General features: G+C 51.2%; 2 protein-coding genes across 9 annotated transcripts; both read left to right on the forward strand.

Annotated features, from left to right (window-relative positions):
* Positions 1-17,360: 17,360 nt before the first annotated feature.
* On the forward strand, positions 17,361-39,520 carry LOC120394713 (butyrophilin subfamily 1 member A1-like). Of its 5 annotated transcripts, XM_039518914.1 has the most exons (11): positions 17,361-17,621; positions 19,998-20,114; positions 23,594-23,700; positions 23,845-23,941; positions 25,728-25,832; positions 27,317-27,337; positions 28,107-28,127; positions 28,576-28,596; positions 32,509-32,535; positions 34,994-35,026; positions 37,216-39,520. In XM_039518914.1, the coding sequence occupies exons 2-11, from the start codon at positions 20,015-20,017 to the stop codon at positions 37,731-37,733; spliced, it is 1,050 nt and encodes a 349-aa protein (XP_039374848.1). In that variant the 5' UTR covers positions 17,361-17,621; positions 19,998-20,014; the 3' UTR covers positions 37,734-39,520. The 5 variants fall into 5 exon arrangements, with proteins under 5 accessions (XP_039374848.1, XP_039374846.1, XP_039374849.1 ...); XM_039518912.1 differs by having other exon boundaries at positions 23,594-23,941; positions 37,216-39,514; XM_039518915.1 differs by having other exon boundaries at positions 23,594-23,941; positions 34,962-35,026; positions 37,216-37,252.
* A 16,406-nt stretch (positions 39,521-55,926) lies between these two features.
* LOC120394715 (tripartite motif-containing protein 10-like) lies at positions 55,927-59,958 on the forward strand. Of its 4 annotated transcripts, none has more exons than XM_039518920.1 (5): positions 55,927-55,986; positions 57,533-57,628; positions 58,178-58,408; positions 58,707-58,729; positions 59,822-59,927. In XM_039518920.1, exons 1-5 carry the CDS (start codon positions 55,957-55,959, stop codon positions 59,871-59,873), a joined length of 432 nt encoding a protein of 143 aa, XP_039374854.1. In that variant the 5' UTR covers positions 55,927-55,956; the 3' UTR covers positions 59,874-59,927. The 4 variants fall into 4 exon arrangements, 3 of the variants coding, with proteins under 3 accessions (XP_039374854.1, XP_039374855.1, XP_039374852.1); XR_005592380.1 differs by having other exon boundaries at positions 55,934-55,990; XM_039518921.1 differs by lacking the exon at positions 55,927-55,986 and having other exon boundaries at positions 57,364-57,628; positions 58,913-59,958.
* Positions 59,959-70,009: the final 10,051 nt, after the last annotated feature.

Raw genomic sequence — 70,009 nt, forward strand, 5'->3', positions numbered from 1 at the left:
CTATCCTCTGCAGTTACATACCCCGTTCACCCCGTTTCCCCCACTTCCAACACACGTGTAAAAGTAAAATACATGTTCCATTGTTACTTAACAAAGGTTTCTTTATTAATGACTTTGCATTAAAGGGTTGAAACTGGGACGCAGACTGTGCTGCATAGGGTGTGCAGTGATGTAAAGACCACCTCTAAACTCGAGGAATGACAGGCTCCTGCTCCTAGAGCAGTCCGCAGTGCCGGACTGCTTGTTTCAACGGAGCCTGCCATCCCTCCTTTTTGGGATTCTGTGTGCGGGGGCTATGTGACCTTGTGGTGGAGGAGGATGGATACAGATTCCCCTGCTGTGTGACTTTACGGTCCAGGACAAGGACCGCTGCATAAGAGCTGTAAACGCCCTCCCCCGCTACAAAGTCACGTCGTCCCCCCCACCCACACAGAACCTGGAAACCACCTCCCATACCGACCAGGGTGCCTACTGACTGCACTGTGTGTGTGACCTGCTGCTGATCCTGCCCCCATGTCTGTACCCTGGTAAAGGTGACTGTCCTATGCAATTACCAACCCCCTTCCCCACCCCGCCCTTCAAACACAGTCTTCTGTGAAAAAACATGATGGAAACAGTAATTAACAGCAAAGTATTTTAATAATTAACTAGACAGTTAGGGGATGAAACTGGGATTGGGGCTTGAGTGAGTCTGGAAGGGAATGACTTCTCAAAATTTAGGGTATGAGAGCTTTTGGGTACTTGAGCACTCTGCTGGAGTGCAGTGACAGTTTTCACAGCCCCTGGCGCCCCTCCTTCTGGTTATTTTGGGTGAGGGGGGTATGGGACTTTGTGGCAGGGGAGGGCAGTTGCAGATACACTGCAGAAGGCTCTGTCCTCCTGCCTGCGGTCCTGCAGAACATGCACAAGGCGCCGGAGCATGTCCGTTTGAGTCGCCTGCTTGTCTTCCTCACGCCACCTCTCCTCCCGTTCGCTGTGTGAGCGCTGGTACAGAGAGAGGGTCTCCCTCCACTGGCGCTGCTGATCCGCCTCGTCTCGGGAGCAGCCCATAAGTTCAGCGAACATCTTGTCCCGTGTCTTTTTCTTTCGCCGCCTAATCTTTGCCAGCCTCTGTGAGGGGGATGCTGTGGCAGGTCTGGAGACAGTCGAAGCTGTGTGATGGGAAAAAGGGAGTGAATTCCTTGCAAAGATACATTTTTGTGAACAATGAACACAGTCTAGTCTGTCTCTCTGAATTCTGGGTTGAGATCCCAGTGCCTGATGGGGCAAAAACCATTTTCACGGGTGGTTCTGGGTAAATGTCGTCAGTCATCCCTTCCTCCGGGAAAGCTACAGCAGACAATCATTTCAAGCCCGTTTTCCCTGGATTGCCCTGGCAAACGCCACAGCGTGGAAACCATGGAGCCTGTTTTGCCTTTTGTCACTGTCACCATATGTGTACTAGATGCCACGGACAGAGGCGATTCAGCAGCGCTACACAGCAGCATTCATTTGCTTTTGCATGACAGCAGAGAGGGTTATCAGTCATATTGTACCATTTACCATGCCATTGTAAATTGGCAAGGTGAGGATGGTTACCAGTCCTACTACACTATACCTTCTGCTGCTGTCATAGGTGCCCCTGGCTGAGATCAGCCAGGGGTGCAAAAGACAAAACTGGGAATGACTTCCTAAGTCAATTCCTTCTTTATGGTATCTAAAAATAGAATCAGTCCTGCCTAGAATATGGGGCAACTGTACTAAGGTTGCAGTGTATTAGAGAACTAGCGAGCACAGCTGCTCTGTGTCAGATCCCGCAGGAATGGCGAGCTGCATGCCATTCACAGGGGGTGCCCCTGCAACAACCCTACCTGTTGATTCCCTCCTCCCCCAGCCTTCCTGGGCTACCGTTGTAGTGTCCCCCCATTTATATGCTGAAGTAATAAAGAATGCAGGAATAAGAAACAATGACTTGTTAGTGAAATGAAATGAGGGGAAGGCAGCCTCCAGCTGCTATGATAGTCCAGGCAATACAGAATCTTTTCTTTACACATGAAGAGCGGGGGCTGATGGAGCTCAGCCCTCTGTTGCTATGATGAAGACAGTTAGCAGGCCATCTACTTATGGGCTGATGACGAGGTCAGGTAGCAGTCCTACTGTACTACACCATCTACCGCAAGGTTGATGATGAGGACAGGTACCAATCATATTGCACCGTCAGCCACCCATGAGGTGGGGGGGGGGGAGGATGCTACAGTACAGGGCCGCAGCATCGCGTCTACCAGCAGCATTCAGTACACATAGGGTGACATTTAAAAGAGTCAAGAGATGATTTTTTTTTCCTTTTCCTTCTGGGGGTGGGGGAGGGGGGTACATTGACAAGCTATGCCCTGAACCGCCGCGGACAATGTGTTTGACCGTACAGGTATTGGGAGCTAAGCCAAGAATGCAAATGCTTTTCGGAGACTGCAGGAACTGTGGGATAGCTTGCGTCCTCAGTCCCCCATCCCTCCCTCCATGAGCATCCATTTGATTCTTTGGCTTTCCGTTACACTTGTCACGCAGCAGCGTGCTGAGTCTCTGCTACGCCGTCTGTCTGGAGATTTTTTAAAAATACTTTGGACAAGGCGTAACATTACAGTAATTCCCCTAATTAGATGCAGGAGTCTCCGAGCGAGATCACCCTGAGGATGGTCACTGAAGGAGATAGAGAGCGCATGCTGCGTGAAAGCCAGCACAAACCAGGGCCCTATGCAGCCATGCTCGGGGAGGCAATACTCCCTGAGTACCTCATGAAAGCCTGGTGTGGAAAAGTGTGCTACCACGGAGCACCCAATAAGGCAGCTCTCCCCAGGAACCTCCTGCGGAGGCTTTTCGATTACCTCCAGGAGAGCTTCGTGGAGATCTCCCAGGAGGATTTCTGTTCTATCCCCATATATATAGACCTCCTTTTCACATAGTTCAGATTCCTGTTCCATTAATAATAAAAGTTTACATGTTTAAAGCACTTACAGACTAATCCTTCCCCTGATTCAGGGTCCGGGTTAATGGCCGGGGAGGGGTTGGTAGGGGATCTCCGTGAGGGTGATGAAGAGATCCTGGCTGTCGGGGAAACCAGCGTTGTAAGCGCTGTCGCCTGCCTCGTCCTCCACAAACCCTTCCTCATCTTCCCCGTCCGCGAACATCGCCGAGGAACTGGCTGTCAACACTATCCCATCGTCAGAGTCCACGGTCACTGGTGGGGTAGTGGTGGCAGGCTCCGGAGCGTCCGTTTGCCACTTTGGTCTTCTGGTAGCCTTGTCTCAGGTCCTTGATTTTCACGCAGTACTGCGTTGCATCCCGGCTGTATCCTCTCTCTGTCATGGCTTTGGAGACCTTCTTGTAGGTCTTTGCACTCCGTTTTTTGGAGCGCAGCTCCTAAAGCACAGACTCCTCGCCCCACACACCGATCAGATCCAAGACTTCCCGGTCAGTCTATGCTGGGGACCTCTTTCTATTCAGAGATTGCATGAACTCCTCTGCTGGAGAGCTCTGCATCGTTGCCGGTGCTGCTGAGCTCGCCCCGATGTCCAACCAGGAAATGAGATGCAAAGTGGCCAGACAGGAAAAGGAATTCAAATTTTCCCGGGGCTTTTCCTGTGTGCCTGATCAGAACATCCAAGCTCGGACTGCTGTCCAGAGAGTCAACAGAGTGGTGCACTGTGGGATAGCTCCCGGAGCTACTAAGGTCTATTTCCGTCCACACCTAGCCTAATTCAACATGGCCATGTCGAATTTAGCGCTACTCCCCTGGTCGGGGAGGAGTACAGAAGTCGAACTAAAGAGCCCTGTATGTCGAATTAAATAGCTTTGTGGTGTGGACGGGTACACGATTAATTCGAATTAACGCTGCTAAATTCGAATTAAAGTCCTAGAGTGGACCAGGCCTGAGAGAGGTTGGGGACTGGTGTGTATACTTGATGGGAATGTCTTCCCCCTCCCTTTTGAGGGCCTGGAACACTAATTGCACATCCTCCTCTCTCCACTGTTGAAGAGCAGAGCTAATTTTGAATCCTTTAGGAGTCCATCTAGAGACTGCTGACCTGAATTCATGTTGGGCCAATAGTGCACCAGCACTGGGGCTCCCCTACTACAAGCTGAAATCACTAAAAGAGCTAAGCTTACTGAGCTGAGATCACTGAGTGCTGTGTTAACTAGTGTGGGAGCCTGAAGATCTATCACTAAGTGACTGGCAGAACGGAGCAGTTTGCAGCATGTTGGAGCAGCCCACGGAACAGTGAGCAGTATGGAGCGGATTGCGGGGATGGCTGATGCAGTTCACCGGTTGGCTGGAGGAGCGGCACAGCTGGTGGAGTGGAGGCAGTCGTGGTGAAGGCTGCAGCAGAACTCCATGGAGAGGTGGAGCAGTTGGCCCCGGCCCACGTAAGGTGCCCCTTAACACCCTGTGTGCGCCCCCCCCCCCATTTCCACCCAGGCTGGGGGGGGTAAAACTCTGCAGATAAACTTTTGAACTCTGGGGTGGCACTGACCAGAGACAGAGACTTTTGGGTTGTTGGACTTTGGGGTGATTGGACTTAAGACCCTAAGGGGGAATGGACATTGCCAAACATCCTTGGAGGTGGGTTTTTTTGCTTATGGTTTGTGTTATAATCCTGTTTGTGGTGTCTCTCCAACGTGATGCTGCATTGTTTCCCTCCTTTATTAAAAGGATTTTGCTACACTCGGAACTCCGTGCTTGCGAGAGGGGAAGTATTGCCTCCTAGAGGCGCCCAGGGGATGGTATATAATTGTCCCAGGTCACTGGGTGGGGGCTCGAGCCGGTTTTGCATTGCGTTATTGAAACAGAACCCCTGGATACTGAACCCGGCCCTTGTTGCTGCCAACTCAGAGGGGCTGAAGGGTTACATGTATATGAAACTGCGAACTATAGGGATGTGCTCCCTGTAGTACTGCAATGTGATGAAGCTAACTCATACAGGCAGCTACATCCCATGGCCTATTTTTTTTTTTTTTAGCAAAGTTGGACCTCTTGTTGTAGAAATTAGCTTCATCACATTGCAGTGCTACAGGTAGTAGCATATCCTTATAGTTTTCAGTTTCATACACATATGTGTATGAGAAACTGCTGCCTGTAGGAATTAGCTTCATCACATTACAGTGCTACAGGGAGCACATCCCTGTAGTTTGCAGTTTCATACACATATGTGTGTATGAAAATGCTAACTGTAGGATCACACTACCCACAGCAGCGAGAGGTCCAACTTTGCTAAAAAAGAAGCCCATCTGATTCCTACAGAGAGCAGTCTCACATGCATACAGATTGGAAAAACACAGTCAACACCCATCTTGTATAAAGTATATATTAGCTATGTCATATCCATATCATAAACATATTTTCATAAAGAATGTAGAGTATAATATCACACCCCACGTGTATGTTTCCTGCTCTGCAAATAATAAAGGAGCATGCACCTTTGGGTGCAAACACTTATGACAATAGTACAGAGCCATGCAAGCTCTATGATTCTATGTGAGATGGCAGACAGTGAGGAGGGCCAGGCAGGTTAGTGGATTTAGAAAAAAAGGTGTAAACTGTTATATCCTTGGGGCAGCCAGTGTAGGAAGCAATCACTTGAGGCCAGCGAGCAGGCAGCTAACCAAAACCTCCATTTTATTTAAAGATATACAGAGAGCTCACACAGCCGGTTGAAACCGGCTGAGCTAACCCATAATAATCTAACTCAGTTGCCATAGCAACAAAAACTATGACAACCAAATACACAACATATTCCTCCCCCCCTAATAAGAACATCCCCTAAATAAAACACACACTAGACTAGAGAAGGAGGGTAGACTGCCTCCATTCCCGGCTAAACCCTGGGGATTATTTTGCCCCATAACCGTGGGTTCGCCCTAGCTAAAGATCCAGCCGATGAGGAGGCCTTCTGTCTCTAGGTGGATTACGGCGAACTTCTGGTGTTATTGCACCCGAAAGCACTAGGGGCTCAGGGTCCGCAGCACGAACAGGTGAGGAGGTGGTATCAGCTCGTGCTGGGCAAAGGGGTATCTCAGCCGCCGGCAGTAATGGAGGAGAACAGTCAGAAACAGGTGACTCGTGATTCGGTCCTTCACCAGAAGAGGTGAAGTCAGCCCCCTCAACTGCAGATGGGTCCTGAGGACTGGCATGACCTGGCAACAGCTGATCTACATGTCGCCGCCAGGTAAGATTCTCTGCAGTCCGGACTGTGTAGGAAACAGGTCCTGTTTGAGTGATGACTGTGGCCGGAACCCATTTAGCTCTGGAAGTATAATTCCGAGCCAAAACTGGCTGTCCCGGGCTAAAGGTTCGGTCTTTTGCTCTGGGTGCCCGTCTGATGACTTGATATTGCTGCTGATGTTGCACAATTTGTCGGGGTTCAGAAGGTTTCAGCAGATCAAAGCAAGTGCGCAGCTGTCGTCCCATCATTAGAAAGGCCGGAGATGCGTGGGTCGTTGCATGAGGTGTGTTTCTGTAGGAAAGTAAAAGGTATCCAGACGCTTTTGAATGGAGTGTTGTCCCCTTGCTGATTTCAAAGCGTATTTCATTGTCTGCACAAATCTATCAGCTAATACGTTGGTGGACGGATGATATGGTGCTGACGTGATGTGGTGTATCCCATTTGCCTTCATAAAATTTTGAAACTCCTGAGAAACGAACTGCGGTCCGTTGTCGCTCACAAGTTGTTCTGGCAGACCAAAACGACTAAAGAGTCCACGTAGTTTTTGGATAGTACTCTCTGCAGAAGTGGACTGCATTATAGAGACTTCTGGCCATTTAGAATGGGCATCTATTGCCACCAAGAACATGCTTCCTTCAAGGGGGCCAGCAAAGTCAACGTGAATACGTTGCCACGGGTTTTCAGGCCAGTCCCATGGGTGTAGGGGTGCCCACTGGGATGCATTCCTCACACCCTGACATGACATACAAGCTTTTGCCTTCTCTTCAATAGCGCTGTCCAGTCCAGGCCACCAAAAATAACTTCGTGCAATTTCCTTCATGCGCACTATTCCACAGTGACCGGAATGTAGCTGTTCTAACATCTGTGATCTCAGTGGTGGTGGAATAATGACATGTCTCCCCCACAACAAACAACCAGATTGGACCGATATCTCCGTCCGCTTGGACATGTAGGGAACAAGGTCGGATGAGACCGGAGAGGTTTGTCGAGTTTTTCCATGCATCACCAGGTCCATAATGTGGGACAATACTGGGTCAACGCGAGTTGCCTTCTTTATCTGAGTAGCAGTGATGGGTGTATTCTCTACCTGTTCAAAGTAGAAGATTTCCTTTTGGGCACTATCTTGGTGTTTGACCGGCAAAGGCAACCTTGAGAGGCCATCTGCATTGCCGCAGAGTGGATTTCGATATTTGATTTCATATGTGTGTGCTGAAAGTAACAATGCCCAACGTTGCATACGACTAGCAGCTAATGGGGGAATGCCTGTGTAGGGTCCAAAAATTGATGTCAGAGGTCGATGGTCTGTGAGAAGAGTAAATTTTCGCCCAAACAGGTACTGATGAAACTTCCGAATTCCAAAAACAATTCCTAATGCCTCACGTTCGATTTGGGCGTAGTTAGTTTCTGCTTTGCTTAGAGTGCGTGAAGCAAAAGCAATAGGTCTGTCTTCTCCGGAAGGCATAATATGTGACACGACTGCTCCCACTCCATAAGGGGAGGCATCGCAGGCCAATTGCAGTGGTAAGGATGGATCAAAGTGCGTTAGAACTTCAGAATTTAGCAATGCATCCTTAGCCTTGTTAAACGTAACATCACAGGCTTCAGTCCACTTCCAGGCCTTGTTCTGCCCAAGGAGCTCATGAAGTGGTTTTAGCAGTGTGGCTAACTGTGAGATGAACTTTCCATAATAGTTCAGGAGTCCTAGAAACGAGCGCAGCTGGCTTACATTTCGAGGTGGGGGAGCCTCCACAATAGCTTTAACTTTTGCAGGGGCCTTATGAAGACCTGCAGAATCAATGATGTGTCCCAAATATTCAACAGAGGGCTTGAAGAATTCACACTTGTCTTTGCGAACTCGTAGGCCATACTCTTCCAGTCTCTAAATTCTAGGAGGGTAGCCTCTAAATTCTTTAAGTGATCCTCTTCATTTCTTCCAGTGACCAGGATATCATCCAGATAGCACTGAACTCCTGACAAGCCACACAAGATCTGGTCCATAGCCCTCTGGAACAGGGCGGGAGCAGATGTTATTCCGAAGGGTAGGCGACAGTATTGATAAAGCCCCTTATGAGTCACAATAGTCAACAGCTCTTGGGACTTTTCATCGACGTGCATCTGTAAATATGCTTGACTCAGATCAATCTTACTGAACTTTTGTCCCCCAGCCAGGCCTGCGAAGAGGTCATCGATGCGGGGAAGCGGGTATTGCTCTGCACACAACACTGGGTTGACAGTGACTTTAAAATCACCGCAAATCCGGAGAGAGCCATCTTTCTTCACGATCGGAACAATAGGAGTGGCCCATGAGCTATGGGTAACTGGTATTAGGACTCCATTGGTGACCAGGCGCTCCAGGTCTGCTTCAACTTTTGGCCTGATGGCATATGGCACAGTTCGGGCTTTCAGATATTTTGGTGGACTGCCAGGTTTAATGTTCAATGTCACAGTGATTCCCTTCATACTTCCCAAATCATCTCCAAAAACAGCAGCATGTTTCCTTAGTATAGGGTTAGACTGGTTTCTTCTTTAGTCATCCGGTGCACTTCTGCCCAGTTCAGTTGAATCTTCCCAAGCCAAGACCTACCCATTAAGGCTGGGTAGTTACCTCTCACCACAAACAGTGGCAATTTAGCCACCTGTCCATTGAGCTCCACCTTAACATCAATAGTGCCCAGCATAGGCACAGCTTCTCCCGTATCGTCTTCAGAACAGTTTTTGTCGCCTTAAGCGGAAGATGCTGTAGCTTTTCTTTATACACAGTCTCAGAGATCAGTGAGACGGCTGCACCGGTGTCCAGTTCCATGCGTATACGTTTGCCATCCAATAACGGGGTTACCCAGTATTCATGTGAGCCCATTGCCAAAGACAAAACATGCAGTGGCACTTCCTCTTGTGAGGAGGTGTCACCTTGATCATCCTGGGTCTGCTCTAGGGTATGCAAGGTTCCTCTTTTTGTCGGCCAGACCACAGGCCTCTTTTTCTTTTGTTTACAGGCATACTCAATGTGTCCCTTTTTGCCACAGTGTCGACACACCAGGTCCTTACACCAGCATTCTGATGCCTGGTGACCCAGCTTACCACAGCGGTAACATTCTTGACTCTGCACCATTTTGTGGGTCAGTTCTTGTGACACTTTTTGCACCCTAGGGATGCACCGATGTATTGTGCCTCCCTTGTAGCCAGTTCCATGGAGACAGCAATATCAACAGCCTTCTGTAATGTAAGCTGAGCCTCTGTCAGTAGGCGCTGCCGTATAGCTTCACTGCAGAGGCCACACACTAACCTGTCACGCAGGGCATCATTTAACATCTCTTTAAATTCACAGTGTTCTGCTAGCTTTTTTAAAATGGCTACAAATTGTACAACTGTTTCATCTTCCTTTTGGTCTCTTTTGTGAAACCTATATCTTTCAGCAATTACCAGTGGTTTTGGGGAGAAATGAGACCCCAGGATTTCCACAATGTCACTGTAAGATTTAGTCTCAGGCTTAACAGGGTGTAGTAAGCTGCGTAGCAGAGAGTAGGTTTTAGCCCCTACAACAGTTAAGAATATTGGCACCTTCTTCGCTTCTGTAATGTCATTTGCAATACCAAAAAGCTCAAAACGCTCAGTATACACATGCCACTGCTCTGTATTCTCATCAAAAGGCTCCAGGGGCCTGGTCAGAGTAGCCATGATTTTTAGTTTCACTTTCACAGTCAGTGCAAACAAGCAGCTTTTTATCTTTGTTTGTTCTTTACCTTAACTTCTACTTCCTTCTGTTACTGGAGCAGCACCAGAGTCTCACCCTCGTCGCCAGTGTTATATCCTTGGGGCAGCCAGTGTAGGAAGCAATCACTTGAGGCCAGAGAGCAGGCAGCTAACCAAAACCTCCATTTTATTTACAGATATACAGAGAGCTCACACAGCCGGTTGAAACCGGCTGAGCTAACCCATAATAATCTAACTCAGTTGCCATAGCAACAAAAACCATGACAACCAAATACACAACATAAACATTATGTATACATTTATGCACTATAAGAAGTTTGATCCCCTGGCCACAACCACCCCTGTCTGACCTGTTTGGTACCCAGCATACACTGCTAAACCCAGGAGTGGTGCCAGAGTTTCTAGCACGCCAGGCAGAATTCGGGGGGCGGCATTTTGTGCACTCCCCACGGGGCGCGTGGGAGCTTCCGGTTCCACTCCCATCACACCGCCGAAGAAGGACCCTCTGCTGAAATGCCGCAGGCAACAGCGGGAGTCATTGAGCTGCTCAATTGCCTACCGCTGTTTTCCACAGCACGTCGGCAGAAGGTCCTTCTTCGGCGGCGTGACGGGAGCGGAACTGGAAGCTCCCATGCGCCCCATGGGGAGCGCACAAAATGCCGCCCTCCGAATCCTGGCACCCTAGGCAACCACCTACAGTCTCCTAATGGAAGCGCTGGCCCTGGCTAAACCAAAGCTTCCCAAAATACAGTGCATACATACAAAACACATGCAAAATACAAGTGACATAGTAACTGTAGTGACTCTGTGGTGACATAACTTGAGTTAACCCACACTTAAACTGTAGGTATGGCCTTAGGTATATTAAATGTTTGGGAGAATGAGGGTAGACTACGATTCATTCAGGTGTTTTGGCTCAAGGCATTGGAACTGGCCTTACTGCACCCTACAGGCTCAGGAACAAAGAGGCCCAAGAAAAGAGATCATTTATTTATTACAATTTCTTGACTCGAGGGTGTATAACTCATGATTTTAAAATTCTTGTGGTTGTCAAGGTATCTTGGGGTTGTAGATGTGTGTTCATTATATTTTGAAAGGAAAAACTATGAATGGGTTGAACAAAGAATTAGATCAGTCCCTCAGGATAAGTACATTGGCTATTAGCCAAGATAATCAGGGGTGCAGGCCCAGGCTCTGCATGTCCCTAAACTGCTAGATTGTGGGAGTAGACAATGGGATGGTTCACTGAGTCATTGCCTGGTCTGATCATTCCCGGTTTTAGGAGCGTTAAACCGATTTAACGCCACACCTGTCCACACTAAGAGGCCCTTTATATCGATATAAAGGGCTCTTTAAACCGGTTTCTGTACTCCTCCCTAACGAGAGGAGTAGTGTTAATATCGGTATTACCATATCGGATTAGGGTTAGTATGGCCGCAAATCGACGGTATTGGCCTCTGGGTGGTATCCCACAGTGCACCACTGACCGCTCTGGACAGCAATCTGAACATGGATGCAGTGGCCAGGTAGACAGGAAAAGCCCCGCGAACTTTTGAATATCATTTCCTGTTTGCCCAGCGTGGAGCTCCGATCAGCACGGGTGGCGATGCAGTCCGAAATCAAAATCCAAAAAGAGCTCCAGCATGGACCATACAGATGTCATCTCTGTAAAGGCAGGCAAATCTGTTCAAAGCTCCGTTACAGAAGACGAAATTCCAAAGCATTTTTAAAAGATCTCCACACAGACGCCATAGCAGGGACTCAGCGCACTGCTGCGTGACAAGCGTAACGGAAAGCCAAAGAATCAAATGGATGCTCATGGAGGGGGGACTGGAGCGGGGACTGGAGGACTCAAGCTATCCCACAATTCCTGCAGTCTCCGAAAGGAATTTGCATTCTTGGCTGAGCTCCAAATGCCTGTAGGGTCAAACACAGTGTCCGCGGTGGTTCAGGGCATAGCTCGACAATTTACCCCGCCCCCCCTCCAGAAGTAAAAGGGAAAAAAATTGTCTCTTGACTCTTTTAAATATCACCCTATGTCTACTGAATGCTGCTGGTAGATGCGATGCTGCAGCACTTAATTGCAGTATCCTCTTTCCCCCTCACTGGTGGCAGATGGTGCAATTGGATTGGTACCCATCCTCATCATCAGCCCGTGAGTGCTCCTGGCTGGCTGGCCTCAGGTGAGGTTGGCCAGGGGCACCTGGGTAAAAAACTCCTGGTCATTCCCAGTAGATGGTACAGAATAGCTGATAACCATCTTCATTGTAGCAATAGGGGGCTGAGCTCCATCAGCCCCCATCCTTCATGTGTAAAGAAAAGATTCTGGACTATCATAGCACCGAGATGCTGGGCTTCTCTCCCCTACACTGCTTAATGTCCTGTCTGGACTAGCATAGCAGGTGGAGGCTGCCTTCCCCTCATTATCTCACTAACAAGTCACTGTTTCTTATTCCTGCATTTTTTATTACTTCATCACACAAATGAGGGAGACACTGCAATGGTAGCCCAGGAAGGCTAGGGGAGAAAGGAATCAACAGGTGGAGTTGTTGCAGGGGCACCCCCTGTGAACAGCATGCAGTTCATCATTTCTGTGGGATCTGTCACAGAGCAGCTGTGTTCTCTAATACACTGCTTCTCTAGTACACTTGCCCAATATTCTAGACAGGACTGATTCTATTTTTAGATACCATAAAGGAGGAATTGACTCAAGGAGTCATTCCCATTTTTGTCTTTTGCACCCCCAGCTGATCTCAGTCAGGGGCACCTATGACAGCAGCAGATAGTACAGCACAGAAGGACTGATAACTATCATCTCATTGCCAATTTACAATAGCATGGTAAACAGTACAATATGACTGTAGCACTGCTGAATCACCTCTGTCAGCGGCATCTAGTACACATACGGTGACAGTCACAAAAGGCAAAACAGGATCCATGGTTGCCATGCTAATGGCGTCTGCCAGGGCAATCCAGGGAAAAAGGGCACGAAATGATTGTCTGCCGTTGCTTTCCCGGAGGAAGGAATAACTGACGACATTTACCCAGAACCACCCACGACAATGATTTTTGCCCCGTCAGGCACTGGGATCTCAACCCAGAATTCCAAGGGGCGGGGGAGACTGTGGGAACTATGGGATAGCTACGGAATAGCTACCCACAGTGCAACGCTCCAGAAATCGATGCTAGCCTCGGACCGTGGACGCACACCGCCGAATTAATGTCCTCAGTGTGGCCGCATGCACTCGATTTTATACAATCTGTTTTATTAAACCGGGTTTATGTAAAATCAGAATAATCCCGTAGTGTAGACGTACCCAGAGAGCGGGATCCATGAAGGGACTCTGGTATTACAAAGCTGAATGTCACCGGGTCTAATTAGTAGCTGCCTAGAAAATCACTGAAATGACAGTGTGAGCCACAAAGCCTGAGTGTTGGGGAGATGTAAGTGCCTTAGAATGGGTGACACAGAAGCCAGCGTGCTGGGTAGGGAGCTGCCTAAGCCAGCCAATGGGAGATGCTGACCAGAGGGATGTTGTATAGGGAGTCTAGACACCTCACTCAGCTTTGTGGATTTAAAGGCTGTTCCTGTGACTCACTGGAGCCCATTGGCTCTTGATAAATGTTGTCCCAGATGTCAGGGCCAGCCTTAGGGGTGGATGGATGGGTGACCACCCAGGGGCACCGTTCTATGGGGGGAAACCTCTGGCGCAGGGTGCCCCTCCTCCCCCTGCTGCTCTGCTCCCGTCTGCAGCCACCACTGCTCCCGCACCCCCACCCCCTGCCTTGGAGCCGCCCCTGACCGCCCTGGTCCTGGGAACCTCCTGTCTGCTGTGCAGAGCAGGGGTGGGGGACTGATGTTGGGGTGTCCCCCTCCCCCACCCATGTACCCTGTCTCTGCTGAGCTGGGGTGTGGGGACAGGAGTCTCTGCTGCTGCTTCTGGGTGAGGAGTAGGAGGTGATGCCGTCTGAACAAGCCTTCAGACTAGTGCAGAGATGGACAAACAACGTCCCACGGGCCACATCCGGTCTGCAGGCCCATCCTGCCCAGCCCTTGAGCTCCCAGCTGGGGAGGGTAGCCCCCGGGCCCTTCCCTGCTGTCCCCCCTCCCCCGCAGCCTCAGCTCACCATGCCACCAGCGCAGGAGGGGGCTGCACTGCGGGGGCAGGGGAGAGCAGGGAGGGAGGCTCACCTGCAGCCTCAGGGGAGCAGGCGGGAGGTGCGGGTGGTGGGAGTGCAGCAAATGTGGCCGGAGGACTCAGGAGGAGCACTGGGCAGCCGCGCAGCCGGCTGGAGAGAAGTGGCGCTTTCAAGGGGAAACCGCCGCTTCTCTCTGGCTGCGCCGCTGCCCCTGCTCCTCCTGAGTCCTCCGCCCAAGTTCGCAGGGCTACATTCTGAAAGGAGCTGGATGGGGGGGGGGGTCCAGGGGGAGCCTGTCAGGGCTGGGGGTGTGGATAGAGGTTGGGGCAGTCAGGGAGCAGGGGGGTTGGATTGGGCTGTGAGGTCCTGGGAGGGGGCGGTTGGGGGACAAGGACCAGGGGGGATTGGATGGTTCAGGGGCATTGAGGGGAGCAGTCAGGGAGCAGGAAGTGAGAGGGTGCGGATAGGGTTAGGGAGGCACAGCACATACAGTTTTGGAACCCTCAGGCCAAAACGTTTGTCCACCCTGGACTAGTGAGTGCTGGGCTTCAGTGACAGCGATCAGTCAGTCGGTCGGTCGGTCGCTCACTTGCTCTCTCACTCACTCACTCACACACACTGTCTCTCACTCCCTGAATACACACACTCTCCCCACAACACACTCTTGTATTATTGTTGTTACTTCCAGTTGAAATGAGCAAGGCACCTATGTTCTCTGTCATTTTATTCTTTCAGAGCTGGTGAAGGATTGCAGTGCTGTTATTTTAGGGGGGGGGGGTTGACTGGTCTGTGCATTTCATAATTTTATTTCACTCTTATGCTCAAATTTAATTCTTTGAGTAATGAGTTCCAAAATGCCTAACCTGTCCTGGCTGGGGTAATTCTCATTATTATTGTAATAGCATATTGTGCTTTGTCATTTATTCATTACTTAAAGTGGTACAATCTACTAATAGTATCCCCCTAGAATGTAAATTTAGCTTCTACCCACCTTAGCAGTGCCAGTTTTCTTTTTTTTAAAATAGCGAAACACATAACTTTAGTCACTGTGCAGATGCAGGTTGCTTATTTACAAAGAATATTTTTATCTGTAAAATAACTTACAATTCATAAAAAAAATTAAAGTTCTGAGTCTGATACTAATAGCAATGGTGGAGTCAAATGTTAGTGAGTCACGAACATAACTGATCATTAAACATAAACGCCAAAATAATTAGAAAAATAAATTCCCATTTCTAATAAAAGAGAAAAAAATACAATAATCATTTATGTTAAAATGAAGCAAATACATTTTTAGTGCCGTGAAAAACAATTAAGTAAAACAGAGTCGATAACAGCAGTGACACAGAATGTGTCTGTTAGAGAAATTAAGCAGATTTTATTTATCTCTACTAAAGATAGTGTATAAAGTATCAAACATGTTTCTGATACCTGTGTAAAGCTCCAGAATTGAAACCTCAAGGTTTGGAATTGGGAATATTTTACTGTATTATCTCCTGATTGTTCTAATTTACATATAAACTCAAAATATGGCTTAAATTGCAGTTTGTATATATATATATTTTTCTTCCTTTATATAGGAATTAGATACAGTGCTCCTGTCAGCTAATTCCTAAGTTATCTGCAAAAAAATTAGAGTTTGAAGGTGCCTACGTTGTTCATGGAATCGGAGGTGAAAGTGGGCTGGCGCAGGCCGGTACAGCGTACCGGTAAGAACTGGCTGCCGGTACTGGCTTATACATGGCAACGTCAAAGCAGTGCCTGGGCTTTTAATGTCGCTGCCCATTTTGCTCGACCTCATCGGCGGCCCTGCCGGTAGAGTCCAGTAGCTGCCAGACCCTACCGTTGGGGCCATCGATTGAAGGAAGCAAAAGGGGCAGCTGCCCAGGGGACGTCCTGGCAATTTAAAAGGGCTCGGGGCTCTCAGTCTCTGTGGCAGTGGTGGCTATGAAGGGCTGGCTGCAGGAGGCTGTTCCTCAGCCCCTCCCCTTCCATCCAAGGCTTTTCCCCTGGGGGGGAGCAGAGCCACCCCCCACCTTACGCAGGAGGGACCCAGTGTACTGGTAAGTCCCTCTACTTACTTTCAGCCCTGCCTGGAATGATGGTTAAAGTTGTCCCCCGCCCCCCGAATAAATTCTGAAATGGTGCCTTAGTGAGCCAGGAGTGGCCAGAGGGCTGTGGGAGGGCCGTGGGCTCTGGCAAGATGCAGCCCCCGTGTGACAGCATGAAACCCTCAAATTAATCTCCTGTCCCCTCATCTTGGAGTCACAGCTCTCCCAAGCTGCTCCAACTAATTCCTCCACCCTTTGGTCTAGCTCAGGGGTCGGTAACCTTGCAGAAGTGGTGTGCCAAGTCTTCATTTATTCACTCTAATTTAAGGTTTTGCATGCCAGTAATACATGTTAATGTTTTTAGAAGGTCTCTTTCTACAAGTCTATAATCTATAACTAAACTATTGTTGTATGTAAAGTAAATAAGGTTTTTAAAATGTCTAAGAAGCTTCATTTAAAATTAAATTAAAATGCAGAGCCCCCCAGACTGGTGGCCAGGACCCGGGCAGTATGAGTGCCACTGAAAATCAGCTCATGTGCCGCCTTCAGCACGCGTGCCATAGGTTGCCTACCCCTGGTCTAGCTACACCCCACACCAGGAATACATCTGGGATGCATAGAGATCAGTGACCAGTGACAGCCCCATGAGGGCAGGGTTGAGGTTGCACTGGCTGGTACCTTAACTCTGTATTTCCTGGTTTTCAGAAATTTGAGCTTTGATTAAATGAGTCCAGGTGGGGGAGATAAAATCTTTTATGGGACCAACTCCTGCTGTTGGTCGAGACGAGCTTTGGAGCTGCACTGAGCTCTTCTTTAGGTCTGTGTTGCTGGGAAACTCGTCTCTGTCCCCAGCAGAAGTTGATCCAATAAAAGATCTCACATCATCCACCTGTAATAGACCGGGGCCAACATGGCTGCAACAACACAGCAAATCACTTCTGATGAACTGGATGTTTTGGAAGGTCACGATCTTCAGTGGGAAACCGGAACTTCCTTTTTGAACTCATGACTGATTCAGAGTCAGTTGTTCAGGTGTCCTAGTTACCTGAATCCAGTCATGATTTTAAAGAGAATCTGCTTCCTGCTTTTGCTGAATCTAATAAACTATATTGCAACCCCCCACCCCCAAGAACACCACCAAAGCCCCTTTTGTTAACATAAAGTTCCTGTTTCCCACACACTCGCGGAGCAGCAGGACCGAGGCTGTTTCTTTAAGAGAAGACTCGAACCTCCGCACGTGACAGGGTTTGCAATGAGGCAATGGACAGTGTTACTTTCACTTTCACCGGGCGAACGCTGCGAGCCGAGCGCAGGTTTGTCAATTCGGAATAAAATCACATTTCTTGTAACACGGTTCTACGGAAAAGCCACGAGACAGAACCGCGGCTCTTTGATCGCCAGAATTAGCTGAGCAACATGCATGAGAAACGGGACCAGTCAGTGACCATGTCACTGTCCCAACCAAAGGGGTGAAGTCTGGCCACACCCGGGAGATTTTAAACTTCTCAGAAGATCCAACCAGGTGGGTGAATTTTGCGTCAGAAGAACTGTTTGTAACGCCTGATACCCGATACAGACAGATCGTTCAAAACACAAGGAGTAAATAATCCCGTGGTCATTTGTTTCTCTCTTTGCGGAAACTTGACGGAATAGCTACATTCAAAGTGATTTGCTGTCAAATACGTTGCAGTTTGTTTTCATAGCAATGTAACGTGAGACTTTTACAGCTTGTGGAATGAGTCATTTCTTTGTTTTGCTGAATTTTCAAGAACAGGGGGCCCAACACTGTTCTTGGGGGAGATTTGTAATTTCCTGTATTTTGAATACAGGAAATTTACTGCAGCAAATCCAGCTGCCATCAGTCTAGTTTTCTCCCTGTGCTGACATTGCAGTTTTCTGCCTCTTGACTGGAGGGCGGGGTGCAGCTATTTTAAATGGCAGTATTGTTGTGAAATTGTTTTTCTTTTGTTTGAAACATTTTGCTTATTTTTAAATTTTTAATCACATACTAGTCCATAAAATATTAGATTTTAGTTTTCCTTTTTTCCAGTTTTCCTTTTTTCTCTCTTTTCTCCTTTGAGACAGGATAAAGGATGGGTGAATAAAATGTTTTTATTCCATTTTGATTAGGGTTTCTCATTTTGAATCAATTTGAAATATTTTTTCATTTATCATTTTGTTGAAAAATTAGAAACATTAAAATAATAGGAAAAATCAGTTTTAAAAAACAAATGTCTAAAAGCCATATTCTATTGAAAAATCAGTTTTAAGTATTTTGGAACAGGTTCAGTATTGTCAACTCTCAGAGTTATTTGTGATTTTTATTTTAAGTGTCACAGCATTCGGTAATTTTCTAAAAGCCCTAATGTTCTAGTTTTGATTTTATATGAGAATATTTGATTTCATTTAAAGTAAAAATTAATTTGCAGCCTTTATAGTTGCAGGGGAAAGTATGAGATTAAGTGTACCCTCAAGGCTCAGAAACCAAATGGCAAAAAATAGGAACTCAAAATGTATATTTAAAATACTGATTTTTAAGTCAATCACATACCTTTTTTGACCAATTTGTGATTAATTTTTTTTAATTGTGTGCAGGGAGAATTTTTTTGTATTGATTTTCATAAAGCAACAAATATTCTAAAGAACAAAAAAAAGCCCACAAAAATGTACAGCTTGTATATGTTCCCATAATTAAGAAATTATGCAGTTTTAAAAGTAATCAAAGCTACAAGACCAGACAGTCATAGGCATGGGATGTAGGGGTGTGGAGGGTGCAGTGTCCCCAGGTTTTATGTGGGGCTCTACTCCTGGTCCCAGGGCTCCGATCATGGTCCCGCACGTGGGGATCCACTCCTGCCCACAGTCCCTTTACCCCTGTCTGTGCGCCACCCTTCTGGAGATACAGCCCTGCTCCCATCCCCAGCTCTGTGCGGAGGGCATGAACAGTTTTTACAGTGGTGGTGCTGAAAGCCAGAGAAAGTGCCCCCAAAATTTTTACCTCATGCCCTTTACCCTTGTTCAAGTGCCACTGCAGACAACACAAGACCATACAGTACCACAGACACCTAACACATTAGGGTAGGGGTTACACTGACTTTTGAATCCTGGGTTTGGCAGTACTGCTGCTCTGTTTTTGAAAGGCACAAACAAATTTCAGTTTTCTGCAATAATTCATCCAATCTATACAAACCAGTGCATCACCTCTATTAATTTAATTCATCAAAGTGCTGTAGTTCTTTGGCAATAAGGGTCTGAAGGAAATGTCATTCACTCAGGGTGGATAAAAATTGATCTTTAAAAAATTATTTTAAATTAAATCAGAGGCTTTTCTTTCACTTGGATTTTTTAAATTTAAATACTGGTTTATCTTTCAGATTAAAATTATGACAACTGATGCTAAGGCGTGTGCACGCACACACACACACACACACACACACACACACACCCATTCAAGCCGTATATGTTTGCTTCAAAAGTTTTCAAGAAAATCAGATCAATGAAGCAGTGGCAGTCACAGGCTAAGCACCTGGAAGCAGAATTTGTTGAAGGGCTCACCCAGCTTTTGACAGCAATAGCCTGTTCTGCAGCTACAGAGAAAATATTTTATTCATTTCAATGTACCCAACTAGCTCAATTCAATGACTTGTCCATTCGAAGTTGAGAAACCAGTTGGGAGTTGAAAAATCAGGAAAGTTTGTTTTCCACTCTGAAATAGTCATTAAAACAAGGTGTGAGAGGATGAGATCTACCAGCTCTAAAATCTTGAAGGACACGGTGACCAGAAACAATCCATTCAATTCACTAACTACAGATAATAGTTCCTTTTTCTAACACATCAGATTTGAATGCAAAATATGTTTTAGTAAAGTATTTTTCTCTCCTCTATCCTGGTGTCCAGATCAAGTTACAGTGAAGATGAAGGTTCTTTCATTCTGTCCTAGCTCCACAGTGAGCGCCTCTCTGCCTAATTTGATCATTTTCTTCATTACTTATCACATTCACAAGCTGGAATCAGGTAGGAATCCCACTGTTCCTGCTGCTGCTTGTAGGATTTGTTTCACTGTAGTGATTTATAAATCATGCCTATTCCACTAGTTTGTACAAAACTGGGGAGGGCGGGGGGGGGGGGAACCAAGCCCACCCACGAGGAAGGTAGCCAACAAATTTCAGATTGGCTCAATATCAGTAAATAATTCTCCACTTCCTCCTCAACCCTTCTGGAGGAGTAATTCTCCACCTGCTGCATATGAGGCAACTCAGTTTCTCTATCTATCTAGGTACTTATATCATCATAGTATCTGAGTGTGAGGCTGTATGGAATATGGGTGACCATTGATACCAATATTACAAAATCACAATGAATCTTATACAAGATATGCCACGAGAAGTAATTATGCCGCTCTACCCTGCGCTGATTAGGCCTCAACTGGAGTCTTGTGCCCAGTTCTGGGTGCCACATTTCAGAAAAGATATGGACAAATTGGAGGGAGTCCAGAGAAGAGCAACAAGGATGATTAGGGGTCTGGAAAACATTTCATATGAGGGAAGATTGAAAGAACTGGGTTTGTTTAGTCTGGAAGAGAGAAGACTGAGAGGGGACATAACCATTTTCAAATACCTAAAAGGTTGTTACGAGGAGGGAGAAAACTTGTTCTCCTTAACCTCTGAGGATAGGACAAGAAGCAATGGGCTTAAACTACAGCAAGGGAGGTTTAGGTTGAACATTAGGAAAAACTTCCTAACTGTCACAGTGGTTAAGCACTGGAATAAATTGCCTAGGGAGGGTGTGGAATCTCCATCATTGGAGGTTTTTAAGAGCCGGTTAGACAAATACCTGTCAGGGATGGTCTAGATGGTGCTTGGTCCTGCCATGAGTGCAGGGGGCTGGACTTGATGACCTCTTGAGGTCCCTTCCAGTTCTATAGAGTGACCAGATGTTCCATTTTTATAGGGACAGTCCCAGGTTTTGGGACATTTTCTTATATGGGCACCTATTGCCCCCCCACCCCTGTCCCATTTTTTCACAGTTGCTGTCTGGTCACCCTACAGGTCTGATTCTATGTAAGGTATCAGTGGAAAAGGCTTGATTTGCTAAATATGATAAGCTTGTTTATAGGTCTGTGTCATCTTTGTATGGTGAGATATAAATATGTGCAGTATATTTGTGCCTCCAACTTGTGCTGTGGATTTGGGTGATACCCCCAGACAGACCGGCATCCGCACTATCCAGCCTGCTGTAGAATGAACCATTGAGAGAAGCCCGGGGCTATGATTCAGCAGGACATGTAGATAAGTATCTGGGGGTAGCCGTGTTGGTCTGTATCCACAAAAACAAGCAGGAGTCTGGTGGCACCTTAAAGACTAACAGATTTATTTGGGAAAAGCTTATGCCCAAAATAAGTCTTAGCCTTTAAGGTGCCATTGGACTCCTTGTTGTTCTTCAGGACATGTAGGGACATGCATAGGTGCCAACTTCTACTGGTGCCAGTGGGTGCTTGACCCCCCTCCTCTGCCCCTGTCCCGACTCCACTCCTCCCCCATTCCAACCCCTTCCCCAAAGTCCCCACCCCAACCCTGCTCCCTCCCTCCCCCATTCTGACTCCTTCGCCGAATCCCCACCCTGGACCCATCTCTTCCCTGCCTCCTCCCTTGAGCATGCTACATTCCCACTCCTCTCCCCTCCCTCCCAGCTTTCTACAGCTGTTTGGCAGCAGCAAGCGCTGGGAGGTAGGCAGAGGAGGTGGTGTTGTGGGACGGGGAGTTTGGCTACCAGTGGGTGCAGAGCACCCACTAATTTTTCCCTGTGGGTGCCTCAGCCCCGGATCACCCACAGAGTCGGTGCCTATGAGGACATGCCTATGGACAGGGGACTCCAAGTACCTTTTCATGCCCACGTGCTGTGAGTTTGTGTTTGGGACAAAGGATGTCCACTCCACATGGCAAAGGATATAAAAAGTCAGCTGCATTGTCTCCATTTTGTCTGCAATCCTGCTTCTCACCTCTTGAGTAACTTCTCTAAAAACTGAAGCTTTGAACAAAGGACTGATAGACCCATCCAAGCTTTGGATGTGTTCCAGAGGACTTTGCAAGCAAGCAAATTCACCAGTGCTAATAAGAATCTGATATATGGATTCTGAAGTCTCTCTCTCTCTCTCTGTATATATGTGTATATATACACCTCTACCCTGATATAACACGAATTTGGATATAACGGGGTAAAGCAAGTTCGATATAATATGGTTTCACCTATAATGTGGTAAGATTTTTTTGGCTCCCGAGGACAGCATTATATCGGGATAGAGGTGTATATGAAAGTATCTGACTGCTTTGACCGTTTAGTAACTCTTCTTTTTTGTTCCTTTTCTTTTCTAATAAAACCTTTTAGATTTAGATACTAAAGGATGGGCTAGCAGCATGGTATTTGGGGTAAGATTCAAACTGGTATTGATCTGGTAATGTGTCTCGTCCTTTGGGGAATTAAAAGAACATTTTGTAAAGTGAATAGAGTTTTAACTAACTTCTCACTTTACTGAACCTATTCGCTGATTGGGAGCCAGGGACTGGAATGCATTAAAGGGGGCTGTGTGATTTCTTTTCTTGATAACCAGTGTGGGGGATCAGGAGCACAGTTTGTGACTGGTTGGTGAATCTAACTATAGTGTAAACCACCAGTTTTGGGAGAATCTTCTCTCCTTTTTGCAGCCTTCCCTGATGTTGGCATTTCCACTGTGGGCTGCTCTACGCACCTCTGGTCATGCTGAGCATCCTACTTCACATGCTTGCATCCTCTGTGACCCAGTCCTTTCTCAAACACCAAGGCAACCTGGCCTAAAGCTGAAGTGATTTGGGGTCAGTGGGGCCAAGGCAAGTGAGTCCCAGAGTTCAAGACCCTGTACTGAAAATGTCCTGGCTATGACCCTGTCTCACTAAAAGCAGGTGAAGGGGGACAAAGGAGGAAAACTCGAACCTCAGCTGTTCTCAGAGAAAATTGTGTCATCATACGAGGTGAGAGGTGGTGGTCTCCAAAGAAGCTGGGTCCCAAAACCCTTAGGGTGAAATTCTAGGCGATCTCTGTTGACTTCAGTGGAGTCAGGATTTCAACTTTTCACCCTTGTCATATTAAAACCAATGCTTAAAATCACATCAGAAATATAGTGAAGGCCGGAACAGATCACAGAGATCAGGTATACCGTGTATGTACTCAGGTCACCCTGTCTGGTCACAGGGCACTGAAATGGCTCTGTGGCGTATCAGATTAATATAAGGGGCGTTATCAGTGACACCTATACCTGAGCTGGCCTGTCACTTTCTACTATAAATGTCTTTTTCAGTTGCTTGTAACTTTTCCAAATTTCAAATATTCAGGTTGAAAATTTGCATACTAGGTGTCTGTCCCAGGCTGAATTTCTGGAAAGTTTGAACCTACTGACTTTTTTGTTTCTAGCATGTTTGCCCCCTGAGCTTATTCTCTTTTTGTTTTGGTGTATTTCACAGCCCAGTTCAGAGTGATGGGTCCTGGTTACCCTGTCACTGCCATTGTAGGTGAGGCCATTGTGTTACCCTGTCACCTGTCCCCCAGGATGAGCGCTGTGAACATGGAGGTGAGATGGTTCCGATCTGAGTTCACTTCAGTTGTTCATCAGTATCATGAAGGAAAGGATCAGTATGGAGAGCAGATGCCAGACTATCGTGGAAGGACAGAGCTTTTGAAAGCTGGCATCACGGATGGGAATGTTTCTTTGCAGATTCTTAATATCAGACGCTCAGATGAAGGACAATACTATTGTTTTGTTCAAGACGGCTCTTATTATGAAGAAGCCCCATTGGAACTGAAGATAGCAGGTCAGCTGCTCTTGTCTGTATTATCTTAGTCTGGGCTGCAGCTTTTGTTCTTTTCTACTGCAACAACTGTGACTAGCAACTTGTGAATTATTTTAGAGTAACGCAGCGTGACTAGATTTCAGCACACGACCACATTCATACACTTTGGAAAATATGCTGAAAACTTTCCCAACGTTTAATTAAAGACATTTTCAGAATGGTCAAGAGATTTCCTTGCCCAAAAGATGTTTTTGGCTGACTTCAAAAGGAGGGAAAAGACATCTAGACAAATATGGGCCTGGTTTATACTAGAAAAATAGGTCAGTTTAACTGTCTCTCAGGGGTGTGAAAAATAGACACCCCATGAATGACAAAATTAAGCTGACCTAAGTCCCCATGCCGGCAGCGCTGGGTCAACAGAAGAATTCTTCTGTCAACCCAGCTACTGCCTCTCAGAGCGGTGTATTACCTATGACACCAGAAGTCCTGTTGGATCAGGAACACCTTTCTCAATCAAGAAAAGGAATCAACAGTTTATATAGCAGGTCAGTTACCAGCTAAACCCACATGCTTAAATCACCTTCAGCAGAAACAAAACAAAACAAAGAACTGAAGCATCTGTTGTGCATATTTTACAACGACATAAAAACAAAGAAGTTCAGAAACTGGTACCTTAACAGGTCACAACTCAGGCAATCTGCTTAATTTTGAATTTATGAGTTATCAGAGTTTTGGGTTTCATGTAAATTTAATCTTAACTCTGATACTCCTGAAAATCTTTCTTAAAAAAAGAGTATGATTTTGAGAAGAAATATTCACCAAACCTTGAAAGAGTTTGTTCCTAAAAACTTAACTTCACCACAGTGATTTTGTGACTATAGCAATTTTTACACTATGGTTTGTTTGCTACCTTTTCAATAAGTGAAATGTTCCCAAATTATGTCCCTGGTTTAGGGAAATTGGTGTAACACGCATTTTGCCTTTGTTTACACACACAAGTTGCACTGCTTATCTACTGAGTTATTGATGAAACCCCTTGTCTGAATGCTCTTATTTCAGTTTCAGAGTGTCCTATGTTTTTAGCTTAAGTCAGTTCCTTACTGATTGATACTAAATGGAGAAAGGACACTATTCAGCTGACTTACAATTTAAAGTTTTGTCAACCAGTTTAGTTAAATTGGGGCAGTCCTGTTACGTGGTCAGCTGTGGAATCAGTGTAACAATGACTGCATGAGTGTTACACCAATTTCCCTAAACCAGTGCACAAATCCTGTGTGGAGAAGGCCTTAGGCATGTTTGAAATGCCCACCCCGGCTAGATGATTTTGATGCTGTAAACAAAAGAACGGCAAAAGAAGATGAATCAATTTTCAGCACTTAATGTTTGGCTTAATTGCAATTATAATTAATTGAAATAATTGGGGAAATTATTAGTGACTCACCAAAATAATCTTGCAATTTCTGAATGCTGCTGAACAGTGAGGAGCAAATTGTTTGCTGCCATAACTCCACTGAAGTCAGTGCGGTTTTGTGAGCAGAGAATTTGCCCCTGAACTCAATGAAGCTCTGAATACCATGAATCAAACCAGGCCGGTTCATTCACAGGTTAATCAGTGCTAAAGCTGTGTTGGTTGGAGTAATTTTTACAATCAGGTTTTGGCCTTTTGTGTAGCATAGAGGGGGTCATGTTTTCACTCTTATCTCACATACGTCCTGCTGGGGACTATTTATGTAGTTATGTGCAATAGAGAAAAAATTGATGTTCCTGCTTCCAAACTAATGCAAATCCTGTGGGGTTTATTTTTCAGATTTCTTTTTCCCTAGGGTGAATCCATGGATGGTGGTTCTGAGTGTGATTCTCCTGGTTTTGTTTGGTTTCATTGGCCTCACTCTTTATCTATTTAACATGAAAGGTAAATGTCACAGGGGAAAATGTTAGTGACATGAACAAGAATTTTCTTCTAATAAATGAAAAAAGGGAAGAATGAAATTTTACACTAGGCCAAGCAGGGGAAGCACAGACCTGCACTGCGCTCCCCTCAGCAGCACAGGGAAGGAAACATTACTAAGGTTTCCATTTGCGCCAGGAGGCAGTGATCTGCACCAGCCCTTTACAGGCACAGAATATTTCTCCCCCAGAACTGCCTCAGTTAAGCTGAATGGAGCATTTGGGGAAGGGGTGGAGGAAAGATTGATCCAAAACCTTCTCCACTCCTCACTCTTTTCTCACCACTTCCCACCCAGCTGTGCAGTTATTCCCTCCTCAGTCCCCATGGACTTTGGGAATTAGTTAATGTCTCTTTCCCTCCTCTGATAAGTAAATATTTTGTACAGAGTTGGGTCCCCATAACGATTGTGTGTGATTTTATTTTGGAAGCAGTTGTCAGTTATTTCATTTACTGTTACAAAGAAATTGGAATGAGACAAAGCCTGGCAAATTTCACCCCAATAGGTAATATTAAAAAAATATACACAGTAGAAAAGAAAAGAGGGGTCTGAATAGGCATGACCCCTGAGCCTGAACCTGAGTTCTGACAATGGTGAGGAACAATAAGTCAGAGATGGAGAAGGGAAAACTTTTTCTCCTGGTGTTGAGAATATGAAACCCATCAAAGGCTCATGAATGGTATAATCACTGGGCAACTTTCACGAAATGCAGACAACTGTATAACCAAGGCAAAACTGCTCCTACTAAGAATTTATATTTATTTCTGTTTATTTTTAATGGAACGGGATATAGAAATCTGTAAATGTCGTGCTCTTTCCTCCAACAAGGAAAACTTTTCTACAAATTTGTCTCCTCATAAGGGTATTTCTTTGTTTTGTTTATGATTTTTTTGGGTGGAGTTTTTTAACCAGAAAAAGATGAAAGCCAAGATACTGCGCCAGTAACATTAGTTAGAGCTTTGCCATCGACTTCAATGAGTGTAGGATCAAGCACTGAATGCACAAGTCATGTCGCTAAAACAATCATGCTGATAATTTGAGGGCCAGAAATTCAAGTCTGCACCCCCTGAGCTACAAGCAAAGCAAATGGGAATGTGAGAGACAATACAAGGAAGCCGGACTGGGCTCTAATGGCTAGATTTTTAAAGGTATGTGGTCAGCTAACTTTCACTGAAATCAGTGGGAGTTAGGCTCCTAAATGCCTTGAAAAATCAGACCCTAATTCCATAAGGAATTCAAAACTTTCAGAATTGTAAATCCTTGAAAACAGTCAGTTACTGTCGGACACTTAACTCTAGCGTAGCCACATGGTTAGTAAAACATGAATGAAATGTTGGTATTTAGGGGCCAGACGTTCCTATCATAAAAACACGCCTTTAAATCTCCATTAACGGAAAATATTCTTAAATAACTTGTATTTACATCTGTTTGCTTTATTTCGTTTCTGTAGGGAAACATCTTGGAGAAATCAGTAAGTTCAATTTTTCTCTACATAGAACCTTTTCCATTAAGTTGTTTGCTGTTCTGTTATTTATGATGATCGTTATTATTAAAGAGAGATCAATTTGAAAATCACATGAAATATCAGTGATAATGTATTGATCATTATTCAGTATGTGGGTAAGAGAAAATCAGAAAGAAGATGTTGTTTGCAATCAGGGCCGGCTCTAACATTTTTGCTGCTCCAAGCAAAAAAAAAAAAAAAAAAAAAGAGCGCCGCCCAGGTCTCCGCCCCTCCCCGAGCGCCGCGTGGGGCCGCCCAGGTCTCCGCCCCCCACCCCAGCGCTGCCTGGGCACACCAAAAACAAACCCCGATCGCCGCCCCCTCCCAAGGTGCCGCCCCAAGCACGTGCTTGGTAGGCTGGTGCCTGGAGCCGGCCCTGTTTGCAGTGTATCTTCTCTGAGGGTAAAATCTACATGGCGCTGGAGGCACCATGACATGGGGGACCAGGAGGACTCTGTGCCCTCAAATGTCCTCTTGCCTCATTTGACAAGTAAATAATTTGGTCCAACATGGATCTTGTGTGTAATTATATCTGAGGAGAAGTTGTTCATTTTTTCATTTAATCTTAAAAGGAAATTGGGATGAGATTAACCCTGATAAATTTCACTCTAAAAGGTAATATGAGAAGTTATACACAATGTTCAACTTTCACAAAACTCAGACAACTGTATATCCAAGAGAAAAATGCTCCTAATCATAATTTATATTTATTTCTGGGTTTTTTTTATTATTTTAGGGAAACGTGATACAGAAATTGGTAAGTGTTGTGCCCTTTTCTCCAACAAGGAAAACTTCGTACAAATTAGGGGTATTCAGTTGCTATGTAGCCACATCCTATGGGACTTTGCAGGTGCTCCGTGCCCTGCCCATGTTTGTCAGAAGGTGGAGATGGATGGTAGGAGAGAGATCACTTGATCATTAACTGTTAGATTCACTCCCTCTGGGGCACCTGGCATTGGCCACTGTCGGTAGACAGGATACTGGGCTAGATGGACCTTTGGTCTGACCTAGTACGGCCGTTTTTATGTTCCTATGTTGGAAAGAGACTCTTCTCCCCGGATCTCAGTGGTTTCCCTGCCCATAGCTTGGATCAATGGGTTTGTGAGGGACAGGCAAGGATGCGTGATGGGAGGCTGGGGTTGATTCCATCCTAGAAGAGATGCACTTAATTAGTGTGTGTTTGTTTCTGATTCTATGTTACCTAGATGATCTTCAAAGAGAACTTGGTAAGTGTTTCTGGTTCTCAAATGCAGCCTTTTCCGTGCTGTTGAAACTCTCTCTGGATCTCTCGATCTCTCACCCTTCTGCCAGGTGGAGTCGGCAGCAACACGGGCTGGGTTCAATGTCAAGGGTTCTTCTTAGCAATACAAACCAAAAAACACTTGAGACTTCACCCAATAATCTGGGAAAATGTAACTCCTGGGTTTCTTTAAGGCTTATAGTGGCACCGCTGTACCACTGCAACTCCCTGCAATCGGGTGTCCCATGTGGCTGCTCTATACCGACCTCCCACCAGCATAATTCAACCACCCCCAATGAGCGGCAGTAGCTACATCACTGGGAGAGTGTCTCCCGCCAACACAGCACTGTCCACACCAGTGCTTTTGTCAGTGAAACTTATGTCAGTCAGGGACGTGCTTTTTTCACACCTTAACTGACAAAAGTTTTACTGACAAAAGTGCTGGTGTAGACACAGGATAAGAGACAAAACGTCCCACTCACCCGCCCTGAGTCTGGGTGTAACAAAAGAAAACTTCTATTACAAGGCAAAGGAATCCAGCATTGTTTTTGGAAAACACCAAGGCCATGATTCCAAAGCATGTAACCCTTAGCAAACCCCCACCCCACAGGACATTGGGCAGTGTCCTTTGCCTCAGTTTCCCACCTTGCCCTGTGAAAATCCAATGAGTGAATGACCTGTAACACACCACTGCCCTCTCCCGCCACTGCAGCCCACTCACAGTTGGTTGCTCTCAAGTAGCCAAGACCCAGAGTTCAGAGGTGCCCTCCCACCCCTGAAAAGTGCGTGTGTGGGGAAGAGGGGGAACATTGAGCAAGGCGTCCGCTGTTGCTTCCACATCTACAACTGGCTTGCTGCTGCTGCTGTTACTGTCAGCGCTGGCCATAGGTGCCGATAGGCCCGGAGCACCCACAGAGAAAATTAGCAGGTGCTCTGCACCCACCCACAGCCAAGCTCCCTAATCCCCACAGTGTATTTCACCTACTGGCGGCCTCGCTGACCAATTCTTCCCCCTCCCTCCCAGTGCCTGCTGCAAAACAGCTGTTTCAAGGCACTCAGGATGCTCTGGGAAGGAGGGGGAGGAACAGGGATGCGGCACACCTCGGGGAGCAGGTGAGGAAGAGGCGGGGTGAGGCCTGGGACATGGGGAAGGGGATGGAATGAGGTGGGTCGGGGCAGAACAGGGGTGGGGATTTGGGGAAGGGGGTGGAATTGGGGGGCGGAGCCTGGGGTGGAGCAGGGTGTCAAGCACCCATGGGCCAGAGGGGAAGTCGGCACCTGTGACACTGGCTGCTCACTGCTTCCCCTCCCTGAAAAACAGGGAGGGACATTGAGCAATGCCTCTCCTGCCTCTGGAACTGGTTCACTGCGGCGGCTGTTGCTGTCTCTGCCTCCACTGGCTGATGCCTCTGCCGCTGGTTTTTCTGGGGCTGTTACTGGTCAGCTCCACTGCTGTTCTCCTCGCAGCTGCTGCTGGCCCCCCACGGCCACTTCTGCAATGGTGCGTTCTGAGGTTCCACGACCTCCCAGGGATTCCAGCAGGCCATGGCTTCTCCTCCATCTCCATGTTGTTCGCTGCAGCCCTGTTCCTGCACTAGGTCTACGACCTGGCCCCTAGACCTACTCATCAGCAGTTTCAGGTCTTGCAATCGCTGAACTGAACCAAGGGCTCTCCATGGAGTCCAATCAGCTCTGGCTTTAAACACAGGGGAGGGGAAGGGAGGGGAGGGTCAAATGGTACCTAGGGCTCTCAAAGGGGAATTCATAGCATCAGGCAGGAACACCTGTCCCCACCCCCTCTGATTTTCACTGGGTTTTGGTGTCTCTATCCCCTGCTTAGCCAGGGAGCTTTAATTTAGGGTGTCACTGTGACATACCCAGGGTACAATCCAGACTAAGGGGTGGCTGTGTCACCCCCGCCCTGCAACCTGGGTGCCCCATACAATGCTCTGCCTATGTAGCCTCCTACCTGGATGGCTCACAAACAGCCTCCCCTGGGGCTGGATTCATTATGTAAGCAGGGGAATGGCCCTGCTATTGTGGGGAACTTTCCTGGCTTCTGTGCTACCCTGGTGAAGTGGGCTAGCGAAAAGATCTGAGTCCTCGCTCCCACTTCCTTTACCCAGAGGCCTCCCTGCCCTTGAGGACTCTCCTGTCTGGCAGAGTTCTCGTAGCCCCAACAAGGCTGGGCCCAGGATTCCTGGGGTGCTCGACCCCCAACCCTGCTGTGGCCACCTAGGACAGGGGCTAAGGTGTCCCCACTCCGGGGTACCCTCTCTGCACTGGGCACCTCCCCGACCCACTGATTATTCCATACAATTTAAACCAAATACAAGTTGTTTACTTAACAATTAATTTAAAGAGAAGAATAAGAAAAAATGGGAAAGGTTACAGGAAAACACATCACTCTGCTCTGTGGCAGGGAACATTACAAACAGTGTCTCTGGACATCAAAGCACTTTACAGTCTGTTCCTTGTAGGTCCCAGGCCGCCTTCTCCGGCCCTGGCTGTGCTGCAGTTATGCTGCTGGTTAGACACTTGCACTGGTGGTGACCACACACCTCCGGGCTTTGGTGGTGGGAACCTTCTTCCCAGCGTCAGCCCCCTGTCGGGTTAAGATCCCCCTCCCAGCCTGGCCTGCATGGAGCCTTGGCTGGAGCAACTTTATGCACTGGGCCCTTTTACCAAGGTTCCCCCCTTGGCTGGTCCCAGTTGCTCACCACACCTGGCCCTCTGGCTGCAGCTCTGGCCCCTCTGGATCTAGCACAGCTCTGCTCTCCAGCTCAGCTTCAGCCCCTGCTTTCTCCTTAGCTTGGCCCCACTCCGTCTGATCCAGGCAATTCCAGCTCACACGGAGGACGGGACCCACCCTGGCCTTCTGTCTCCTTGATTAGCCGGCCCGCTCTGTCAATCAGGCTGACCTGGAGCATTGGCCTCTTGCCATTGTTCCTGGGGACTGTCAGTCTCAGGGTCCTGATTTGCCATCGATCCCTCCCCTTTTAGTGCTGGGGGCTAGCAACCAAACACCCCCACTGAATGTTAGTAAGGGGGCAACAGTCCCCTTACATTCAATTGATTTTCAGATTAAAACCAAGGTCTTAATCTGGCATCAGAAGGGGACTGGGAGCCAGTGAAGGGACTGGAACATGGGCCTGATGTGTCACTGTGGCCTAAGCCCTGGAGAAGGCCGGCAGCTGCATTAGGTACCAGCTGGAGCCAGGGGCGGCTCTACAAATTTGGCCGCCCCAAGCAATCATGCCCGGGAGGCGCCCCCGAGCCGCGGGAGCAGCGGACCTCCCGCGGGCATGACTGCGGAGGGTCCGCTGGTCGCGCGGCTCAGCTGGACCTCCCGCAGCTGCGGACGGTTCGCTGGTCCGGCGGCTCCGGTTGAGCTGCTGCAGTCATGCCTGCGGGAGGTCCAGCCGAGCCGCGGGACCAGCGAACCGTCCGCAGTCATGCCTGCGGCAGGTCCGGTCGTCCCGGGGCTCCGGTGGACCTCCCGCAGGCATGACTGCGGCAGGTCCACCGGCCCAGCCTGCCGCCCCCCTGGGAAAGGGCCGCCCCAGGCGGGTGCTTGCCCCGCTGGGCTCTAGAGCCGCCCCTGGCTGGAGCCTTCACCCTCAGCTGTGGATTCAGTGATCTGCAGTAACCCAGCCTGGCAGCGGCAGAGGCAGGGATCACTGTGGCCAGACGGTTACCCACAGGAAGATGCAGAGTTTCCTAGTGAGCTGAGATGAAGGGGGGAGTCTCATCTAGTTCTTCAAAATGTGTCCTTGCTTCTGAATCACTTTGCTCTTGCCTGGGTTCAGCTTAAGCCAGCTGCTCTTCATCCCAGAGCTCTGGTGTTGCTGCATTTGCTCAGCTGAGTTCTCATCCCTCTCTCTGTGTTTGGTTTCAGACTGGAGAAGAAACGTCGTCTGCCCAGGTAACTACAGCTCCTATTGCATCAATATCCAAAGCTCCCCTGCCCTGAGATTTCCCGTCCCTTTTTCTCATGCAGTTAACATTTTACACTAGCTTTTTGGGGCAGGGACAGCTCTGTACTAAGGTGAAAAAACTCAAAGGTTTGTGTGGCCAACGTTGTGATTTTGGGTGCCTAAGGAGTTCATCTGTGCACACTGGAAGCTCAGAGGATTCCCAGCGAGATGCTGTTAGAGTCCCTTGATGGGGATGGAGGCTCAGGGAGGGAGGGGTGGACAAAGGGCTGGGCCAGGGCAGGTTAATGTCTAGGCTGCTGGTTTCAATTTTCAGAAGCCCTAACAGGGCTGCATGTGCCCAGACAGCTGCTGCTGCTGCTACTCTAGCCGTGGTACAGGTACATGGCAGCCAGCAGAGGTTAGCACATTCACTGCACACAGACACCCATTGGTCACACACAGAGATAGAGACCCTATCACACCAGGGCCGGTGCAAGGAAGTCCTGCAGCAGCTCCACCCCCCCGTGGCACCTCCCCCGCCCTGAGGTGCCCCCACGCGGCAGCTCCCAGGAGCTCTCTGGCACCTCCCTACCCCAGCTCACCTCTGCTCCAGAAGCCCTGCTGTTGCGCCCGTCGCCAGGCTCCTGCCACATGTGCTAAGCAGACCTGTGGAGCTCTGCCCAGCCGCCGGTACCGCAGCAGGCAATGAGAAGAATCACATGGGATGGGGCAGCTGCTGCGCTGGGAGGGAGAGGGAGTCTGAGCCGCCGGCAGGCAGCCCAGGGGTTCTCTTGGGTCAGTGCGCCACTGCTGGCAGTCCGAACCCCTGGGCTGCCGGTGGCGGTGCCCTGACCCGGGGGAACCCCTGGGCAGGCTGCTGGCAGCTCAGACTCTCTCTGCCTCCCAGCACAGCAGCCGCTGAAAGGCTTTAAAAAAAAATTGGTGGCGCCATTTTTGGCACCCCCAACTGATGGCACCCTGGACAACCGCCTAGTTGGCCTAAATAGTAGCACCGGCCCTGCATCACACACTGACTGCACCACCCCCAACACACGGCAAGATCCAAGCTGTATGGGAAACCAGTAAGAGCCCAGAGAGAGCCAGTGTGGGCTCTGGAATTCCTTGGGGAAGATGGGGCAGGAGAGGAGTGGTATGGGGAGGGGTAAGGTTAGGGAGTGGGAGAGGAATAGAGAGCTGCCCAGGGGGTAGGAGTGGTCCCTGTGAGGAATGATGATTCTTCCAGGGGGCCACAGCTGAGGATGGCTATTCAAGTCCAGTGAAGACTGTGAGGCCGTTCAGAGGGACCTACACCCCCACCCCTACCCCAAGTTGTGTGAAAGAGAAACATGGTGGGATATGAAGTGCACTGGTGATAAATGAATGTACCATGGAGGGAAAAAATTGAGCAACTCATTCACATTACAGGGTTTGAAAATAAGTGCATCAGCAGCTCAGTAATGCAACCGGGAATTCACTGTGTTCAGCTTGACAAAAACCTCTGCTCACTGCGCAGCTCTGGAGAAAAGGTCAAACAAAATATGAGAATCCATAAAAATGGGCTGGTGAATGACATGGGAATATTATACAGCCATTCTGTAAATGTGGTTTACCCTCATCTGGAGCACGGTGTTCGGTACCGCTCACCCCATCTCAGAAAGGGTAGCGAAGAAGAAACGGGGGCTCAGAGAGAGGCAATGAGAATCAGCATGAGGAGAGATTGAAAAAATTGGGAATTTTTACCTTTAAAAGAGAGGAGTGAGAGGGGACATGATACAAGTACAGAATATTGCACAACACCCCCACGAACAGATGATGATTCAGGCTGCAATGTTGAAGACTTGAGAGTAGGAAATGCCGGTTTTATGTTTGCCTGTACACCCTTAATCCTCACCCCTTGTGCATCCATCCTGGGCAGTGAAAGAATGAGGCGGGGTCCTGTGTCAAAAAACAGTGTGTGATCATGTAACTGGAGATTGTATCATAATGCGCACACAGGTCACTGGCTAAGGAAAAAAGAGTCTGTTAAAATTGTAGCCGCTGACAGAGAAATGTTCACACGTGTATTTGGGGATTGTTTACGTTATGTTGAACTCTAGGATGTATCTTTTCCGCAGTGTAACATTTTATAGGCATAAGGAGCCACTCAGAACGCTCGATATTTCCAGACTGTCGGGTTTGGTTTGGGCCCCCCGGTGCCACCCCATCCTCATTGGCGTGATGGTGCGTGTGAGGTCATGCCGCATGGGGGACACCATTTTTCAGAGATGGAGGGTGCCGAGTGGGGTCCCCCATCCAACACTGGACAAAATCATCTCCATTTTAGACCCCATGATGGACAGCAGACAAACCTCTCAAACAGAGGCTGGCCCATTTTAATCCCGGACGAGTGGCCTCCCTCTCTACAACACTAATTTCTGTTAATGTGCTTGTTCAGATGAGCTCTCATCTCTGACTCTGTGTTTCCAGGGCTGGGAAGTTCTGCGCCACCTGTACAAGAAGGTAACTGAAGTTCAGATTCTATCAATGTGCCAGTCTCAGCGGCTGTTAGAACATTTTGCTTCTTTCCCCTGACTGTGGCCGTGGGAGGGGAGTTCGTTGCTCAGGGCAGAGCTCACAAGCATCCTGCATTTCCCAGCTCAGTGGGAGGGGAGGGAAGTTGTGTAGCCATGGCCTGACGTACAGCTAGGGCCTAATGCCAATTGAAATCAATGGGAATTAGCAACCAAAATACCGCCCAAGTCCCCGCTCCCCCAGCGCCGCGTCACACTGCCCAAGTCCCTGCCCCCCCAGTCAGGGGCGGCTCTAGGCACCAGCAAACCAAGCTGTTGCCTAGGGCGGCCAAATCTAGGGGGCGGCAGGCTGGGCCGGTGGACCTGCCGCAGTCATGCCTGCGGGAGGTCCACCGGAGCGGCGGCCGAGCGGACCTGCCGCAGGCATGACTGCGGAGGGGGCGCTCGTCCCGCGGCTCGGCTGGACCTCCCGCAGGCATGACTGCGGCAGCTCAAGCGGAGCCGCCGGACCCGCGAACCGTCCACAGCCGTGCCCGCGGGAGGTCCGCTGTTCCCGCGGCTCCGGTGGAGCTCCCGCAGTCATGCCTGCGGCAGGTCCGGGGCTCCGGTGGACCTGCCGCGGGAGCTCAACCGGAGCCGCGGGAAGAGGGGACCCGCCACGGGACCGAGGAAGGGCGGCGCAGCACACTGCGCTGCCTGGGGCAGCCTAATTTCTAGAGCCGCCCCTGCCCCCAGTGCCGCGTCGCGCCGCCCATGTCCTCATCCCCTCCGAGCATCATGTAGGGCCGCCCAAGTCCCCCCCCCCAGCGCCGCCTCGCGCCGCCCAAGTCCCCGACGCCCCGCGCGTCGCGCCGCCCCACTCCCCGCCCCCCTGAGCACCACGTCGCACCGCCCAAGTCCCCCCCCCAGCGCTGCCTGGCCAAACCAAAAAAAACAAAAACAAACCCCGATCGCCGCCCCCTCCCAAGGTGCCGCCCCAAGCATGTGCTTGGTAGGCTGGTGCCCGGAGCCGGCCTTGGCTGTGGAACAGGAGCAAACTGAATTCTGGGTCTGTTAAATGCCCAGTAACTGAGGTTTAACAATTCAGAATTTGGAAACCGAGGAAATGACGTGTAAATGCTAAAATTCAGAGATTAGAGAGAGAGAGAGAGAAACAAAGATATTTCAAGTGACAAAACAGGGAGGTGAGGAAATAAAATATGCCCAGTGACGAGAACCCTGGTGCTAGACCACAGGGAGAGCCCAGGGGGAAAGTCATGAGAGTGCAAAGAGGGGGAGACATCAGGATTGGAAAGGGCGCAGAAGACTGAGGGATGGGGCAGCGTTTGGAAGGGTCTGGAGGGCCGGCAGTGCCTGGCAGGAACAGGAGGGTGGGGAGAGCAGCAGGCCTTCAGCTGAATGGGGCTGGTGCGGAGGCAGTAGGAGTGGGGGCAGGTGGAAGGGCCTGGAGGTTTGGTGATGGTGGCTGCTTGGAGGTAAAAGGCAGGTGAGTTGCTGTTTTCACACTCACAGCAAACTCTCTATAACCTTTCACGTCCTGCTGCCCTGGGCCTCCCCTGCCCCATCTCCTCCTCATCCAATATGGTTTTCTTTCCCCTCTGGGATCCCTTCCTTCATGTCTCCATTCACCTCTCTGCTTGCTCTCCCTCCTTCCCCTCCCGCTCCTTCTCCCCCAATACTCCCCTTGCTCTCACGTAGGCTGAGGGGGCAGGGATGGAAGGCATCTGTTCTCCTCTCCCAGTGATGCTCTTTCTCATCTGGGAATATGGGGTTTAAGATGCGAAACTGCAGGGAGAGGTGAGGCAGGTCAGTGAGCACTGAGGAGAGGGAGCTCAGTTTCTCACCACTATGTTGCCTCCCATCCCCCCCACCCCCCTGACATGTGGGTCTCTAGTCCCCTCCCTGGAGAGATGTGCAGCAGGACAGGAAAGAGCCTGAGTCCCAGACCTGGCTCAAGTGACCCTTTTGCTGCAGGGCCCATCTCTGCCAGGGGCGTGACTCTCCCCTGCACTGTGCTGACATCTCAGAGCTGCTCCCCATTCAGAGCTGACAGGTAAATCCTGCAGGAAGGAGATTCAGAATCACTCCTCAGCTGGGGCAGATTCTGTCACTGACACCATCAAACCCTCCCCCAGGGCCGAGCTCTGCCCCTAACGCTCTGATTCTCCCCCTCCCCAGCAAATGTGACTCTGGATCCAGACACGGCTCATCCCGAACTCGTCCTGTCTGAGGATCAGAAAAGTGTGAGATGGGGAGACACACGCCAGGATCTGCCCGACAACCCTGAGAGATTTGATACTTGGCCCTGTGTGCTGGGCTGTGAGGGATTCACCTCGGGGAGACATTGCTGGGAGGTGGAGGTGGGGGATGGGCAATGCTGGGTTGTGGGGGTGGCCAGAGAGTCTGTGGGGAGGAAGGGAGGGATCAGCCTTCGCCCTCAGGGGGGGATCTGGGCTGTGGAGCAGTGGGGGGATCAGTTCCGGGCTCTCAGCTCCCCTGTGACCCCCCTGCCCCTGAGCCGGGCTCCCAGCAGGATCCGGGTTTGTCTGGACTGTGACCGGGGGCAGGTGACATTTATCGATGCTGGTGACGAGGCCCCGATCTTCACTTTCCCACCAGGCTCCGTCTCTAGGGAGAGAATCCGACCCTGGCTCTGGGTGGGGACATGGGGATCCCGGCTCAGACTGTGTCCCTGAGACACGCAGCTGAAGGGGGAACCAGAAATCAGCCTCTTTAGCCTCATGGACCCCAGTCGCTATGATCTTGGAGGACTCCCATCTACCCAGCCTCTGGCTTCTCATCTCTATGGCTGCTGTAAGCACCTCCCCCGCCCTCTCTGCAGCCCCAGGGATGGGGGGAGAAGGAGTAAGAACCACTGGGGCTGCAGGAGGGGAAGAGGAGCCCTGAGGGGCAGAGATGGGGGCTGGGCAGGGGGCAGAACTAACAGCTGGGCTGGGGACAGGCGGAGGTGGGGGTTGCAGGGACACAGCATGAATCAGGGTTTGGAGGGTTGGGGAGAAGCAGCAGCTGCAGGGAGCGTTTTGTACAGATCTGTGTCCTTAGATCTCACTGGGGGCTCCCAGCCCGGGATCAGCACGAGGGGAAGGGATAAGATCAGGGAAGGAAGAGAGCAGCCGAGGGGGATGATCTGTGACAGGGAGGAGAGAGAGGGAAATAAACAGGGATGGGAAGTGAGGCTAGAACAATAATGAATAGAAAAGGACAGTATGGAAGGAAAGGGAACGTGAGCGGGACGGGGAGATTTATTACATGTTACTGAAAGTGAGAAAATAACTCATTAATTCCCTATATTAATTCCTGGCCATTGATGCCATTTTAGTGCCATTAAGAAAACTGTTCTCAGTAGCTGGGGATCTCCTTGCCGTGCTGCGGTTATTAAAGCTCCTTCTTAGCGCCTTTTACTTTGCTATTTTCCAGCAACTTACTATAAATAAAACATTACAAACAGTTCTTCTTGTTTGATCCACTTTACTGTCCCAGATGCAGCTGCTGGGGGCAGCATCATGGAATTTGCTTCCCAATTTGGTTGTGTCCCCCCAGCCCCCACTGGGAATATTGCACCCAGGGCCGGCTCCAGACACCAGCGAAGAAAGCAGGTGCCTGGGGTGGCCAATAGAAAGGGGCGTCAATGTGTCAGTTGTCGGGGCAGCAGGTCCAGATTGGCAGCAGCAGCAGCACTTAAGCGGCGGCTCAATCTGCCCTGCTTCAGTGTTTGGTGAAAATTCGGCAGCGGGTCCTTCACTTGCTGTCTTCCTCTTCGGTGGCAGCTCAATTGGGTTCTTCCTTTTTTCTTTTTTCTTTTTTCACCACTTGGGGCAGCAAAAAAGCTGGAGCTGGTACTGAGTGCACCTCTAGGAAGAGAGTTTGGGTTTTACTGTGTAATGTGTCACTACCCAGCCTGTTCTCTGCCCTGTACACACCCATGTCAATCAGGAATTGCTCCGCTCTGCTCTGCGGAGCGGTGACTGGTTGCACAGGGGGCAATCCATGCAGGGACTTGGGTGTTGCAATTCTGAACATCACAGTGAGGAATTTTTAGGCAGCAAGAAAATCACAGGAACAGCAGCACTGTGACCCTCAGAGCTGAGTCAGGTGCCTAAACTGCCTAGACACTGCCAATCTGTGGGTAACACAGGCACCTCAGTAGGCGGGGAGCCATGTAAGCTGGCCAATGGGAGATGCCAACAAGGGGGGAATGGGTGTCCTAAGCCACATCCCTCTCATGGATAGGTGCCTAAATCTGGGCTGCAGAGGGGTGTGCTTCTACTTAGCAACCCACAAACAGGAACCCACCGTCTGATGTCCGGGGCCTCCAGTCGCGGCAGCTGCCAGTGCCTGGTAGTGATGGTGGCTGGGAGCCCCAGGCCCTTTGAAATCGCCCCAGCAGGCTGCAGGGCTCCTAGGCGCAGGCGCTGGATGGGTGCAGTGGCACATTAGGGGAAGGAAAAGTCCTAGACCCCCAGCAGGAGCCACACTGATCAGGGGTGGGGAGAAGCAGCCCTGGACACTGGCTGCTGGGTGGGGGCAGGGGAAGTCCCAGACTGCGACAAAAGCCATGCAGGGTGGATGGGAGAAGCCCTGGACCACAGCAGGAGCCACACTGCGTGGGGTGGGTGGGGAGAAGAAGCCCATGACCCTGGCAGAAGATGGGCTGATGCCCCACCCCCATGGAGCTGGCCTGAGCCCCTCCATCTCCTGTGCCCCCTGCATGGAGCCCAAACTACTCACCTTGGTGTGACGGAGCAGGGAGCGGGGTGGATTTGACCTGGGAATGTTGCCGGGGAGTTACATTGGGGATGAGAAGGAAGCTACCTGAGCTGTAACCTGAGCCAGGAGAGGGGTTGGGAGAAGTGACATCTTCTGCCCGGGAGACTGAACAAAGGAGAGGAGGAGCAGAGGGGAAGGGGGAGAAAGCGGCTAGAGGAAGTTTTTAGTTGGAGTTTGGGCTGGGTGGTGCAGCGCAGGGAACCCCAAGTTGGGGACTAAGCTCCCTGAACCCCCAGAAGGACTTGATTGAGTGGTCCTGGTTGTGCCTACAAGCTCTGCTGTAGACTGCGTTCCTACTGTCCAATAAACCTTCCATCTTACTGGCTGGCTGAGAGTCACAGTGAATCCCAGGAAGAGGGGTGCAGGGCCCTGACTCCCCGACACTCCGTAACACTTGGTATCTCCATTTCCCCCCTCACCACACAGCCATGAAGGGCTTCAGCCTAGGAGTCAGGGTCAGCATTAGCCCCATGTGACAGGTGGGATCTAGGGTACACAGAGGTGAAGTGACTTTCCCAAGGCTAAACAGGGAGTCAGTGGCAGAGCAGAGAACCAAACTCAGGACACCTGAGCCCCAGGCCTGTGCTTGAACCACTAGGTCACCCTTCCTACTCGAGGAGGGGCAACCTCCTCTGCGGGCACTAGACAGAGCCACCAGGAGGTGGGGAGCAGAGAGAGATGAGAAAAAGGACATGGCTGGGAAGCAAGAAGGGGAAACATCAGGAAGGTGGGGAGCAAGGACTTAGAAAAAAAACAAGAGGGAAGGAAAGGGGCAGGGAGTGGAGAAAAGAGGAAGGGAGCAGGGAAAGACTCCCCACTGCTTGTGAGTCCCATTCACCTTCTTCCCACAGCCGTCAGTGGCCCTCAGCTCCCAAGCAGGCGCTAAGCTGGGGTGAGGCACAGAGTGAACACAGTGTCTGTACACAGGGGTGTCAGTGAAGGCAGCTTGTAGCTGAGTGTAATGATTTTAATACACTGTAATTCATGGTAATGTAATGCTGTAGTTCATTACTATTTTAATGATGACATTGCTATGATACCAGTGATAGACACACATTCAATAACTAGAATATGAAGGAAGTGTGTGTATAAATATGCTGGAAATTGCCATTTTGGACGGGGAGACTGAGCCAAACACACACACCTCATCCTTAAAGCAGGAGGGGGCAGAAAGGAGTTGGCAGTGGGCAGGAGGCGCTTGGGGGAGGAGACCTAGGGGGCAGAGTGGGGGAGGAAGAGGTGGAGTGGGGCGAAGTGGGGTCTTGGCCTTTGGGAAGGGGGCAGAGCCAAGAGGGGGCACCCACTGGCAAAACCAAAATTCAGCACCTATAGCGGATGGGGTGATATCGGTGGTGGCGGTGAAGGCAGCCGGGTGGGCATGTGGAAGCTCTGGCCATGCCGGACGAGCGCCCCCCAACAGCACAGCCCACAGCTCGCTGGGCACCAGCCAGCACAGGCGCAGCACCACCCAAATGTCAGATGGGTCCACGTGGGCTTGGCTTGTGCGTGTGGGCACCAGCGGGGGCCCATTAATTGTTCTTCCCTGGGCACTGGAATTGCTGTTGGCAGGGCCTGGGGGGACTGTGCTCATGTCCTGCTTGAGGCTCACAGCCCAGCGCCATGTGTGTTCCCATAGCTTGTCCTCTGTGTCCATTCCCCTTTCTGTTCACTGTGCTGTGTTAGATCAACAATGACACTCATTTAGGGGGCCTCCTTTGGGTAACAGAGAGATTTACAGTCTGAATTCTCACTGGCACAGCACTTTAAAAATCTGCAGGCCAGCCCCCCACAATCATGAGGTTTAATAAGAACAATATAGTAAGTATTTGTATTGTTTTATTTGCCTTTTGGTGTCTCAGAGCTTTAGACTGCACTGGGGTGAACTTTTTAAGTGTTTCTCCACAACAAAGAGACCTAGATACTTCCTTTGTTTAGAAAACAAAAGCCGAGAGTCTCACCTCCTCACATGCTTCCAGGAGCTGGGGCTTCATCAAACACACCAAATATCACAAGACTCATGATAAAATCATGAAAGTTGGTGAAGCTGCAGCCCCTTTCCACTGAGACAAGCAGCACTGGTGTAAATGAGAATCAGGTCTTGAAAACACTTATTCCAGTTTAACCCGGCTTTTAGCCTGAGAGTTTATCACCACCAGGCTGGGAATAATGAGCTTTTATTCATAAATGTTGGCAACCCTGGCTTTTGCTGTCTACACACAGACCAATGAAAAATATTTCAATTGATAATAAATGAAAATTACAGATACGCAAAATAAGAACAAGGCTGCTTGAGAACTTATTTGTGTTTGACTAAAGGGCAGTGACTCTGCATCTTTTGACAGGTGATGCGACCAGCTGTGTTTTCATGGTTATAAAGCTTCAACTTTTTGAATCTCGGTGTCTGTGGCCATTAAATCATTGGGGTCTGACTTGCTATTGATGTATTCCCTCTCCCCCAGTTTCCCACAACTGTGAAAACTGAAATTGAGAACAATTGGAAGGAAATGCTAAACCCAGAGTTTTGTGCAATGGTGAAAATTTAACTCAACGAACATTGAAAAAATGCTTAAAATTAGCTGCAATACTGTCTGTTAATTTTACATATATATATATATAAAATGAATTCTGCCAAGCCTGACTATTCTTCCTTAGACACACACACTGTGCTCCTTTGAGGGTATCTCCATAGGGGGATGCCCACCAGCAACAGAACCCTGGGGGCACATGTGATGTCGCACAAACGCCTGCAGGCTGCAATTAGGGTGACCAGATGTCCTTATTTTATAGGGACAGTCCCGAGTTTTGGGTCTTTTTCTTATATAGGATCAATACCCCGTCCTGATTTTTCACACTTGCTGTCTGGTCACCCTAGGATGCCCCCCAGCCACAGGGCCCTGGGGCATATGTCACACAAACACCTGCAGGCGGCAATGTTCCCGGGGGCTCCTCCCCGCTCAGCAGCAGCCGAGTCAGTCCCAGGAGCTGCCAAGGCAGAGCCCGGCCGGCCTCACTCAGTTTCTCTCGTGCAGCGAATGTTGCTTGTGCATTTCTGGGAGAAGCCTGCAGCTTGCTCTGGGGTCGGAGCTTCTGCTCTGTTTGGTTGGTTGTTTTTTAATTTCCCTCCCGAGAGCGTGATTGGCTCCCGGTTACCCAATCGGCTTTTTAAAAAAGCGTTACAGGCTCGTTACTGAGCTTGCGCGATTTTTGGTTTCGCTTTCGCGGTCCCCCGGCTGCTGCTGGCCTCGTTTCTCGCTCCTCCTGCAGCGACACGTGGCTGCTGCGGGCACCTGGCTCGGGTGCAGGGACCTTGGCTTGTTCGTTGGGGGCTGCCAACTGTGCCCCACCCCCTTCCTGCACCCACCACCAGCTCTTGGCTGCTCCTGGCTCACTGCAGGGGGATTGTGGGTTGCGGTGGGGTGGGAATAGCTGTAGCTGCTGCGGGGCAGCATTGATTTACCTGTCCCTGCCCGGCTTGCAGTGCACGGAGGGGGGAGGGACAGGGGGACACTCTCTCTCTCTCTCTCTCTCTCTCTCGGTGGGGGGGGAGGGGCAGGCGGAGGCTACCGCAGGATTTGGCGGAGTTGAGGGGGGATTGTCCCGGCTGGGGCAGGGCAGTGGCTCCACTAGGTTGTTGCGGGGAGGGGAGTGGCACCCACTGTCCTGTGCTAATTATTGGTCAGTCTTTGGGCATCTGGGGTGCACCAGCTTGGGGAGGGGTCTGTAATGGCTGTGTGTGTGTTAGGTCAGTAGAGGGCTTGGCTACACTTACAAGTTGCAGCGCTGGGAGTTACAGCGCTGGTCATGCAGCTGTGTAGGGCCAGCGCTGGAGTGTGGCCACACTGACAGCTACCAGCGCTGCAGTGTGGCCACACTTGCAGCACTTTCCAGCGCTGTATTGAGAGGTGCATTGTGGGCAGCTATCCCACAGAGCACCTCGTCCCATTTTGGCGCTGAGTATTGTGGGAAGGGGAAGGAAGTGTGCGGGTCATTCCGCTTCCTGTGTGCCAACGCCCCGTGGTGCATCGCTTCACATCCCAGCATTCACTCTTTCCGGCAGCGTTTGGCGCCATTGTGAGTGTCTTTCTGTTTTACTCTCTGTGTGAATCGCGATTTCTGTGGCAAATGGAGCCCGAGCTGCTGAGGACTGTGCTGATGAGTGTCGCCAGCACAACACGTTTGGCAGTCGAGCTATTCCTTCAGCTCCAAAGTGACAGTGAGGAGTCTGACGATGATATCGATATCGATTCTCCTGCCGCGTGACACCAAAGTGCTTGTGGCATTCACAGAAATGCTCAGCACCGTTGAACGCCGCTTTGGGCTCGAAACAAGCAGTGAGTGGTGGGATCACATCGTCATGGAAGTCTGGGATGACGAGCAGTGGCTGCAGAACTTTCGTATGAGAAAAGCCACTTTCATGGGACTGTGTGCTGAGCTCGCCCCCACTCTGCGGCGCAAGGACACAAGATTGAGAGCTGCCCTGACGGTGGAAAAGCGGGTGGCTATTGCAATCTGGAAGCTGGCAACTCCAGACAGCTACCGGTCGGTCGGAACCAGTTTGGTGTGGGAAAGTCGACCGTGGGAATCGTTTTGATGCAAGTTTGCAAGGCAACTAATCGCATCCTGCTAAGAAAGACCGTGACTCTGGGGAGCGTGCAGGACATTGTGGATGGCTTTGCACAAATGGGTTTCCCTAACTGTGGAGGGGCGATAGATGGGACGCATATTCCTATTCCCCACCTGGCATCAGAGTACGTTAATCGTAAGGGTATTTCTCTATGGTTCTCCAGGCGCTTGTGGATCACCGTGGCGTTTCATTGACATTTACACAGGCTGGCCTGGAAAGGTGCATGATGCACGCATCTTTCGGAACAGTGGCCTGTTCAGGAAGATGCAGGCAGGGACTTTTTTCCCAGACAGGAAGATCACAGTAGGGGATGTCGAAATGCCCACTGTGATCCTTGGAGACCCCGCGTACCCGTTACTGCCTTGGCTCATGAAACCCTATACAGGGAAGCTTGACAGGAGCAAGGACCAGTTCAACTACAGGCTGAGCCGGTGCAGAATGACTGTGGAGTGTGCTTTTGGGCGTTTAAAAGCCCGCTGGAGATGTCTGTATGGGAAGCTAGACTTGGGGGAAAGCAGCATCCCCGCGGTTATATGCGCTTGCTGTACCCTCCATAATATTTGTGAAGGGAAGGGTGAAACATTCAGTGAGGCATGGACCACCGAGGTTCAAGTCCTGGAGGCTGAATATGCACAGCCAGAGAGCAGGGCTAATAGAGAGGCCCAGCACAGGGCTACAAGGATTAGGGATGCCTTGAGGGAAGAATTTGAGGCTGAAAGCCAACAGTAATGTTTGCTGCCTTGCATGGGAGTGAATTGCACTGCTTACACTGTTATTCTATTATCCATAATAATAATATGATTTGCAGTGCCTCTTTCTTTACTGGGCTAAGGTATCTTTCACTATCTGCTATAATAAAGACTGTTTTCAAAGCCAAGAATTGTTTTATTGAAAAGAAAAAAACTTCCTTGACAGACAGACAGACACACAACATTTCATGAACACAAGAGGGCAGGGGTGTGGGTTGGTGAACTGTACAGTCACAAGTTTGCATATGTCCTGTCTGGATTGCTGTTTAATGAATCCTGCACTTCAGGGTGCATATACTGCATGGTGATGGGGGTTGAGTGCAGAGGGTAAGGGTGGTGGTAGGTATCAGGGCTGGTTGGTGAATGTACAGGTGTTGGAGGCAGCTGGTGGTGGTAAGAACCTGAATTCTGGGGAAAGGCGGTTTGAGCTGACATTGGGGCACAAGGCAAAAAGGACGGGGCGGGTGGGGGAGTAGCACGGTAGTGCTCTGCTTGCATGGCAACGAGTGACTCTATAGAGTCCGCTTGGCGCGACAGGATGCTTAGCAGCCGCTCCGTGCTTTTCCTCTTGGCCACTGCATTTCTCCTGCGGATCCTGCTTTCCTTTTCTCTCCACTCCTTCAAGTCTTTACTCTCTCGAGCAGAGTGATGAAGAACAGTTTTCAGCATGTCCTCTTTGCTCTTTCGGGGATTTTTTCTCAAATTTTGAAGCCTCTGTGATGTTGAACATCTGGGCAGTCCAGTAGTCAAGGTCACTGTAGAAACACAGAAATGACAACATTTAACACAGGCAGCATTGTATCCACTATCTCCAGACATGAATTGTTACACTGAGGGAGTTCTCACTTTAGCATTCTTTTCCCCACACGCATAACACAACAGAAGCCACGAAATGGTGAGTAAGGGGTGCTTATATAGGGAGAAGTGGGGCTTGAGTGATAGAGGGGAGCTGGTTGCTTCGGGTAATCTGGAGTGCTAGAGGGGTTGAGTGAAGATGCAGCTGCAGGGATGATCTTATCTCCCTATCTCTTCACTAAAGAGTCTCCCAACATTTTTCACAGGAGTTAATCCTGGAAGATGTCTCCCTACTGCGAGTCACTAGGGAACAGCGGGAGGCTCTTTTAGAGCAATGTGGATTCCGCCCGGGACCCTATGCGGCGTGCCTGTGTTCAGAAATGGTCCCCCCACCACTGGCAGCAGAGTGGCGCGGACGCGTCACCATCACTGGGACAAGGGACACAGTGGCTCTGCCTATAAACCTGCGCAGGCATATTGCCCACGCTCTGGATGAAACTTTTGCTGAGATAACTGAAGCAGATTACCGTGACGTGATAGACCACATCAACGGGCTATTCCACATATAGAGGCTGGCATGCATGCAGCCATAACCCCCCTTCCTCTCCAGAAACATTTCCACCCAGAAAATAAAAGCCGCTTACCGGTAACCCGCTCCTCTGCTTGTCCTTCTGCAACTGCTGGCTGCTGCGATTGGGTACTTTCCTCCTGGCTTGAGAAGAGCTCCTGGCTGCATGCCTCCAGGGACTCTGGGGTGTCTTCCCCCATCCCAGGAGCTTCACTCGCGGTTTCCTCTCCCCCCCCCGCCGCCTCCTCCTCCTCCTGTCCCCCAGCCTGCTCAGAAGTGTCCATCGTTATCCTGGGATTGGCAGTGGGGTCACCCCCAAGTATCTCGTCCATCTCCCTGTAAAAACGGCAGGTCGTGGGGGCAGCTCCGGATCGTCGATTCCCCTCTCGGGCTTTGTAATAGGCACTCCGCAGCTCTTTAACTTTCACCCTGCATTGTACTGCGTCCCGATCATGGCCCCTATCCAGCATGGCCCTTGATATCTGCTCAAAGATATCGTAATTCCTACGGCCGGAGCGCAGCTGTGCCTGCACAGATTCCTCTCCCCAAACACTGATGAGGTCCATCAGCTCGCCATTGCTCCATGCTGGGGCTCGTTTGCCACGTGGAGGCATGGTCACCTGGAAAGATTAACTGATTGCACTCCACACCTGGCTGCAGCAAACAGGAAGGAGATTTTTAAAATTCCTGGGGCATTTAAAGGGCGGGTCACCTGAGGCAAGAGCATTAGAGTGCAAACTGATGAGCAGAGTGGCTGAACAGGAATTCTGGGATACCTCCTTATTCCCTGGAGGACAATTAAAGCGCTGGTGAGTGTCCACACCTGCTGAGCAGCGCTGGATCACCAGCACTGTACTCCTTATACCCCTGCCGGGATGGGTTTTCAGCCAGCGCTGCAACCAGGGAGTTGCAGCGCTGGTTGTGCCCTGCAAGTGTGGACGGGGTGTAATTGCAGCGCTGGAAAGCCTCCACCAGCGCTGCAACTTGTAAGTGTAGCCAAGCCCTCAGAGTGGGGATGATTTATAAATATGGAAGCAGGAAATCTGTCGACCCCCTGCTGCAGAGAATATTGTTCCCCTAGGAGGAGAATTTGGTGTTTACTGGGATGTGTCACTTTCCAGCCTGTGCAGCTCCTGGCCACAGGTATCTGGTTAAAGCCACCAGCTGCTCTATCCTGGCCACAGAGAACGATGGAAGCTGTGGAACAGCAGGCAGCCTCTCCCCAGCTGAGGAAGAACCATTAATAGAAACCTTCCCACCTCAAGGCAAAGGGAGCAGGAGGTGGCAGCCCTGGAGGGAGAGTCTCTCCCTAAATACAGAAACAGGGAGGAGCATCCAGGAAAGACCCCCCCCCCCCTTAGCCCAAAGCAAAGGGATGTGACAGCCCTGAGGGGGAGACCTCTCCATTCATGTTTTAATTTAATATTTCAGACCTGTAGAAATATTCACCAGAACCCACATGGTCATAGTTAAGGGTGTTTGGATGCTGGGCCTTGAGAAGGTTTCTATTTGGCGGGGGGAGGGGTGTGTGTCTCTCTCTCTCTCTCTCTCTCACACACACACACACATCTGGTTAGGTACCACCGGACTGTTGTAAGGGGAATCCAAGCATCTGAGCCCCAGGATCCCCAGAGAAGTCAAGACTCTGGCACCAGAACAGAGCCCATCCACTGCTCCAATCTTGGGGTCCCTGGACAGGGCTGGCTCTAACATTTATGCCGCCCCAAGCAAAAAAGAGCGCTGCCCTGCCCCCGCAAGCACCGCACTGCCAAACCCCTCCCCGAGCTCCGTGCTGCCCAAGCCCCCCCCCTTCCCGAGCACCGCATCGCCCAAGCCTGCATCCCCTTGAGCATCATGCCGCCCAAGTCCCTGCCCCCTCCCCAGCACTGCCCAAGTCCCCGCCCCCCGGAGCATCGTGCTGCCCAAGTCCCCGCCCCCTGGAGCACTGCGTCGTGCGGCCCACGTCCCCACCCCCCCGAGCACCGTGCTGCCCAAGTCCCCGCCCCCCAAGTGTCACGTTGCACCGCCCAAGTCCTGCCCCCTCCCCCCTAGCACTGCCCGGCCAAACAAAAAAAAACCAAAAACAAACCCCGATCGCCGCCCCCTCCCAAGGCGCCGCCCCAAGCACGTGCTTGGTGGGCTGGTGTCTGGAGCCGGCCCTGTCACTGGGCACATTCTTTGGGACTCTCCCCCATTTCAGGTGTGAAACCTGCTGCCTAACCCCCTGGTGCAGAGCTGACCCTCCAGACTCCCACATGCTTAAATACACCATCTCCCAGAACTCCATGCCAAGGTGAGAGCCTTCCTGTTTCAGCTGAACTCTCTCTGGAGGCACGCAGTAGTTGTGACGCATTTCACACAGAGAGAGAGACTCTTTGCACAAGTCTAACACACCATTGCTCTTTCACTTAACCAGATAAAGCACAAGAGAGTTCAGATCATGTAGCACAAAATAATGAACTTAACTGCAGTGCCCCTCACTAGCCAGGGCCAGCTTTAGGCCGATTCGCCCAATTTCCCGGATCGGGCCCCATGCCTTAGGTACCTTTTTAATTATTTTTTTAACTCACCCGGTGGCGGTCTGCTCCAGTGGTCTTTGGCAGCATTTTTGTGGCGGGGGGATCCTTCGGTGCCGAGGAAGACCCAGAGCGGACCCCCCTGTCGCCGAACTGCTGCCGAAGCCCCGGACCGCCGCCGGGTATTCGAATTGAGCCCCGCAGTTAATAAAGCCGGCCCTATCACTAGCTCACCCTTCCCTTAGGAGTCCTGGGGGCCATCTGAGCCTAGGAAAGCAGGCAGGGTCCCCGGCCTCATGAACCTGCTGCATGCTGGGGGACTTTGCTCTCTCCTTCTGAGTTGGAGACAAAGAGTGAGATCCAGGAAGGGACTCAGGTATTATAATGCTGAATGTCACCATGTCTAAATTGCAGCTGCCTAGAAAAATCACTGGAATGACATTGTGAGCCTCAAAGCCTGAGTGTTGGGGAGATGTAAGCATAGGCGGCAGGTTTGTATAATTTTTGGTGGGGCCCAAAATGGTGGTGCCCCCCCGCTCCCGCCAGGGGCGGCTCTAGAAATTCTGCCGCCCCAAGCAGGGCGCCGCTTGCACCGCCCTTCCCCGGTCCCGTGGCCGGGGCAGAAGTGCCTGCGGACGGTCCCGTGGTCCCGCGGCTCCGGTGGAGCATCCGCAGGCATGCCTGCGGGAGCTCCGTCCGAGCCGCGGGACCAGCGCACCCGCCGCAGTCATGCCTGCGGCAGGTCCGCTCCTCCCGGGGCTCCTGTGGACCTCCCGCAGGCATGACTGCGGAAGGTCCGCCGGAGCCAAATGCCGCCCTGCCAGGACAATGCCGCCCCACGCGCCTGCTTGGCGCGCTGGGGTCTGGAGCCGGCCCTGGCTCCCGCCCTGTAAGCCGATATAAAATGAAGCTACAATGCATCAGTGCCACAAGATTACAAAGGTCAATTAAAAGTGGAAAGTCAGAAGCAGCACTTGCCTACTTCAATATACAGTATTATATTTTGTTGCACCTGTTGTGATGAAGTGGGAATGTCCTTAATATTTTCTCTGAATACTGTATGGGTGCCTCAGTTTCCCCTGCAAGATGCCAACTGAAGGTGTTGGGGACAAAGATCAGGTGGCCTCCTTGTCCGGAAGAGACACAGAGGCCAGAGGAGGGAGTGTCAGTTTGGAGCTGGCTGGGGAAATGGGGAGAGAGACCCAGAACTTGGTTCTGGGCTCCCCACCCCCCAAGATGGACCTGACAGAGGGGTTCTGTTTTCTGTACCTACAAGCTCTGTTTAAACTGTGTTCCCGTCATCTAATAAACCTTCTGTTTTACTGTCTGGCTGAGAGTCACATCTGACTGCGGAGTTGGGGTGCAGGGACCTCTGGTTGCCCCAGGACCAGCCTGGGCAGACTCGCTGTGGAAAGTGCATGATGTGGAAGGGCTGAATGCTCCGAGATCAGACCCAGGAAGGTGTAAGCTTCTTGCCCTGGAGACAGTCTGCTCCGAGAGAGGAGGCTCCCCCAGAGTCCTGACTGGCTTTGTATGGAGTTGTTCCAAAGCATCACAGCATCCCCTTCCACACCGTGCACTTCCCAGAAGTCCGCACAGGAACTGACACTCCCTCCTCCGGCCTTTGTCTCTTTTCCAGGCATTAGGAGGCCACCCAATCTCTCTGTTCTCCAACACCTTCAGTTGGCACCTTGCAGGGGAAACTGATTTGGGAGAAATGAAGTAAAAGCTGCCCAAACCGAGCTTGAGCACACCTGAATTTTGAGGTGTTCAAATCTGGAAGGCAGGTGCTGGGGGTGGGAGAGGGCTGTGGGCTCCATGGGGGAGCATGGCAGCAACTGTCTGGAGCTGCACAGAGCCAGATACGCTGGTCTGAGTGGCACAGTAAGCGGTTTGGGGGTTGGAGAAGGGGTAGGGAGTTCCGGGGTGCAGTCAAGGGACAAGGAGCAGGGGGGGTTGGATGGGGCAGAGGTTCGGAAGGGCAGTCAGGGGACAGGCAGCATTTGGATAGGTTTGGGAGTCCAGGAGGTTTATCAGGGGACAGGTAGGAGGGTCCTGGGGGAAGTTGGGTGGAGTCTCAGGAGGGGCAGTTGGGGACAAGGAGAAGGGAGGCTTAGATAGGGGCTGAGGTCCCAAGGGGCAGGGGTCTCAGGAGGGGGTAATCGGGGGACAAGGACCAGTGGTGCTTAAATAGGGGATGGAGGTCCTGGGGGGCAGTTGGGGCGGGGGTCTGGGGAGGGGGCAATCAGTGGCCAGGGGCTGGGATTCAAAGGGTTCTGGGCTGCTGGCAGCTGTGGGGAGCCCTGAGCCCTTTAAATCCCAGCCGCCTTCCCGGCTGGGATTCAAAGGGCTCTGGGCTCCCTGCCCCTGGGGCAGTGCAGAGCCCTCTGACTCCTGGCCGCGGCTGAGATTTAAAGGGCGCTGGGCTCCCCGCGCTTGCAGGCAGCCCAGAGCCCTCTGGCTCCCGGCCACGGGTGGGATTTAAAGGGCTCTGGGCTCCCCGCGCTTGCAGGCAGCCCAGAGCCTCTGACTCCCGGCCGCGGCTGGGATTTAAAGGGCTCTCAGCTCCCCGCGCTTGCAGGCAGCCCAGAGCCTCTGACTCCCGGCCGCGGCTGGGATTTAAAGGGCTCTGGGCTCCCTGCCTCTGGGGCAGCCCAGAGCCCTCTGACTCCCGGCCGCGGCTGGGATTTAAAAGGCTCTGGGCTCCCCGCGCGTGCAGGCAGCCCAGAGCCCTCTGATTCCCGGCCGCGGCTGGGATTTAAAGGGCTCTGGGCTCCCCGCGCTTGCAGGCAGCCCAGAGCCCTCTGATTCCCAGCCGCAGCTGGGATTTAAAAGGCTCTGGGCTCCCCCCGCTTGCAGGCAGCCCAGAGCCCTCTGACTCCCGGCCGCGGCTGGGATTTAAAAGGCTCTGGGCTCCCCGCGCTTGCAGGCAGCCCAGAGCCCTCTGATTCCCGGCCGCGGCTGGGATTTAAAGGGCTCTGGGCTCCCCGCGCTTGCAGGCAGCCCAGAGCCCTCTGATTCCTGGCCGCGGCTGGGATTTAAAAGTCTCTGGGCTCCCCGTGGCTGCGGGCAGCGCAGAGCCCTCTGACTCCCGGCCACGGCTGGGATTTAAAAGGGGCAAAACCTAGCTCCAACTATTGGTGGAGCAGAGCCCCTGACTGTAAATATTCCTGGGGCTAAAGCCCCAGGAGCCCATATAAGTCGGCGCCCATGGATGTAAGTGCCTTAGAATGGGTGACACAGAAGCCAGCGTGCTAGGCAGGGAGCTGCCTAAACCAGTCAGTGGGAGATGCTGAGCAGAGGGGAATTGTAGAGGTAGTCTACGCCCCTCACTAAGGGTTTGGCTACACTTGCAGCAGTACAGCGCTGGGAGTTAAACCTGTCTTCGTACAGCTGAGTAGGGAAAGCGCTGCAGTGTGGCCACACTGACAGCTACCAGTGCTGCAGTGTGGCCACATTTGCAGCGGGGAGTGGTGCATTATGGGTAGCTATCCCAGCGTTCAAATGGCTGCAACGTGCTTTTCAAAAGACGGGGGTGGGTTGGAGTGTGACAGGGAGCGTGGGGGAGACAGAGAGAGCGGATTTTTGGAGCTGACACTGTGTCAGCTCCCTGCCTTGCAAGTTCTAAGGACTTGAAGATACACAGCACCAACCTTCAATCATTTTAAAAGTTTCAACCCCTTCCCCCACCCCTCTTCTCATTCACTAAATGCAAATAGCCTTCAGACCAGATAAGCAGATGCTCCGAAACGGACCCTTCTCCCCCCCACCCCGCTGCTTCTCTCCTCAAGCAAACACTAGCTGTGGACATTCATCCCCCTGCCTGCCTCTGCTCAAGCAAACAGGGGCTGTGTTTGTTTTTTAGATAAGCAGCTCTGGAAGCCCTGAGTTCACAACAAAACAAAGAGTGTTATCTTTACTTAAAAAGCATTATGGGAATGTTCCGGAGGTCAGTTACAGCGTAGTAAGATTAATCACTGTTTACACTGGCACCTCAGCGCTGTAAGAGCAGCGCTATAGTCGTTATTCCCCAGGCCGAGGTGGAGTACAGCCAGCGCTGTAGCCAGGGAGATACAGCGCTGTATGTGCCTTGCCAGTGTGGACGGGGAGTGAGTTACAGTGCTGTAAAGCCACCACCAGCGCTGTAACTCTCAAGTGTAGCCAAGCCCTCAGCTTTGTGGATTGCAGGGCTGTTTCTGTGACACTCTAGAGCCCCCTGTCTCTAGATAAATTTTGTTTGTGAGGTAAATGCCCCAAAATACAGAAAATTCAGAAGCCATTTCTATCTTCTTAGGATCAAATTTGGAGCTGTTTGGGGAGTTTGAAGAAAGAGGGAGATGAGAAATTGGCATTTAACTACAGTAGGGAGACAGAAAACCCAGGAACTGCTGGCAGGTGCCATTGTTACTCACCAATAAATCTGCACAGGGATGTTATCAATGCTCAGATCTCTGTGAGTAACAGGAGAGTAACAGCGAGTAACATGCTCCCCGTGATAGGCTATTTATTGTTGCCTCTGTGCAAAGCAATTTCTGTTCTTGCTTAATGGAAACTAAACAGGAGAAAGGAGGAAATTATATTTACCTACTGAATAATCCAAATAGTTTTCTTTAAAACATGAACAATTTGAACAATCTCTATTAGAAATCTCAATTTCTCTGCAGCTAAGGCCCTCCATAATTACAGCGTGTTGACATTTTTCACGCAGAAATGTCTCTCACCTGAAAGTGTGGCTTCAGCAAAATCAGAGTTTCCCTGGAAATGTTGCTTTCTACGACAGAACGCTAGATTCTGATCAGGAGAATCAACGTGTAATTGCAAACAGTTAAATTATTTCAATTTCCATCTAAAATGTCCGTCCACATTTTCTGTTTCTACATTTCTGCAGGGAAACATTACAGGATATTTCATTCCGGGAAACATCTTAACCCCTGGAGCTCAGCATCAGCTTATTTATGTTAAGGGTGAAAGATCAAGCTACAACACATAATATGAAAATTTATTTCATGATGAAGTAGAAAGATCTCCAAAGATGTCATGTCCAAGAATAATCTAGAGATCATGCAACCACGAAACCACTTCAAGCCAGGGAGTGCTGCATCCCCAGTACCCTCATTCCAGCACTTAAAACTTATTTTTGCAGGCTCTGTGCCTGAAAATAGTTCTTAGACCAAGAGTTATGGGCAGTGTTTGAAACCCAAACTTTGGAGCATCAGGACATTGAAAGTGAAATGAATTAAAATTGTAGAACTGAATTTTTTTTTTCAGTGTCTACGCTTAGGTAAATGGAGAAAGTAAAGCACAGCCAGCCTGCAAGAGCAGTGCTGCAGAACAGAAAACCTGGAATCGTTCCCTGCTAGGGAGAAACAATCATGAGCTGCTACCACTACAGATATTGCTTCAATTACACTAAAACTTTCCAATTTTTTCCAACTCTCTAATTTTGTAGTGAAATGGCCACACTGGGCACTGCCGTTATTCTACCATTTAGTCCCCCTTGTCTGTGGGAGTCTTTCCTTTGCCAACAATAGACTTTGGGTCAGGTCTATCGGCAGTGGTGAGCTGGAGCAGGTTCCCACAGGTTCTCGAGAACCGGTTGCTAAAATTAGACCTCTGTGGAGAACCGGTTGTTAAAGGGCCAGGAGGTGGGCAAAGAACTCTGGTCCGCGGGCCGGACCATCCTGTTGCTCCCAGGATTCCCAACTGGGGAGGCTGAGGCTCTCCCAGCCCTACCCCCGCTTCCTCCCAGCTGCAGTGCGGCCAGCCGCGGGCATCAGCTGGGCAGCTCAGCTGGGCAGCTCAGCTGAGCTCCCGGGACGTCCTGCTGCCACTTTTTGAATGGCCCAGCAAGGTGTGTGTGTGTGGGGGGGGGGGGGCTGCTGCAAGCTCCAGGGCTGGCCGGAGGGGAGGGGCGAGGGCAAGTGGGGCAATTGGCCCAGGCCGTGCAGGGGCCTCCAGCCCCACGAGGATGTCTCCCGGCCCTCCCCACTCCCCTTAAATCAGCACTTTTTATAGGGAACCGGTTGTTAAGATTTTGGCAGCTCATCACTGTCTATCGGCTGTGACAGAGAAACACCAATTCCCCTGGGAATGTCTGGATGTTACCAAATCTCCCCACAGTGGGGCTACACCAGGGGTGAAAGTAACTTAAAGGACTTTCTGGTACTCCAGAATCCTGAGGAGGGGCGTGGCCTCCACCAGAAGAGGCGGAGCCTTTAAATCCCCAAGCCCTTTAAATCAGGATTTAAAGGGCCCGGGGCTAGGGCTGTGGTAGCAGCAGCTGGAAGCCCCAAGCCCTTTAAATCAGCCCCTGAGCTCCCAGCTGCAGAGGTGGCTGGGAGCCCTGGGGTTCAGGGGCAATTTAAATGGGTTGATTTAAAGGGCCTGGGGCTCTAGCTGCTGCTATCGCAGCAGAGCCCCGGCCCTTTAAATTGCCGACGGAGCCCCAGGGCACTAGCAGCAGGTCCCGGGGCTCTGGCTGCCGCTACCTTCCAGGGCCCTTTAAATCATCTCCGGAGCCCTGCTGCCGGAGCCCTGGGCTCCAGTGGCAATTTAAAGGGCCCGGGATGGTAGAGGCAGCGGGAGCCCTAAACCCTTTCAATAGCCACCAGAGCCCTGCTGCCGCTACTCCAGGGCTCCGGCAGGCTCCGGGGCCCTTTAAATTGTACCGGAGCACTGGGGTAGTGGCAGTGGGACTCCAGCAGCCTTTTAAAGGGTCCGGGGTGGTAGCAGCAGCAGGAGCCCTAGGCCCTTTAAATCACCACCTGAGCCCCACAGCCGCTACCCCAGGGCTCTGGCAGCAGGGCTTTGTCAGCAATTTAAAGGGCCCTGGGCTCCAGGCCTTTAAATTGCTGCCTCAGGAAGCCGGTCCACCCCAGTATGGTGCAGCAGCTCTTTCTGGCAGGGGTGGCAGGTTTGTAGAAATTTTGATGGTGCCAGAACCTGCCCCTGCCTAAACTCTGCCCCCCCAAACTCCAGCCCTCACCTGCCCAAGACTCTGGGAGAGAGTTTGGGTGAGGAAGGAGGTTTGGGGTGCAGGCCCTGCGCTGGGGCAAGGGACTGGGGTGCAGGAGGTATGCAGGCTCTGGGAGGGAGTTTGGGGATGGGAGGGAGTGTGGAGGGAGGGGGTGCAAGTTCTGGGAGGGAGTTTGGGGATAAGAGGGGGTGTGGAGGGAGGGGGTGCAGAGGTGAAGGCTGTGGGGTGAGGCTGGGGATGGATTTGGGATGTGGCTGGGGATGAGGGGTTTGGGGTGTGGGAGGAGACTCAGGGCTGAGGCAGAGGGTTAGGATGCAGGGGAATGAGGGCTCTGGCTGGGGCTGGAGATGAGGGGTTTGGGGTGTTGGAGATGTTCAGGGCCAGGACAGAGGGTTGGGCTGCGAGGGGATGAGGGCTCTGGCTGGGGGGTGTGGGCTCTGGGGTGGGGCAGGGCTGAGGATGAGTTTGAGGGGCAGGCAGGCTGCCCTGGGACTGGAGCCAGAAAGAAGGACTCCCCCCAGCCCTCTCCCTGCTGGCAGCAGCGAGCTCTGGGGTAGGTACCCCCTTCTCCCCCCCCCATCACTGCACGTGCTCCTAGGGCCCCTCTCAGGTCCAGGAATCCCCCTCGCCTCCCCTGTGGTGGGTGCCATGCCGGGGGGGAGGGGGCTGCTATCACATGTGCACCTCCTCCCCTGCTGCTGCCCCTCACTGTAGCCTCACTGGGGCTGCCCCTTGCCCAGCATGGGGCAAGAGCAGTGACTGTGGGCGGGGGGGCAGCTGCACCGGTGGAGGGTCCCACTGGAAAATGAAAGGGTCTGAGGGGGAAGGGCAGCCTGCCCTGGCAGGAGTGGAGGGAGGCACTAGGACCCTGTGGCAGCAGTTAATGCAGGCAGGCAGCATGGAGCTGTAGGGGACAGGAGAGAAACACACTCTGCTCCGGGACCCAGGGATCAGTGAGGCTTAAAACACAAGAGCAGCAGGCCAGTTTATATTTGAGTGTTGGGAGTTTGCCCTAATGCTCAGACCAGGTCTGTTGCACCAGTGCAGTCCCCAGGGTTTCAGAGCTGAAATTCAGTTGGGAGTTGGACTCCTTGGAGAATCCCCGCCCATATTTGCAGCCCCTGTGGTTTCTGGGATTTGTATCACTTCGGCAATCTCCTGAAAACCACCTTACTTGATTCACCACCATGTGACTCCAGTTTCCTGTTATGGGCTATGCTACTAATTAGTGAATGAATAAATACCAGTCAAACTCGGATAATTTGAGGTCTCTCTAATTTATAAAAAGACTGAATTGGAAACAAGTCAGAATATGACATTCTCCCTATTTCCATTGTTCGGTTTCATTCCCTTGGTGGCTGTGATGTCATAAACCCATTAGGACCAACAGTCACCTTGGGTTTGAGTGGGAAAACATCCCCCTACACACCCCTCTGAACCCTCAGAATGAAACTGCCCAAATCATTTCTCTTTCTACAGGAAAAAATCCAGGCCCAATTGAAGACTCTGAGGGAAGAGAGAGAAAAGCTCCTGAGATTTAAAGACACTGGAGAGAGGAAAAGCCGGGGGTATCTGGTAGGTGCCTGTTGTTACTGACCTGCAGAGACTTGTGGTGAGAGGTCTGTTTGTAGGAAGATTCCTCTGTGGGCTTGGTGAATGTGGGCATCAGTATGTTTCTCCATGATCCTAGATTTTCTGTGTTAGGTTCATGTGCAGAATCTAAGCTCTCGTGTCAGTGAATGAGTTAATTTCTAGCCCTTGTGGTTTCCCTGTGTCAACAATGCAAGAAATGAGGCAGAATTATTTGATTCTTTTTCCCCCTTGGAACTTCTGCCACTGTAATGCTGAGTCCTGCCTCCTGCTGCTCTGGATCTCCATTCTCAGAGGCCATTGATAACACAGTGTCCTAAGCATGTCAGACATGGAAACATCCCTTTCCAGAAACATTGGGGAGACATGAAAGAGGTGTGGGAGAATCCTCTCCCAAGTAACCACAGCGTAGAATCAAGAGTCAGAAATCTTAGGTTTGCAAAGAAATTCTACCTCCTGCGCACTCAGCACTGCCATAAAAGACCCCGGGCTGCTTCCATGTCCCTGACCAACCCTTTCCCTGTTGCTTTACAGAAACAGATACAAGAGGAGAGGCAGAAAATTGTTTCTGAATTTCAGCAACTGAGGCAGTTCCTGGAGGAACAGGAGCGACTCCTGCTGCTCTGGCTGGAAAAGCTGGACAAGGAGATAGTGAAGATACGGAATGAAAATATCACCAAACTCTCTGAGCAGATTTCCCATCTCAGTGAGCTGATCAGTGAGCTGGAGGGGAAGTGTCAGAAACCAGCAAGTGAATTCCTGCAGGTGAGACTGAATTAGAAACATGGCAGATCCCCACACAGGGAAGGGAGGGCTCCTGAATCATAAGCACGGGGGGCCAGCAGTCAGAGATCTCACTGTAACTCGGCATGAGCATTGCTGACATGTGAATGATTATTGGTCATTGCAGAGTGACAGACACAGAGATATGAGAGAAGGGAAAGTCCGATTAGCTCAGGGAATCCATGGCCTCTTTTCCCTATATTTGTAAAATCTCTTCCCTAGGATTCACTGCTTGTGTCAAGTGGGACCTGAGATTCTTTTCTCTCTCTCTCTCCTCTAGGATGTCAGATGCACCTTGAGCAGGTACATGGCTCTCTCACTCACCCTCACACTTGACAATGCTGGGAAAGAGCCGGGTGATGGTGGTGGTGATGATGTTAGCACCGCATCTCCCCAGGGCTCTACAGCAAAATGTGTGGGGAAGGTCACATGTTGGATACAAATCTTTCTGATCAACTTCATCCTGAGTTTCTCACCATTTTACAGAAGACTCTGGAATTCTCCATTCGGTGGGAAGGACTGACCTCAAGTGTTTCCTAGAGATGTCACCTCCCTGAGGGACTGGCTGCCTCAGGATTGTGGGGATGGACTATGGGCCTGTCACTGCTGGGGCCCTGGTCACTATTCAGCCCAGGGCAGCAGCGATCAAGACTCTTTCCCACCTGAGGGCTGTTTGGAGCCCTGTGTGGAATGAGCTGGGGATGGGGGAATTGGTGTCTCAGTCTAGAGGACAGATTTCTACAGCACTTCACCTGGGAACCTCCTGTCCCTAGAGCATGGAGGCCAAGGAGTGAATTGGCCATAGAGACTAAATTCCCCTTTTATCATCCCCAGAGTACACATTGTACCTAAAGTTACCAACCAAACCAACACCAGCCACGACACACCCAGCACCACAGTGAAACCATGAAATACAGAGGAGATCCCGAGCAGAAGTCACACAAAAGATCCTGACACCGACCTTAGTGCTGAGTTCCTGCCTACGCTGATGAACAGAAGCACTCACTGAGCAGCATCCAAACACCCTTAACTCTGACCATGGGGTTCTCATGGACATTCACAGAAGTTTTAATACTAAATTGAGAGGAATGAGTAGAAATCTCTGTGCTCTTAGGGCTGACACATCCCACTCCTTTACCCCAGTGTCTCTGCCGCTGGAATGGAGCAGCCCCAGCAGGGGAAGCTGGGAGCTGAAGCTTCTTCAGGCAAATGAGAAACAGACTGAGGAGCTGCAGTGACATCTCTGCTCAGTCTCAGGTGCTCAGCACTGAGGCAGCTTCTTGGAATCCAGTCCTGTCCCAGCCAGGACGGGGCTTCTGGGCAGTCTGAGAAATGGTCCCAGCCTCCCCCAGGGCTGAGCTCTGCCCCTAACGCTCTGATTCTCTTTCCCCTCAGCGAATGTGACTCTGGATCCAGACACGGCTCATCCCAACCTTGTCTTGTCTGAGGATTTGAGAAGTGTAAAGTGGGAAGAAATACAGCAGGATCTGCCTGACAACCCTGAGAGATTTGACACTGAGCCCTCCGTGCTGGGCTGGGAGGGATTCACCTTGGGGAGACATTGCTGGGAGGTGGAGGTGGGGGATAGGGGAGGTTGGGTTGTGGGGGTGGCCAAAGAGTCTGTGAGGAGGAGGGGAGAGATCCGCCCCGAAGAGGGGATCTGGGCTGTGGGGTATGTATTGGATCAGTTCTGGGCTCTCACCTCCCCTGCGACCCCCCCCCCCGCCCCTGAGTTGGGTCCCCAGCAGGATCCGGGTTTGTCTGGACTGTGACCGGGGCAGGTGACATTTCTCGATGCTGGTGACGAGGCCCCGATCTTCACTTTCCCGCCGGGCTCCGTCCCTGGGGAGAGAATCCGACCCTGGCTCTGGGTGCTGGGGGTAGGGGCCCAGCTCAGACTGTGTCCCTGAGACATGGGGGTGGCGGAGGCACACGACCATCCCGAGGGATGTGTGGGGCCTGGGACAACACCCCCCCCCCCAGCCCCAGCCCTGCCCCCACTCCCCCCCTTCCCCCACACCGCCCCCCCACGTCTTCCTGCCGCTGCTCAGCCCACTCCCATACCGTCCCTGTCCCGCGTCCCGGGCTCTTTCTGGCTCATCCCCCTCCCTCGGGGGCCCTGAGATCAGCCTCTCTAGCCTTAGACCATATAGTCTCTATAACCTCCTCCTGTGGACTTTCTGTCATGCCGTCTCTATGACCCTGGAGGTCGCGTCAGGTCTCAACTCTGGGCCGTCTCTGGACTATCAAACCATAGAGAACATTCAGTGGCCGCGCAGAGAAGCCGATCTCATTGCCCCAGGGACTGTGCAGACTGTTTGCTACTGTCCTCTGCGATCCAAGGGGACTCAGGATCCTGGGTCAGCCAGTGTCACTGAGGCATGAGGGGGAACAGCCCCATGGGAATGAAAAAATGGGCTTCTCTAGCCTCAGTCCTCCTAGCACCTATGACCTGACCGATTCCCATCTACCCAGCCTTCTGGCTCATCTCTATGCCCGTGGAGGACCCTGTCTACCCAATGCCAGATCCCTCATCTCTATGGCACCTGGAAGCTCCTCCCTCTCCTCCTTTAAGCCCCAGGGATGGGAGGGAGAAGAATTTAAATTCCCCACCTGTGGTGTTTGAATTTTGAAGGCAGCCGTGGGATTTCTGCCCTTTAATTTGTTGTGTGAACCCAGCACCCGTGAGGATAGCTGTATAGGTCACTATGATGCCAGCCTGGCCCTTCCAATAGTATGTTACTATCCAGCCACACACTGGGCCTTGTGCTTTATAGCAACGTGTATGTCCAGGACCGGCCTTAGGGAAAATGGCGCCCTGGGTGAACTTGTATTTTGGGGCCCTTGGCCCCTGTGAGCTCTTAGAGCCCCAACCCCTGCACCAAGCCCCCTTCACGCCAATCCCTGCACCCCCCTCCGGCACCCATGTGGGGAACCTGATCTGGATGCCTGGAGCAGCTGGCATTGCTGATCGACCCCCCCCCCAACACTGCTCCTCCACACACCCCTAGGGGTCTGGGGGGGAGCAAGGAGCGACGTTAGGGCTCCCTGCATCTAGGTCACTTTCCCCCACCTGGGCTGCATAAGGGGAGGACAGAGAGCAACAGCTCCTGGGGGTTCACCTCACAGCACAGCAGAGGGGCGGGGAGGGGAAGAAGTGACCTAGATGCATGGAGCACTTGGTATGGCTCCTCGCTCCCGCCCCCCCCCACACACACACCCTGCAGGGGCATGGAGGAACATTGGGTGGGGGGGAGCAGTATCTGTGCATCAGTGCCCCCCCCCCCCCCATGTTCCTCTGCTGGGAGGAAGAGAGAGAAATCTGCTCCCCCCCTCCCCAGCGCTCCCCTGCCAGCGGGGAGCAGTTTCTGACTCTATACCAGCAGCTCGCCGCACAGCGCCCCCTAGACCACCAGCACCCCTGTGAAGTCACCCAGTGGCCCACCCCTATTCCGGCCCTGGGTACGCCAGGAATTGTTCAGCTGTGCGCTGGAGAGAGCGGGGTGGATCACTTTGCTTCTCAGCTCCCAAACCTGCCTGTGTGAGACAGCAGCAAACAAACTCTGTGTGACAGATGTTCGCAGTCTGGAACACCTGGATTTTATGGCCGACAGATTATAATGGTTTTAAATATCATGTGAATTATATAAACTATTCAAAAAAAAATATCTAGCAAATGGAACCACTCAGTCCTCACTCCCACAGCAGCAGGGTTTGTAGCATGGTCTCGCCGATCCCCAGCACGTCCTCACCACTTGAACGCCAGGAGGAAATGCCATTATTTCTGGGGCCAAACACCAGAGTGGGACTTGACACACACTGTGCCAGCAGGTCCACAAATGCTTATTAGACAGATAAGAATATTAGCGATCAGAGCTCCAGGGGTCTCTTCTTGGCTCCATTGTGCAGTGGTGGGTAGTGACAGATAACCAGATTGTATCTATTTCATGCATTCATCCCAAAAGGTGGTAGAAATGGGTAGCTAGTGCCTTGGCTTTCCATAGTGAAGACTTGAGTTATCTTCCCAATTCTACCTGAAGTGACATTGTGCAGCCTCCTATTAGCTTGTACCCGGGGTTGGAGGGTGTCTGATACGTCTCTGGTGTGGGGGAGGGGTCTTTCATTAGTGATAAGGATTGTGAAGTGCATGGAAATATAAAGAATAAAAAGGAGAGGCGATAGTTAAACACGGGCTTCTAGCTCCTGCTTTGTTGCATTATTGTTACTGACTATTTCCTGGCAGAAGAGTTTCTCACGGGTTCAAATTTAGGGGCAGGTGATCCAGGCAACTGCGTGGGATGCCGGACTTGGGTGGCACTGGGCTCGGGGTGCTGTTAGGGACAAAAGTTTAACCGAGGGCGGGGGGCGGGGGGGGAGAGACACACCAAAGACGCAGTTTTACTTTATGTTAACAAAGTTTTGCATGTGAATCTCTGTTCACGTTATCAGTCAAAAATATGGTCCAGAGCTACAGAGGTAGGTGAGCGCCTAAACCCTGGATTTACGCCTCTGCATTCCAGTTTTAGGTTGTCATCCTGCCTCATCTGGATGCCTGGCTCTCATATAAGCTCCAGCATGAGCCACAAACCCCCTGCAGTTCCTCATATCTCCTTGTCAATTGCTGAAAATGGGCCATTTTCCTTACCACTACAAACGGTTCTTTTTCTCTCCTGCTGATAATAGCTCACCTTAACTGATCACTCTCCTTATAGTACTTGTGGCACCTTAAAGACTAACAAAGACTAGCTATGCATCCGAAGAAGTGAGCTGTAGCTCACGAAAGCTCATGCTGAAATAAATTTGTTAGTCTCTAAGGTGCCACAAGTACGCCTGGTTTTAAGCGGATACAGACTAACACGGCTGCTACTCTGAAACCTCTCCTTATAGTGTGTATGGTAATGCTCATTGTTTCATGTTCTCTGTGTGTGTATATATCTTCCTACTGTATTTTCCATTACATGCAACCAATGAAGTGAGCTGTAGCCCATGAAAGCTTATGCTAAAATAAATGTGTTAGTCTCTAAGGTGCCACAAGTACTCCTGTTCTTTTTGCGGATACAGACTAACACGGCTGCTACTCTGAAACCAGGGGAAGGGATGCTCAATTCCCCTGCCTGTAAACCCTGTGAGGACAGATCTGGTATGCATGCTCTGAGCACCTCTCCGGGAAGAGGTGCCATTAAAATCAAGGAGGACCTGGTAGGGAAGATGTCCATATTACAGTTTTCAGCCAAGTGATCAAAGCAGTCACCCAGGATGTCAGAGCCCTGCATTCAAAACCCCCTCCGCTTGAGGGGGAGAAAAGATTTGGCCATGGGCCTCCCACATCTCTCAAGAGCATGGCCTAGCCACAGGGCTATGGGCTAGTCTCAGGTGGGGCTCCCTCACTCTCTCCTGTTGAAGCTGTTCCATTGAGGATAAATAATTGACAAGTCATTGAACCAGAGAGAGTGAGAGTGAGAATTGTTCTATTGCCTAAAGCATGCACCTGGGAAACCTCAGAAGATGGGGGAAATGAACCTAGAAATGTTCTATGATAGCTGAGGGGATTAACCACTGGGTTACAAGGTGAGTACCTGCAGTGTCTCTGCTGGTCACTTTGTGAGGCATGGGCAGGCTGCTGTGCTGAGGCCCTTGAAATTGCAAGCTCTTGCTTCCAGCACACAGGTGGGGAGAGACTCTTTGGTTCTGCTCACAACAGGAGCTCTGTAGCTCTCCTCCAAGAAGACACTGACAGTGTTTTCCAGACAGCCAGCTTAGAGTAAGGGGACGGGGAGGAGTGGTGTGGCTGTGGTTTAGGAGCAGCCTGTTTTTTTCTCTCTCTGATTTCTTGTGTGTTCTGAATTCTAAGAAATAACTTCTCTATCTGTCTGCTGTGAACACAACAGCATCAAACTAATTTCTGTAAGACAATCTTAGGTACTTAAGCACACCCAGGAATCTGGGCTTAACCTGATGGTTTTTTTTTTTTTTTAAATTATGTGTTCTCTGTAAACGTTCTTAACAATCAATGTGCTGGCTTAGAAGGAGCTGTGCAATAACATATAAGTGCTGGTGATATGCTGGTCATAGCCTTCACAGAGAGAACAAAGTGCAAGCCCCACTCCAGCATCACACCTTAGGGTACATCCATACTACCCACCCGGGTCGGCGGATAGCGATCGACTTATTGGAGTTCGATATATCGCGTCTCATCTCGACGCGATATATCGAACTCTGAACGCGCTCCCGTCAACTCCGGAACTCCACCACCGCGAACGGCGGAGCCGCGGACTTCGATCCCGCGCTGTGAGGACGGGTAAATAGTTCGAACTAAGGTAGTTCGAGTTCAGCTACGCTAATAGCTGAACTTGCATACCTTAGTTCGAACCCCCTCCTCCCCCCCCCCCCGCCTAGTGTAGACCAGGCCTTAGTGTCTGTTTCTGCTTGGTAACTTTCTATTCCTCCAACACCAGCCCCCACCCCCTGCAGAGGGCAGGTGGAAAACAGGTTTCCCTTAGGCTGCAATTGCTAGGCAACATAGCAAGTGTGTGGTCAAAGCACAGTCATTCAGGTGAAGTGCTGCCTATTGTCCTCTGTCTGGCAAGTATCAGATGAAGGTCCTGCCAGAAACGGTGGAATTCCCAGACACATTCAAAAATACATTAACCCAACCACACACAGCAGCAACCAGCATTCATAAGGTGTGAAGGTTTGCACCAAATCATCACATCTCCCTGCTACCTTAATGGTAAAGCACAGAGAGCACCTGTCTCATGCTGAACTGCTTTTGAAGGCTGGAGATGTGGGGTTTTATCACTAACAAGGATTAGGATGTTCAGAGCAAGACAAGCAGGAGCCTGTAGAAATGAGACTCCAGCCCTCACACTCGTGGCTTTTAGTGCATTGGGCTGCAGGGCACTTGATAGGGGGAAAGGGTTTTTCCTTTCTGTGTCTGTGGAACGGCACCTGCCTTTGACATGCAACAGAAGGCGCCTGAATGAGGAACATTCCATGAACCCCAGGACCGTGGCAGCTCTGCAGGTCACACGGCGCTGGACGGCCATCTTCTTTCAGGCTGATACATCACGTTCAAGGGCAGCTGGAATGGTATGAACAGGGCCGGCTCCAGGCACCAGCATTCCAAGCAGGTGCTTGGGGCGGCAATCTGCAAGGGGCGGCAGTCCCTGTGGTTTTGCCACCCCAAGCAGCGTGCCGAATTGCCCGCGGAGGGCGGCAGTCCGTGTGCCGTTAGGGCGGCACGTGCATTTCCACGGCGACAGCTTCTATGTTTAGCTGTCCACGGCGGCGCAACTTCCAGCTGAAGACAGCATCTCTGTGTCCGGCTCCTGTTCCACTCACAGGGTCTAAGGTCAGAAGGGCCCATCATGAGCATCTAGCCCAGGGGTTCTCACGAATGAATTTTTGGTGGCCTCAGAGTGCGGCCAGCAACTCTCGCTGGTGGCTGCTCTGACACGTTTTCCTAAAATACTTAATGAACTTTAGGAGAAATCAGTAAACATGCACAGAGGTAAGCGGAAAAATGGTCCCACTATCGGAGGGAACTTTCCTGACTTAAACACCCCCCGGGTGGAATAAAAAAGCTGAAGGATCTGAGTCCTCGCTCCCTCTTCCTTCACCCAGAGCCTCCCTCACCTTGAGGGCTCCCCTTCCACTCTGCTGTGTGGCAAAGTCCTTATAACCCTGACAAGGCTGGGCCCAGGCTTCCTGAGGGGCTCGTCCCCCAACCTGGTTGTGACCACTCAGGACACGGGCTAGAGCGTCCCCACTCTGGGGCACTTCCTCCGCTCTGGACGCTTCCCTGACCTCTTCCCCGACCATTGTCTATAGTTCAGGAGAAATGCAATTTATAAAACAGCAACTAATAAAAGAAATCAGGCCACAATGGGAAAGGCGAAAGGAAAACTCTTAGCCCCACTCAGCAGGGCCGGATTAACTTTTTGTGGGCCTGGTGTCAAACATACTTGTGGGCTCCCATGGGGCAAGGTGCAGGGGGCGGGATGGTCAGTCTTCAGAGGGAAGGGCGGGTGGGGGGCAATGAGGCACAGCATAGCGGGAGCAGCCCCCCTCTGCGCAGCCCAGCAGAGGGCACTGTTTCAACCCAGCCCAGCCCTGTGCTGCCAGCGTTCCCCTTCCCCTTGCGGGTGGGCCCACACCACACTGCTCCCTACCCAGAACCCTACCCTTATGCACAGCGCCCCCTTGCCCAGAGACCTCCCCTGCTGGCCTCTCACCACAACTGCACAGCACCCTGCACACCACACCGCTCACCCAGCACCCCCCGCCCATGGACCTCCCCACTGCCACCTCCTTCCTCACAGTCCCACCATCACAGCTGCTCTGCACCCATAATCCTGAGGGGTTTCTGCACCAAACATTTAAAAATTCTGCACACAATATTTTAAAATTCTGCACATTTTATTTGTCAATAAATAAATGTGAAGGCTCCAACATGGCAGTGGGGAGCACAGGCCACGGGTTGCATGAAGGTGGGCGATTACCCTGCAGCCTCCCCCAACCACACCCGGGGACAGGGACTCAGCAGTGAGGCTGCACCCGACTCTGACACAGTGCAAGGGCCAGGCCTGCCCCAGAAATACCCTGGGGCCCTGCCCACTGTGCCAGGCGCAACGGGTGTGGGTGAGCAGGCTCAGCCCAGCAGCAGGATCCAAGTGCAGAGGAACTTAGTATGGGGGGATCCAGGTGGGGCAATCTGGGTGTGGGTGGCTCAGTGGGAAAGCTGGATGCACAGAAGCTCATTGCAGGGTTCCAGGTGCAGGGGCAATGGGACTCTGCAGGGGATCCAAGTGAATGTGTTTGGGGCTCAGCGGGGGAGGTCTACATGCAGGAGAAGTGGAGTTCATATGGATGGGGGTCCAGGTTTAGGTGATTGGAGCTCAGTGGGGAGGGCAACTGGGGGGCTCATCGGGGTGGTACAGATGCAGGGCAGGTGGGGCTTGTCAGGGTGAGGGTTCGATGGGCCCAAGGGAGCCAAACTTCTGCCAAGGGGCTGTCACATACTGGGCTCCAGCTTTCCCCCGCCCCTGTTCCCCTATCCCAGAGGCGGCACCAGCACGCCAAGCGCGTGCTTGGGGCGGCAAGCCACGGGGGGGGGGGGGGGGGGTGGGCTGGTGGTCCCCCCAAGGGCGGCAGGCAGGTTGCCTTCGGCCGCATGCCTGCGGAGGGTCTGCTGGTCCCACGGCCGCGGACCTCCTGCAGGCGTGCCACCGAATCCGCAGGACCGGGGACCTCCCACAGGCAAGCTGCCTAAGGCAACCTGCCTGCTGTGCTTGGGGCGGCAAAATACCTAGAGCCACCCCTGCCCTATCCCCTTCTCTTCCCCATCCCATGCCCCTTTCCCGCCACTCCATCTCCTCCCCATCTCACTCCCATCCTTCCCCCCTGCCTCCGCTTCCCCTTTTGGCGAGAAGAGCCATTCTCCTCCCCAGCTGCTCCTCACTCTTCCTCTGCCCCTTGCACGTCTCCCCTGCTCTCTCCAGGTGTGTCCGTCTCTCGCTGCATGGCTGAGAGCCCCGCTGCTGGAGCAGGCTGACAGCTGGGAGGGATGCTACGGAAACAGTGGCTCAAACTCTGCTCTGAATATCAGCAATTCCTGTGTCCAACTCTACAATCGGCTCTGCAGGTGGAAGGGAGTCGGCTGAGAGCCTGTGTACAGATCTTCGCTTGGGGCGAGCAGATGCGTCCTGTCCTAAACTGAGAACATGGACAGGATGCCTCCCAGGGCATCCCTAAGTCGCAGCACCCACCTCTGTCCCTCCCACTGGTTCACAGGAGGACTGGGGTCCTGGCACCAAACACATTCCTGTCTCCAAGCAAAATTGTGTGTCTGGCATTTCAGGCAGTCCCAATCCCCTGGCCTCTGGGGCCACGTTCCCCCAGATCTGGTAAGATCCTGGGTAGTCAGTTTAGCCTGCAGTCTCTGGATCTGTTGCTCTATAGCTGCCCACTCATCCCTGACTAGTCTACTCGCCCCCCCAAAGCCACAACCTCGTCTTCTACCTCCTCCTCCGGGCTGACCCACCGCTTCCACCTTGTACTGATCCCCTGCTGTAATAACATGGACCGGCTCGCCCCCCACGATGCATCTGCCTCCACACACCTGCCTGTTCCAGAAACTGGGGGAGCTGATTGGGAGCAAGTTCAGGATGCTGCAACCTTAAATGCCCCAAACTGCGCATCATTCAGTTCCAACCATTTCTCAAGCAATTCCACACCGCTACCATGCTCCACACCCCCACCAGATCCTGGTGCCCCTGTCTGGGGTATCACCCATGGACCGTCCAGGGGATGCACCCAGCACCGTGCCCATGCCTGTATGAGATTAAGTGCATCTCGCCCTGTTTCCCCAGGGATTCACTTCATTTTATTCATCCCCGCAGTACAAGAGTACACCCCCAAACAACTGTTTTGCCACCTGTCCAGGGATTGGAAATGGTGTGCCACTCCTGGCACATCAATTCTTAATGTGCCCGTCACAAAAGACTGTGCCATATGATCACCTGGTCCTCACGAGTTAGACCCTCCATCTCCTGCCTATCTCCACTAGCCACAGAACAAACTGATCCCAATCCTCCCGGGGTACCTTTCCCAAACGGCCCAGTACTGCCTCCCAGTCCTTCAGGGGCAGATTTCTGCCTGTTCTACTACTTGTGGGGCATGATTCCCCCACCCCCCACAACTGAGGCCACTATTCCTGCCTCCAGTAGTTCCTCCCGGGTAGCCTCTCGCAGGAGCTGTAACTGTGGATCGCCGCCACGACGCCCACTGGCAGTGGTGGGTACAGTGTTTCTTCAGGGTAGGGTGGTGGAGGTATCTCCTTCAGCTCCATTAGAGGGGCGGATGGTTTGGGGTCCCCAAGTCCATTGCCCTCTGTTTACATTGATACAATTCCTCCTCTAAGTCTCCTACTCTCCCCAGCAGTTCATCCTCTCTCGCTGGAATGCCTCATAAGACTCCTCTGTCCATGCAGCATCCCGTACCTTCAAATCCGCTACCTCTACCACTAACACGGATTTTTCTGTTAAAATCCGTTGCTGTTCCACAATCCCCTCCAAATCCTTAATGTGTTGGAGGAGATCGGCTTCCCTTTTTACCCAGTATGCCATCCCAGCACACAAACCTTGGAATACCATTCCCTTTTCCCTACACTCCTTTCCCTTGGGGTCTCCCAAAACCTCCCCCATCTCCTTCTCAAACTCATCCCAGGTAGACCCCTGCACCTGCTATGGGCCCTGATTCTTCCTTATCCATTGGTTCAAACAATCCGTTATCCCAGCTTGCCAGAACCCACAACTACCATCACGACAGTTCACTATACCCCCTCCAAGCAGCTGCGCGGACTGTTGGGGAGGGGGACTTACAGGCTGCCACTCACCTATCCAATGCGATGCATCCGAGTCATGACACCAAGATTTTAGGGGGCTTATTCCTTCACCCTCTCGCTTCCCTGGTCCTTCTCGCATGAACAGAGAAGAGCAAAACCCAAAGTTCAAAGGTGCAAACAATTCAATGTTTATTGGGGTGAGCCTTCCAGCAAGCTTAAATCCAAGTTCCTTTTCCTTA

The sequence above is a fragment of the Mauremys reevesii genome, unplaced genomic scaffold, assembly GCF_016161935.1.
Source record: "Mauremys reevesii isolate NIE-2019 unplaced genomic scaffold, ASM1616193v1 Contig75, whole genome shotgun sequence".
Classification (NCBI taxonomy): domain Eukaryota; kingdom Metazoa; phylum Chordata; order Testudines; family Geoemydidae; genus Mauremys; species Mauremys reevesii.

Coding starts and splice junctions, on each gene's coding strand:
- LOC120394713 (XM_039518912.1), top strand. CDS start 20,015: ATGAAGGTTCTTTCATTCTGTCCTAGCTCCACAGTGAGCGCCTCTCTG. Junction 28,128..28,575: donor GAAACGTGATACAGAAATTG/GTAAGTGTTGTG, acceptor TATGTTACCTAG/ATGATCTTCAAAGAGAACTT. Junction 28,597..32,508: donor TGATCTTCAAAGAGAACTTG/GTAAGTGTTTCT, acceptor GTTTGGTTTCAG/ACTGGAGAAGAAACGTCGTC.
- LOC120394715 (XM_039518918.1), top strand. CDS start 57,500: ATGAAACTGCCCAAATCATTTCTCTTTCTACAGGAAAAAATCCAGGCC. Junction 57,629..58,177: donor GGAAAAGCCGGGGGTATCTG/GTAGGTGCCTGT, acceptor GTTGCTTTACAG/AAACAGATACAAGAGGAGAG. Junction 58,409..58,706: donor CAGCAAGTGAATTCCTGCAG/GTGAGACTGAAT, acceptor TCTCTCCTCTAG/GATGTCAGATGCACCTTGAG.